At 42.8% G+C, this 72,089-nt stretch overlaps 1 protein-coding gene across 1 annotated transcript; it reads right to left on the bottom strand.

Annotated features, from left to right (window-relative positions):
• Window positions 1-38,381: 38,381 nt before the first annotated feature.
• Window positions 38,382-65,004, bottom strand: TBX19 (T-box transcription factor 19; the record flags this gene model as incomplete). The annotated part of the gene is made up of 8 exons (XM_081224985.1): window positions 38,382-38,769; window positions 41,797-41,932; window positions 44,193-44,384; window positions 52,553-52,614; window positions 53,819-53,880; window positions 57,080-57,214; window positions 58,593-58,857; window positions 64,808-65,004. The coding sequence occupies 8 exons, from the start codon at window positions 65,002-65,004 to the stop codon at window positions 38,484-38,486; spliced, it is 1,335 nt and encodes a 444-aa protein (XP_081081111.1). The 3' UTR covers window positions 38,382-38,483.
• Between the last annotated feature and the right edge of the window lie 7,085 nt (window positions 65,005-72,089).

The following is a 72,089-nucleotide window of genomic DNA, read 5'->3' as shown; positions in this document are numbered from 1 at the left end:
GAGTCCGCCTGCCGATGCAGGGGATACGGGTTCGTGCCCCGGTCTGGGAGGATCCCATATGCTGCGGAGCGGCTGGGCCCGTGAGCCATGGCCTCTGGGCCTGCGCGTCCGGAGCCTGTGCTCCGCAACGGGAGAGGCCACAACAGTGAGAGGCCCGCATACCGCAAAAAAGAAAAAAAAAAAAAAATAAAATAAAATAAAATAAAATAAAATAAATGAAACTGAGTTATTTGTAGTGAGGTGGATGGACCTAGAGTCTGTCACACAGAGTGAAATAAGTCAGAAAGAGAAAGACAAATACCGTATGCTAACGCATATATATGGAAACTGAAAAAAAAAAAGGTTCTTAAGAATCTAGGGGCAGGACAGGAATAAAGACACAGATATAGAGAATGGACTTGAGGACACGGGGAGGGGGAAGGGTAAGCTGGGACGAAGTGGCATGAGAGAGTGGCATGGACTAATATATACTACCAAATGTAAAACAGATAGCTAGTGGGAAGCAGCCTTATAGCACAGGGAGATCAGCTTGGTGCTTTGTGACCACCTAGAGGGGTGGGATAGGGAGGGTGGGAGGGAGATGCAAGAGGGAGGGGATATGAGGATATATGTATATGTATAGCTGATTCACTCTGTTATACAGCAGAAACTAACAAACATTGTAAAGCAATTATACTCCAATAAAGATGTTTAAAAAAAAAAAGAAATAGATACCCAAAAATGATTTTAAACAATGAGTAAAATTAGACTGAGAGTTCCTTGAGGGCATGAACTTCTCTTATTTAGTTAGCTTTCAGCTTTCCTGATCTTAGCACAGCCTACCACTGAACGTTTTCGCTCACTGAATTCCTGTGCTTGAGAATAAAGCAGGTGGGTAAGGAGGAACCTGAAGACTTGGGTGGATTTTCCAAACTGACTTCCAGGACTTTACATCCTAGCTTTCCCAGTTGTCTAGAACTTTTCTTTCCTTTACACAGATACATTGGTGGCAATATTCGTGCATTTATTATAATAAGATTCCTCTTGTTTTGTCCACAAATCAACTAGGCAAATTAAAAGGGAAAATGGAGGAGACAGAACAAAAAGAAGTTAGTGAATGGGGGAGATTTTCCTAAGGTATCTGGGCAAAAGAGGGGAAAGAAAAGGAATATTCTTAAGCTAGAAGAAGAAAGACAACAAAATAAAAGAAGAGAAGAAAAGGGAAGATGAGGGGGGAAGAGGGGAGGAGAGAAAATCAAGACAAGACAGGGACAGGGAGCAGGCACCACACTGCATGTTCCTCCCAGGATGGGGAAAGAAAGGTGGTGCCCAGGGAGAGATATGAGAGGCGACACACCCAGCCTCCAGCACCTTCACCAGGGCAGCTTATCCATACCTGCTGGGACTTGAGTGTGCCTTTGAGGCTGGGCCAGAGGCCAGGGTTACTTTGGTTTCACTGTTTAGGAGTTTCCTTAGTTTAGATTTTTGTTTCATAAAGTTAGAGAAGACCAAGCTCCAGGCTAAAGATCTTCTATTGGCATTTTGCAAAGGTAAAGGTGGAAGATCCATCCCTTCACCTTTGGTTTTCCACCTATATGATATAGGAGAAGAGAATACAGACTCTGGAGTCTGATAAAGGCTTACAAATCCCAGCGCCACATTTCCTCACTCGACGACCTTGGGAAAGTTACTGAAGGTTTACCAGCCTCAGTTTCCCCACTTATAAAATGGAACAACAATAACTTCCTCAAGGATGTGAGGATTAAGAGAAATATGGCATGTAGCAAGGCTCAGTGCTTGGCATCTGGTGCATTCTCAGACACAGTAGCAAACATTTTTGTTAATATTATAGGACTACTATTAGTGTTACAAGACCGTTAAGGTTACAGTGAGAACCAAGTCACCTCATGCCAGCCCTCATCTGTGGTCCATGAAGAGACACACCACACATCACGAAGCAGGATGACTGGCAGAAGAAGAAATAGCAAAAGGAGAGGCTGCTGGCTAGGGACTGAGCACAAAGTCACATCATGACCCAGGCCTGCAGGACAAGACTGTCCTCCCAGCACCAGAGCTCAGTGGGAAGATGTACATTCATCAGGTGGGGACAGGAGACATTTGCCACACTGCCCAGAAACGAACCCACTTTCTACTTGGGAGAATTTCCTCTTTTGTGAGTCTTCAGACAAGAGAATCCACCCCACTGACACTACAGGAGTCAGTGAACCATATCACCCAGGATTATGACTAAAGCACCTTGTGCTGCCTGCCTCATGACCCACCAGGGCCAACCTCATCCCTGCCTGTTTGCCAAGCCTGCTTTTCCAGCTTCCCAATGAGCGGCAAGCCCCAGAGTCTGTTTCTGTTCTTTACACACAAAGGATCCCTACCTGGCACCAAAGTCAGTGATGCCCTTTACCCCTTCATCAGATCACTTCCCCAACCCAGAAGCTACAGATCCACCGTGCTACCCTAAGCAGAGATGCTCTGGACCCCACACCCCAATCAAGGGCCACCAGCCCCTCCCTCAACATCTTGGGTGGCTGGATCCATTACCTCCCAGACAGTCTTGCTGACCTTGAAGAGCTTTGATTTGGGATAAGTTCCCACTTACAACAAAATACCATCTGGCTGCTTGAAACTTCCACCCATTAAACCTATTGGCTCATCAAATTTTTAGAGAGCACCTACTTTGTCACAGGATTGAAACAAAACAGAGTTCCTGCTTTTATGGAGGTTTGCAATCTAATGTGGTAATAACAGAAAACAAGAACAGAAAACAGTTATTGAGTATGTAGGCAGGTATGCTTGTAAGCTCTTTGCCGGAAAACGTTCCTTTAAAGCTTACAACTACCCTTTGAAGCAGGTACAATCATTATCCCCCATTTTATAGATGAGGAGATGGAGTTCAGAAAGATCAACAAACATGCCTAAAGTTAGATGCTCAGAAAGAAACAGGACTGGGATCTGAACGAGGCAGGCAGACTCTACCGCCCAGCGTCATACACCAAGGCATACTGCCTCTCAAAAACTGCCCAGAAACAAGCAAATATAGGGGTTCACTTGCTAACATGTGCTGTGAAGAAAAACACAATAGGGAGTGGAGTATGGAAAAAAAGATGACGGGCTGATGTTTTTACCATGTGCCCAGGTGAGTCTTGTTAGAATGGAGCTGCTGGGAATCGAGAGGGTGAAGAAGGGATTAGAGCAGGTTTAGAGAACTAGTTCTGGTGTGTGATGTTACCTAAAACTAGCCAATCCCACTTCTATCTAAAATCTCTTTCAATATTTAAAAGTGACTCTCATGGCCCTCTTTACACTTCTGCACTCTTTCTTAAAACACTCCTATTTTTGTGTTTTTATGCTTTGTTTCATCATGGTGTTTTGCCCTCGAGCCTCCTAACCCTCCTGGGGGCCTGCTCTGACCACACTGCTGACTCTGAGTCTCTCCCTCCGATGCCAAGTCCACAGGGGACCCCAGGCCCGGATGCACTGGACCGGCATCCACAGGCAAATGTCTTCACTCTTATCTGGAGCCTGCTTGTCTCTGAATCCCCATTGTCTCTTCAGCTGCTGCATCTCATTACTCCCAGATCTTTTCCCAGGAACAGTTCTCGTTCTATATTTGAACAACTGCTTTTTTTAAATCTTTGAAGTTTTTAACTTCATCATGTTAGTTTCAGTTTCAGCCTGAAATTCCAGGCCACTAAAATTATTTTCAAATCTCTGTCCTGCCGTCATTGTTACTAGGTTCCTCTGAGCTTTGTCACATCTGCTGGATTATAAAATGTTTCTTTCCTCAATCGAGTCATGTTCTTGAACAGAACAAAGCCAAGGTCAAGGACAGAGCCTTCTGCCTCAACCAGAGACTGTCTCACAAGCTGAAAGAAGGGACTGTTTGTTCCAGCAGGTCTGGGTACATCTGACAACAATAGCATCCAGTCAAATAGTATACACTCTTCTCCCCTAGATAGCACAGAACACACTTTCCTAAATGCCAGCAGAAATGGTAATACACTGTACCCACAGCTTTCCCTGAGCTTGCAAATTAATTGCCCTGTTTTGAAAAGTAGAATGATGTTCACTTCTTATATTTTCTTCCTGTACGAAGTGATCACTGCATTCATTTCAAGATGTAGACATACCTCACAGATACTGAAGGTTTGGCTCCAGACCACTGCAATAAAGCGAATATTGCAGTAAAGCTAGTCACACAATTTTTTTTGGTTTCCCAGTGCATATAAAAAATTTTATTGGGGCTTCTTTGGTGGTGCAGTGATTGAGAGTCCGCCTGCCAATGCAGGGGACACGGGTTCGTGCCCCAGTCTGGGAGGATCCCACATGCCGTGGAGCGGCTGGGCCCGTGAGCCATGGCTGCTGAGCCTGCGCATCCGGAGCCTGTGCTCCACAACGGGAGAAGCACAACAGTGAGAGGCCTGCGTATTGCAAAAAAAAAAAAAAAAAAAAAAAATTTATTTACACTATAATGAAGTCTATTAAGTGTGCAATAGCACTATGTCTTAAAAGAACAACGTAGATACCTTATCTACTGTATAGCACAGGGAACTATACTCAGTATCTTATAATAACCTATAATGGAAAAGAATCTGAAAAAGAATATATGAATCACTTTGCTGCACACTTGAAACTAACACAACGTTGTAAATTAACTATACTTCAATTAAAAAGTAAAATTTTTAAAAAGAACTAAAAAAATGTACATACCTTAATTTTAAAATAGCTTATTGCTAAAAAACAATGCTAACCATCATTTGGCAATGCAGAGATGGCAACCTTCAATTTGTAAAAACCACAATATTTGCAAAGCACAATAAGATCAGGCATAATAAAACGAGGTATGCCTGTGTTCAGAATCTCTTCAAGAAATGGTTTTTTTAATCTGACCTTTGTCAAGAGCTTGCTTATCTGCCTGCAGCTCTCTGTGATTTCGCATTGTTATCTGCAATAGCTCTGAGGCTCTATCTCCGTATCTCAGCAGAGCTCCCCACTGCCTTGCCTGGGTTGAGAGTAGCCTGACTCCTTTTTAATTTTCCATTCTCCCTCTGGAGAAAAGGCAGCATGCATCAGACCCTTTCTGAAACACACTGGGGAATAAATATGCATGAATAAATGCAATAAGAGAATCACAAGAGATCTTTTACTCTTGAATCAACTGCTCTACAGAGTGAGGATTTCTGGATCCAAACAAGATTTCAAAAGCCTTTTCTATTAAGCTCAGCAATGTTTAGAAGCCGGCCCTGCCTATCATGCCTTTTTCTAGGTATTGAATATAATATTCTTTCCTTTTCTGCAGCTCTTCCTGCAGGCAGCACCCTGAGTGGGAGGACCAGTGGCGGAAGCCCAAACACCAGGTGCCAGACCTGGGCTCTCCCTGAGTCGGTGCTGGTCTGTTTTGAGTCACTGGGCAAGTTCATGTCACCACACCCAAACCCACCACCCGCTCACCCCTCTGTTCATATGGTCTGTCTTCAAGGAACTTGTTGGAGGTGTTAAAGCAAAAGGATGATATGAATCTGAGTCAATGGCTGAACATTTCCCCTCAACTGAAGATACTGCAGTGAAAGAAATAAAAGCATAGTTACCTGATTAAGACCTCACTGACATCATGTAAGCATGGCCTGAAAACAGATGACTTCAGGGCAGTAAACTCTGCTTTCTCCTGACCATTTTAGAGTTTTGTGGGAAATTATGCCTTTAGAAAAACAGCAAAAAATGATAATACTTAATGCTAGTGGGCATAGGGCAAAATTAGTGTACTCAGGTACTGCCTGTCACAGATATACTTGTTCAATCATTTTGGATTGTTAATGCAAAGCATTGGTCAGAAAAAATTCACAACTTTCAGCCCAGTTATCCCACTCCAAGGAAAATACCCTTAAAAAAACAAAGAGTAGAAAAAAACACATAGGCACAAACCTGTTCATTACAATGTAAAAATGTCGGCCTTGCACAATCCCAGGTATCTATTATGCACTAAAAAATATTTGTTGAAAAGCTAAATAAGTCCAACAGTCTGATAATGACTTAATAAATTTTGATACATGAACAAGATGGAACATTACACAGAAATTAAAATTATAATAGAAAGTTATAAAAATATGGGGAAGATTGCACAGCATAAAATTAAATTAATATATACTACATTTCAAAATAATATTCAAATTGATTGCAATTCACTAGATATGTGTGTGCATGAGGATAAGATGGAAAAGTAAAAATATTTGAGCAAAGTGAGAGGATTGAAAGCAATTTTTATAATTTTACTAATTTTCTCTAATCCTGTTGTATTTTCTTTGCCACTTTAGAAGCGCTTCTTAAAGAAAGAAAACTACACCGCCTGTAAAGACAAGAGATGGCAAAGATCTTTGGGGTTAAATTTCAACAATCATTTTTAGAGTCATTTTGTATGACTCTTGGAGGGTTAACCCACCTGTGCAGGTGTGGGGCTGCCCTGGTGGGAGACATCATAAGCATCACTTAGAACTGCCCAAGTTAGTTTCCTCCTTCTGGAAACTTACAGTTACTTGACTTAATCTCTCAATAAAAATGGAGGTTGAATAACTACTTTGCCCCTGGATTCTCGTACTGTTTCTGAAAATAAATCACCCTGTTTTTTTGTTTGGTTTTAAAGTTTTTTTAATTTTTTTTATTTTTATTGGGGAATAATTGATTTACAATGTTGTGTTAGTTTCAGGTGTACAGCAAAGTGAATCAGTTATACATATACATGTATCCACTCTTTTTTAGATTCTTTTCCCATATAGGCCATTATAGAGTATTGAGTAGAGTTCCCTGTGCTATACAGTAGGTCCTTCTTTTTTTTAACATTGTCACCTTCCCTTCCTGTGCTAGTTTTGCAAGTGTTTAACAGGGCTCTTCTTCCCTTCCAGAAAGTCACAAAAAAGAGTGGCCCCTGTTTGACCCATCACCAAGACAGAGCAAGGTGCAGGGCAGGGGGCACTGAGATCAGGAATCTCTTGGGCTTAGGGAGCTGGGAGAACCTACTATGGCTCTCAGATGCCTTCTTCTCCCCCCCAAAACACATGCAAAAGCCACATTTTTAAACAGGCAATAACCAGGCTTAGCTAAACATGGAGGATGCCATGGCCAGAGGGGAAACTAGGTACAAATCTCGGAGCCCAGGAGAAGAGTATGGAAGGGAGAAGGCAACTCTTCCCAGCTCAGCCTCAGCGTTGCTGGGAGGACAGGTAATGAAGTGATTGTATATATGTGAGCCTCACGTGGAGGAGGAGACACAACTCTCCTGCCCAAGCACTGAGGAGTTCTGACTGAAGGAGAGCAGTGATTCTGCCGACGGATCTCAGGGCCAGGCAACTGTATAATATCCTAGCGCCTGCCTCGATATTAGACAGGAGATTGGGTCCATTTGCTTCTGCTTTAGAGCCACTACCTACAAAGTGCCAGGCATTTGACAAGTATCATCTCCCTTTAATCTCCCAACAGCCCTGCAAATTAAGTATTATTATCCCCTACTCTATAAATGAGGAGGCAAAGTTCAGCAAGCTTTAAAAGTTGTACCAAGGGCTTCCCTGGTGGCGCAGTGGTTGAGAGTCTGCCTGCCAATGCAGGGGACACAGGTTCGAGCCCTGGCCTGGGGGGATCCCACATGCCGCGGAGCAACTAGGCCCGGGAACCACAGCTACTGAGCCTGCACATCCGGAGCCTGTGCTCCACAACAAGAGAGGCAGCGATAGTGAGAGGCCCGCGCACCGCGATGAGGAGTGGCCCCCGCTTACCGCAACTAGAGAAAGCCCTCGCACAGAAACGAAGACCCAACACAGCCAAAAGTAAATAAATAAATAAATAAATTTAAATTCATTAAAAATAAATAAATAAATAAGAGTTGTACCAAGATGCTCACCATAGCAACAGAGTTTCAAACTAGGTCTGCCCCGTTCCCAATATGGTGGTGCCTTTTGCACTCCCCCCACACTGTTTTACAAGATCCAGCAAAGGAAGAACTGGGGGTAGATGAAGAGTTTAGTCCTTAGCAGCACCCAGCAGTTTGCCCAGAGTCTCCAAAATAAAAAACATGCTGCATTGGTTTGTGCTCAATCTCCTCTTTTTCCAGTCTTCCCAGTCACTTTCACTGCCTCTTTTGAATTTGGAGAGCATTTGTATGGCTTTTCATAAATAAGATTCTCTCTTTTTTTTTTTTTTTTTACAATAAGCATGCTAAGTTTGATATTCAGGAAAAACATTAATTAAACTATGTTTAAAAATCAGGAAACAGGGCTTACCTCGTGGCGCAGTGGTTGAGAGTCCGCCTGCCGATGCAGGGGACGCGGATTCGTGCCCCGGTCCGGGAGGATCCCACACGCCGCGGAGCGGCTGGGCCCGTGAGCCATGGCCGCTGAGCCTGCGCGTCCGGAGCCTGTGCTCTGCAACGGGAGAGGCCACAACAGTGAGAGGCCCGCGTAACGCAAAAAAAAAAAAAAAAAAAAAAAAAAAATCAGGAAACAGACGAGACAACGAGGGAAAACATTATGGCAAATTAACCAACAGACAGCTCAATTTTCAATTTGAATTTTACCTATCTTACCATAGCTCACAACATCTCCATCCATCATCGTCATGAGTGGGTATCCAGGACCTAATTACGGTAAACTTGGAACAGCTTAAGCCAAACCCGACCAAGACTTGGACTTCAGTGACCATGGAATTGTAATTTGGTAGGTGCCTTATTCATCCAAGAGTCCACCCCTAAGCCATGGCTTTTCCCGACCCTTACGCTCTTCCGGATCCCTGGCTGCAAGCACATGCGCACTATGCATCCCTTCGGAAGGCCTTGGGCAAGCCTGGTTCTTCCCGGTCAGTGCTCTAGGCACGTGACCCAAAACCTGCCTATCCTCCAGGGCAGAAGGAGCTCAGCACCAGCGAGTTGCTCTGAGGCAGTAGCTGCAAATTGGCAATAATCTGACCCCATTTGTAGTTGACGCATGATGTGACCCGAGGCTACTCAGCAATCAGGGCTCCCAGGAGTGTCTTGTGCGAGGATACCCAGGCCATCCCGCCAGGTCCCACCTGAGCAAGGCAGTCGAGTTTCTTTAGCTCTACCTTCAAGGGAAATATGCACCATCGGGTAGGTTACGGCTTGGTGTTAGGCAGATGTCTTTCCCCCAAGAATCCACACCTTTGACCTCACGTCTCCGAACCTCTGCCCTGTGCCAGATCCATGGTTACCTGAACTTTGGTAAATGTGCATGTGCACTTTGCACCCTTTCATCAAGCCTCCAGCAGCCAGGGCTCTTCAGGTCTGCCTGCGGAGCTATCGCCCGGCCCCAATTCTTCCATAGCCTCCAAGATGGAGAAAGAAAGCGCCCTGCAAATCACCCTGAGGCGGGAGCTGGACATGGACAACAGGTGATCCCCATTCAGATTTGCTGCGTGAAGGAACCCAGGTCTCACCAATAACCCAACAGGGCTCCCAGGTTTCTATTATGGAAGGATAACCTGGCTAGCTGGCCAGGCAGCCAATTTCCCTGCAGCTCTGCCTTAACAGGGAATATTCTCCAAAGAGTAAGTTAGGGCTTGGAATAAGGCAGAAACCTGGTTGTTCTAAGAACCGGATACCATGACCAAGACTCTCTGGAACCTTGCCCTGTTCCAGATCCCTGGCTCCCGTGATCCATGCTGCACGCACATGCGCAGTACAAACCCCTTCAGTGGGCTTTGGCCTACTAAGTTCCTTAGGTGTGTGGCTCTAGGGCCCAGCCCCGAGAACCTGCATAACCTACATTGTGGAGGAAACCCAACCCCCCAAAATCACATGGAAGCGATGGCTGAAAATGGGCAACAGTCAGTCCCCAGTTGGACATGCTTCCTGATGGGGATCCAAGGGTTCTCCAGCACCTAGGGCTTCCAAATGACTCTTACTGAGGGATACTCACGCCAGCCTGCCCAGACCTGCCCTGGCAAGACCGTGCAGTTTCCTGCAGCTCTGCCTTCAGGGGGAATGTGTACACGAGAGGGTTAGGGTTTGGGATTAAGCAGAGGCCTTGTACCCCCAATAGCCCCTCCTGTAACAAGTCCTCTCCAGACCCCGGCCCTGTTGCAGATCACTGGATCCCCTGAGCCGTGCTTGCTCAGGCCTGCACAGCACCGCCCCTTCATCAGGCATTGGGCAGCTGGAGCCCTCCGGGTCTTGGAGCTACAGCTGACCCCAACCTCTTGCATAGCCTCCAGGAGGAAGGGACCTACCCCCACAAGTCACTCTAAGGAGGCAGCAGCAAAAGGGTGACTGTCACTCCTGTTAAATAACAAAAACTCAACGGAGTAAACTTAAAAGATCTAAGTGGCTTTATTGAATCAGCGTCATCCCACCCAGCACGTAGGGAGGAGCTCCAAGGAGCTGTACAAAATGAAAGGCTATTATAAGTGGGAGGGGGAAGGGAAGAGGAGAGTGCAGATTACCTCATCCTCCTTTCAGGACAGAAAGGGCCTATGTGCCAGATTACCTCATTAATACTGACCAGAAAAGTCCAGACTGACAGGTTAAGACTACATTACTGGGGAAAGTTGAAATTGCCAATTAGGTTAGGTCTTAAACCTTGGTCTAGTGATATGAGCTTAGCACAAGTGACTCCATTTTGAGCCTGTTGTTTCTTCTGTAGCAGTCCCCAGTTGGACTTGTTGCCTGATGGGTCCCAGACTTCTCCAGCAACCAGGACTTCTAGGTGTCTCTTACAGAGGGATACCCTGGCCATTGCCCCTGGTCCCACCCTGGTAGGGGAATCCAGATTTCTCCTGCTCTGCCTTCAGTGGGCATACGCCCATTTGGGTAGGTTGGGCTTGGACTCAGGTGGATGCCTTGTTCCCCCAAGAGCCTACCCCTATGACCTGGCCACTCCTGTGACCCAGCCACACCCACCCGACCCTTGCTCTGTTCCAGATCTCTGGCTCCCTCAAACTGCACTGTGCACACCTGCAAAACACACACCCCTTAGGCAGGCCTTGGGCAGCTGGGGCTGTCAAGGTCTGTAGAGCTAGGGCCCATCCCAATCACTTTCATAGCATCCAGGGGAGGAGGGAGCCCGACACACATCAGTCTGAGGTGGCAGCTGCCAACGGTCGAGTGTCAGTTCCCACTAGGACGAGCTGCCAGTTGGAGCCCTGGGCTGCTGTGTCAACCAGGGGTCTCAAGTGTCTCTTACTGATGGCTATCCCCTTAGCCTGCCAGTCCCTGCCCTGGCAAGGCAGTGCAGTGTCCTACAGCTCCGCCTGCAGGAGGAATATGGGCACTTGAATAGGTTAGGGATGGAATAGAATAGATGACTTCCTGTGGCTTGGCTTTGGCAGATCCTCGTCCTGTTCCCTGCTCTGGGATCCCCTGAACTGCTGCGCTCCAGAAGCAGTATGCACCTTAAGCAGGCCTTGGGCAAGATCGGGTTTCTTACCCTCCATAAACTTACAGGTCTCAACTGCATTGAAATTCAGGGCAACTTAGATGATGGCGAAACAGAAAAAGAAAAGGTATCTGAGAGCTATCTCCCTTGCTCTGATTCTGGCTTCCTCTCTCTGGCCTTTTGGCATCTGCATGCCATCTCTAGAGCCCCATGCATAGCTTTCAAACAAGCTGAAAATGTCATCTTCAGCAAGAACATGGCCTCTGCAGGTGTAACAGCCTCAGCTGAAACAGGCTGGCTTCTTAAAGGACTTTGACGGCACTCTTTAAAAAAGTCCTGTTTGAAGTAGCAGCGTATGAGGGTGGGAGTGGGGAGCAGGGATGATGGGGTGGGTTCACTAAATTCTAAGGACCATTTGGTCTTTGGGGGACAGGACTCAGGTGTTCTGGACCCTAGCAGAGTGCTCTCGTCTTCACTGTCTCCTCTCTCCCCATTTGTCCTTTTCCTTCCTCTGGGATGCAGCTTGCAACAAGGTTGTGTCACGTGACGGGCTGAATCATCCACTCTCTGAAGGCTCTGCCTTAAAAGCAGACGGATTGTTCCTCCTGAGCTAATCCTTGTCGATTAGAAAGCCCCATCCTGACATCTGCCTGGGGTCCATCTATTACCTACAAGACACTCACTAATACTGCAGGCATGGATCAGAAGCTGGAGATCCCTAAAGCAGGCAGAATTACCTCCCGGAGAGCCAGCAACCTTTCAGGAAACCTTCACCTTTTAACTGTCAAGCGACCCAGAAAAAGGGCCTCAGAAAACCACAAGCTCTGTCTCCTTGCACACCTGCAGTATCGAATTGTCAGGCCCTAAGCATCAAGAGCAAAATTGCATCGTATTCTCAGAGGTGTTTCATACGTGATGGCTTGGTTTAGGGGTTTTCGTTTGTTTCTCTGTTTTGATTGTTTGCCTATCCTATTCAGAAGGCAGCTTTCATCCTGATGACGTTTCAGTTATCGCCATGGCTCCCTTTAAAACTGATAGTTTTGCATGGGTAGCCCTTTCTCTGAAGGGAAAATCTGCAGTATCACTTCTTTTTTTTTTAAGTTCTGCGTCAGAAGACAGCCAGGACGCAGTGAGGGGCCGTTGGTGAACCGGCGCTTTGCTGCCACCTAGTGTCGGCGTGCGAGATTGAAGCGGTAAAGAAGCAGGGACAGCTAGCTAATGGACGTGGGTGGATCTTCAGACGTTCGCAGTCAGTGGTCCACAGATGGAAGATTGGCCTGCCGGCTCTGGGCCTAATACGGCATGGCAGTGGGGGTGACATTTGTGCAGAGTGTTGGGTCACATGGTTGTTTCTGAACCGTTCAACTGCTAGGCCCTGACCACACACACCCACAGACAGAAAACGAGGCTGGCACTTGACCTCCTATCCCATCACCAGGGCAAGGTTGGTGTGACCAGCACCTTCCTCCACTAACAACAGAACTTTTCAGTTTCCCTCTGGTGAGTTCTCCCTCCCACTTGAATCCAGTAGCCTTCCCCACCCCAGTGTCCTTCCCTGGTGAATAAGTGGAAAGACAGAAGAGAAGGAGGCAGAGAAACATAAGCAGTGTGATGTTCTCTGGGTTCCTCAGTCCCCTACAGAGAGAACGCTGAGCACTAAAACCAAGGCTGTTGAGGGAGAGAAAGTGATCTTGAGTCCATGCACTGAAATCTCCAGGAGATGAAAGCTATCACAGTGATACGAGTGGCTTCTCACCAGGAAGGGCTGGAGAGGACCCTGCGAGTCAGCTAGAAACAAACACTCAGGAAAAAGAGCTTCAGGCTAATTTAATATGTCTGATGGTTGGTTGTGGTTCATCTGCAAGTTCAAAGCCCCAGTTGCAGCAACTGGTGTGTATTTATGTATGCCCCCATTTGGGAAAACTCACACAAGACTTCTTCACACCTTTAACAAAACTACTGCGAACTTCAACTAATCAGAAGGGTCAGGTACTAGAAGGTTGAATTCATTTTTCTAGTTAACTGAGAATTAATGAAGAAACTGCGTCTCTTATGCCAAGAAAATGGTTGCTGGTACATAGTTGCAACTCTCACACATCTGTGCTCTATTCAGTATTTCTGTTAACAGAAAACTTTGAGACGTGCTGATCAAATTTGATACAGCATAGAATGTGGAGGATTGATGGTGCATTATATGGCAAAATTCCATCCAAAAATACTTCAACAGGCTAGAATTCAACAGACTTCTCTTATAAGACATAAGACTAAAGTCCTGCAAGTAGGTTTTTTTTTTTAAGTTGACCACACAGATACAGGATGTACAAATTTGACTTAATAGCAGTCGATGTGGGGAAACCCAGGTGTTTTTAGTTGCCTGATACAGCTGCCCAAAATGGCAAAACAGCCTCAGGAAGCACTGATAGAGGTGTCAAAGATAAACAAAACCAGACGCTAGTTAAAGGACAGATTTTAATCAGTAATATACTATTGCAATAGGGAAAAGAGTCCAGTGTGAATTTGACTCAACTTTGACTTGCACAGAGGTGACCAGGTGTTTTAAAGGGAGAATGAGGGAACAGGGAGGGAGGGGATGCGCAGGGACTCAGTAGAGTCAGGAAAGTGAAAAAAAAACAGGAAGAGTTGATCCATGTGAAACCCATCTGGGTTTGCTAACTGGCGCTTACCGAAGTTAAACTCCAACATCCCACAGAGGCTGGGAAACAGAGACTCTATCTTCAGGTGTTGGCTGGAACAAACAGTCGATCCTTTGGCAGCCTTGTTTTCTTTGGCAGGTACTTTAGTGGAGCTAAAGTCATCCTAGGGATATGCCCCTGAGCTGTTAGAAATCATATTAGTGTTTCGTTTAAATCTTTATAGGCCAAAGTTAAGGCCTCGTTGAGAAAGGGCTCAGAGGAGTCCAGCTACAGTTTGGTCAAGGAGAGAATTTTTGTCAGAGGTAGTGTTTGGAGCAGAGAAGATAGGAGTTCTACTGATTACTGCAATGCTAGGATCATGCCTGCAGTGCTGCATTCCATTCTTCCCACCACAACACAAAACGGAAAGGGGACCAGGATCAAGAAAGTTGCGGAATCATGTCACATGGGGAAAATCTCAAGCTGCTGAGGATGTTTAGAATGGAAGACCCAGGAGAAAACTAAAGAGCTGTGGGAAAGGGGGAACAGAATTAAAAGCTTTCTAACAGAATTGTTTAAAACAATCAAGTAAACTGAATTGTGAGAAAATGGGGGTCCCACTGAAACCACGGGTCATCATCAGTTAAATCCATTACACCTGTAACCTGCCTTCACTGACCAAGGTCGTTTTAATTGTTGCTACAAAAAACTTGCATGTCCTCCAAACAACACTTAGCCTAAACAATAAGATGTTTGCCCCAGTTGTTTTCCAGAAGCTTGGAGTCACCTGTGTCTAGTTCGAGCTGAGCCAGGTAAAACTGGATAGGACCACTGACCCTAAAACTGGACCTGCACAAGCGTCTAATGAATGACCTCGACGTCAGAGGGCCAAAAACTCTAGTACTAAATGCCACCATTTTTTAATGTGCATCCTATGAAGAAGCATACAACTCAGATATGCCTGCACGGAACACCACCTACCTCACCTTTTCCCTACCTCCAATCACCTTTTTCCAGGCCTAAGGCCACCCTGCTTCTTTATTCCATAAATGTCCCAAGCCCCTCACCTTCGGGGAGGCAGATCTGAGACTTTTCTCCTATCACCTCACTTGGCTGCCTTGTAAATGAACTCTTTCTCGGCTGCAAACCTCGCTGTCTCAGTATTTGGTTTGCTGTGCATTGGGCAAATGGACCTGGCTCAGCAAAACCACCATATATTGGGCTGGCCAAAAAGTTCACTAGGGTTTTTCATAACATCGTATAGAAAAACCCAAACGAACTTTTTGGCCAACACAATAATTCACAGTCTCACCACTGTGAGAGATGTCATAGAAATAATTCCTGTCCTGGACAGGACTGGTCACACACACACACACACACACACACTAAAGTCTTTTCCTGGCTCAACTACTTAACCAGCTGTGTGAACTTAAGAAAACTTCTTAACCTCTCTGAGCTTGTTTCCTTTCCTATGAGAAAATAATGGTGCCCATGTCATAGAATGATTGTAAGAACGAAAGGATATAAAGCAGAAACAAATAAAAAAATAATAATAAAATAAAATAAAATAAAAAAGAACTAAAAGAGATAACAAATGTACAGCATCTAATTCTTGGTACATTAGCAAGTGTTCAACAGATGTTACCTCTTACATCAACTCTGAGAGTTAATGATCTGAATTTCCCCATGAGCAATGGAGAGGAAAATATAACACAATGGGGCAGATCATAGACTCATGAGCCAGATTCCCTGGATATCATGCCCAATTCCACCACTTAAATAATTTAACTTCTGTTTCTCCATTTCCTCATCTGTAAAATAGGTATCATAACAGTCCTTACGTCATGGGTTTGTTGTGAGAATAAATGAGTTAATATATGTAAAGTGCTTAGAAGAATACCTAGTATGTGTAAGTACTCTATAAAGTGGTTTGACCCACTGGATTAGTTAGGAATCTTTGGTGACAAGTACAGTCATTCCTCAGTATCCTGGGGGATTTGTTCCAGGACCACCCCCTGCCCCTTGCAGATACCAAAATCCATGGATCCTCAAGTCGCTTATATAAAAGGGTATCGTATTTGCATATAACCTATGCACATTCTCCTGTATACTTTTAAATCATCTCTAGATTACTTGCAATACCTAATACAATGTAAATGCTGTGGAAATAGTTGCCAGAACATGGCAAATTCAAGTTTTGTTTTTTGGAAACTTCTGGAATTTTTCTCCCAGATATTTTCAATCCACAGTTGGTTGAATCTGAGGATGCGGACCCCACAGATACAGACAGCTGACTGCAAAAGAAACCAAAGCAAGCTGTATTGAGCTAAAAGAGGATTTACGGGCTTCCCTGGTGGCACAGTGGTTGAGAATCTGCCTGCCAATGCAGGGGTCAACGGTTCGAGCCCTGGTCTGGGAAGATCCCACATGCCGCGGAGCAACCAGGCCCGTGAGCCACAACTACTGAGCCTGCGCGTCTGGAGCCTGTGCTCCGCAACAAGAGGCCGCGATAGTGAGAGGCCCGCGCACCGCGATGAAGAGTGGCCCCCGCTTGCCGCAACTAGAGAAAGCCCTCGCACAGAATTGAAGACCCAACACAGTCAAAAATAAAAATAAATAAAAATACTAAAAGAGGATTTACGGCAAGGATTCAGGGAACTCTCCTGATGGTGGCTGATCTTCAGCAAGAGACTGGAACCAGAGCCTGAAAAGTCCATCCACCCTCATAGAGCTTAAATCTAGAGGGGAGACAGATATTAATCTTATACTCACACATGTTTACTGTAAATTCTGGTAAGTGGGTGTGAGATAATATAACAGGGGACTGACCTCTTCAGGAGGACTGGGAAGGATTTCATGAGAAACTCAGTAAGGTGAAATGGTTCTCAACCAGCACAATACCATGCACCCGTGACCACTGTAAAATCTGAGGGTGCTTTTGGTTGCCGCAGTGCCTGGGACCACTACTGAGCAGGGACGCTGTACGCCCTGCAAGGAGTAAACAGTCCCACGCAAAGAAGCACTGTGCTACCCAAAATGCCAGTGTTGCCCCGATGAGAAACAACGTGTCATATCAAACTAGAGCAAGGCTGGCTTCCTTACTTCCATCATGGGCTTCCTCCTTCAGACCCAGCAACACGTGTGTTTCTGCCTCTCTGCTTTGTTTATTCTTCCCCATCTGGTTTATTTACTGAGTGTCCACTAACACTTTATTCTTTCCCAAAATGAACTTACAAAGTGTTAGAATTTGGGGGTGCCCGTCCCTCACCACCCATGCCTCTGGGTAATAATCCAGAGGAGTATAAATACGAAGAACAGGTAAGCAGATAAAGGTTGAAGAATTAGTAAAGTTGGGTGTAGCAAGCAGGTTTCAAGATAGAAGGAGGTACACTATGACAAAGATAGGTAGATAAGAGTGAAAGAGAGAGAGAGAGATTTGTCATAAAAATTTGACTTTGGGTAGTGTATATATGTCCATGCCTCTCTCTCGCTTTGTCACAGCTTACCCGTCCCCCTCCCCATATCCTCAAGTCCATTGTCTAGTAGGTCTGTGTCTTTATTCCTGTCTTACCCCTAGGTTCTTCATGACAATTTTTTTTCTTAAATTCCATATATATGTGTTAGCATACGGTATTTGTCTTTCTCTTTCTGACTTACTTCACTCTGCATGACAGACTCTAGGTCCATCCACCTCGGGAGGGTGGGAGGGAGCGAGACGCAAGAGGGAAGAGATGTGGGAACATATGTATATGTATAACTGATTCACTTTGTTATAAAGCAGAAATTAACACACCATTGTAAAGCAATTATACTCCAATAAAGATGTAAAAAAAAAAAATCCAGAAACAATTGTCAGGTAGAGAAGGGAGAAATGAATTGGAAGCAAAAGTCCAAAGTTAGAAACATAACTAGGTCTTCAGGAAAACAGTGTCCATCTTTTGAAAATACTAAGTAAAAAGGAAGCAGGACAGTGAAGTTCTCAACAGCTGTGGATCTACCGCGTGGTCCTGGTATCGACTCCCCACTCCCTGTGCTGAGACATTAGAACACGCCCTGGACTTTTAGAACCTTCCCCTGGTCTGTAATGTGGACGTAAAAATAGGACCTGGGGTTAGAGGCAAGAGAGCAGGTGGTCAAGGGCCAAGCCCCTGGATCAGAAAGCTCTTCTTTGAGTCAAGATCACCCGCTTAATTATTTCAGTGCAACCGAAGGAATTTAGTCACCAATCTGAGCCACTTTTCTCATGTAAAGAGTAAAGTAAAACTAAGGAAGAACATGCATCATAAGGTGGGTGTGAACACCAGATGTGGATTTCATCGTGTATCAGGATTCTGGGACATAGTTGTCATTTACTATTAGTAGAAACCATTCTTATTGTAAATATTGTGTATGTTTTGTTTTCATGACCACTGGAAAGAAGGCGAGAGAGATAATAAAATGCAGAGTCAAGCACCTAAAAAAAAAAAATTTTGACTGGATGAAATTGTGAGAACAGGTTAAGCAGTCTCTACAAGTCTGTCATCTTCACATCTCATACTGGAGCTCAAAGTCCTCAGGGCAGGCAGGTCGGAAGGGAAGTGGAGAGCAGAGACAAGCTGGAAATCACAATTACGAGCCAGAGACCATGAAGATGGACTGAAACCAGTGTCAGTTTCAGTTCTTATTGCCTTGACACTGATGGCATGAGTGTCCTGCTGAAGCTGGGGCCCTTCATCATGGAACTAAGCCAAGCACCCAGCCCAGGACCCAGAGAAGTTGAAGGAGGGTCAGGCAGGATAGAGCAGATGCAGGTCCTTCCACTGCCTCACTCACCCAGGTCACCCAGTGGATAAGCAAAAACATCTGTGAGTTGCAAAGTGGCTGCTCTTTACCTCTGCCCATAAGAATCTCTCTCATGGCCTATCCTTACTAGAGATACATAGGAAAAGAAATTCTGGGAAATATGGTACAGTCTACCTAAATTCACATGCTACAAAGCCACCACATTGGGCTGGAGAATGTGTCTTAGACCTGAAGCCAAAACAAGGCCCTTGTCTCAACGCAGACCTTGGGGCAGGTCTGGGCAGCCCTGGTCTAGAGAATGACAGTGAGGGGAGTGGCCTACCTCACATCCTGGTGGATGGCAGAATGGAGAGCTCTGGACGGGGGATTCAGGCTGCTTTGCCAACACAGTGGCCTGCCCTGGGGTTTTTTCAGGAAGCTAGTGAAGTTTAAGTTTTAGAGCCCTCACTTGCAAAAGCCCTTCCAAAGCCCTGGGGGCACTATCAATTTTGTACTCACACTTTTGTATTCCCCAAATTGTTCCGATACAGGTACTACACAACTTTAGTCTGTCCTGCAACCTGTACTCTAGTTAACCTGGCCCAGGGGTGTCTGATGGTCACTGATCTCCCTAATAAGATGAGCTATTTCTCCCCTCGTGGGGAAAAGCAAGTGAAGAGTGGAGAGGTGGCAGAATCTTTTTCCCCCAGAGCTCTTAGGGGAAAGAAATATTGCCTGAGTTTCATTCTTTAAGACAGATGATGGAACACTAAGGAAGGAGGGAAATAGTAGCATTGTGTGAAGAAACCAGCCACCCGATGAGTTTGCTCGCAAACTCATTTCCTTTTCTTCAGTCACAGATCTAGACATTTCCCATCCTCTCCTGTGGCCTGTGACAGATTTCTAATGGAATATGAGAGGAAGTGGTATGCACTATTTCCAGCTTTCACTGATAAGAACCATCTGTACACATCTGTCCATGTTCTTTCCCCTTCTGGCTGATGGGAAAGAAAGAAGACACCCACCCCCACTACTACCAAGTGAAACTCACTCGACAGTCTGTGTTAAAAATGGTGGAGCCGGGCTTCCCTGGTGGCACAGTGGTTGAGAGTCCGCCTGCCGATGCAGGGGACATGGGTTCGTGTCCCAGTCCGGGAAGATCCCACATGCCGCGGAGCGGCTGGGCCCGTGGGCCATGGCCGCTGAGCCTGCGCGTCCGGAGCCTGTGCTCCGCAACGGGAGAGGCCACAACAGTGAGAGGCCCGCGTACTGCAAAAAAAAAAAAAAAAAAAAATTGGTGGAGCCACAACATGGCGTCTTCCTACCAGGAAGCCACCTTAGAATGTCACAGGAGTGAAAACCAAAGTCTTATTGAATAAAATACTAAGATTCAGGGTTTTACTTGTTGCAGTATCTAAGATCCTTAACAAAGACACATACCTATATAATGTAATAAAGAAAATTAGATACATTTAAAATTAACCAGTTTTTTAAAATCAGAAATAGAGGTCATACAAACAGTGTAGTATAGGAGGCTAAAGAGAGAAAGAACTGTTTGGTCATCAGAGGAAGCTCAATGGAAAAGATGGATTGTACGTTGGACATTATAAATTAGAGTTTTAAAAGGAAAAGGTGAAAGGAGATAGATCCACATGAAAAGAACAGTAAGCTGAAACTAAGATGTGAAAAGAATAATAGGGGACTGGTTGGAACATACATTTTATGTAAGAGAATAGTGAGAGATTAGACTGAAATAGTATGTTGATTCAATTCTGGAATGTTTTAAATGACAGGCTAAGGAATTTGAACATTACATTGCCAACAGTGAGTCATTGAAGGCTTTTTTTTTTTTTACATCTTTATTGGAGTATAATTGCTTTACAATGGTGTGTTATTTTCTGCTTTATAAGCAGAGGGTTGACATATCCAGATAGAACTTTAGGAAGATGGTGCTGCCAGCAATGGCAGGATGGCCTGGAAGGCAGAGAGGAGAACCCAGAGCCACAATCCAAGGACACGGTAACCAGTGTCTGACTGAGATCAGTGTTCAGGACAATTCACCGTGAGTCTCCCTCATCTTAGTTTCTGAGATACTGTGAAAATGTGCTGTAAACTCCCAAGCACAATACAAATACCATGTATTAGTCTTATTATTACTAACATTATCAAATGAAAAAGATGGGATGAAATTGCAATAAGCCAATGTTTGCTGCTTAAGAAAGCAACCCACACAGAGAGCTGGATGGGTGGAGAGAGGGCAAAAGGTTAAACTAATGGCTAAAGTGAGGTTTGGGAATTAATTTTTAAAACTGTCCCATTCTCCCCATTAGCATGAAACATTCAGTCCTCCACATCAGAACCAGTGGGAAGCATCTCATCAGGAGCTGAAGAGCTACGCAGAAAGAAATATACTGGGAAGTATTGGAAAGAAGACTCTACCATAAATAATGGTGAATATATCTTTGGTGACCCTAAAATTTTACTTTAAGTACACCTTCAATGTTGCCTTCTCCTCCTAACTTCATTTATCCTCCACTCTTCACTTTTTAGATCCACAAGTTGCATCATAAAAGATACTGTGACCGGCAGCTTCGCTAAAATTACAACTGATAGCACTTAGCCAGGATTGGAGGGAACAGCTCTAGACCTCTAAACCTAGCATATTACTGGAGGCCAAATGCTTTTTAAAGGACTTTCAATGTCCATACAGGATAAATTGGAGGGAGGGAGGATCAAATTTGTGTTTTCTTTTGTATTTGGATAAAAGCAAGAGGGAAGAATCACCCCAAGGGGCCATAGAACCAGGGAAATGCTTTTCTACTCTGCTACCTTTTAAGTGCATTGCACTGAAATATTTATGCTTGCTGCATTTCAAATATACAAAATCATATAAATGCTAAACTCATGACATTATTAATTTATCAGATATCTACGGGCCTATGTCTCCAATAATCAAAGAGAGTCTTTAAACAATAAATAACTTTTTAAAATATACCAAGGTAAAATAGTGAAGTCAGCAGGAATGAATGGATACTTAATGAAGCACAGAAACATGAGGTCAAATAGAGGAAAGAGAGTTCAGTTCAGAAACACTCACTGAGCCTCTAGTGTATAACAGGTATTTGTGTTGGTTTCTAGAAATACAAAAATGAAGGAGACTCAACTGCTGTTCTTGGGAAGCTTCATCCAATGAGGTAGAAAGATGCCTAAAAAACTAAAACTGGGACTATGATAGAAACTATGACCTTCAAAAGGCTACATTGTCAACAAAAGAGTGACATTGGGAATGTTCACCAACTGGCATAGGAAAAATTACATGGAAGATCATCCATCCTTTAAAAAAAAAAAAAAAAATCATCCAACCTTGTCTGGGCTCTGTGTGAGAGAAAAAGTCTATCTTGATAGTTTAAACATTTGAACTGAGACACTGGATTTAGCACTGGTTCAAACATTGGAAACAAGAAAACCCCAAGTTTAAAAATTAACATTAAAATTGGGCCTGGACTGGCATGGCAGAGGGGTTTTCTCCAAGATGGTTGCAAGAACATTTCCCAGGCCACAGGTTCTTCTTCCAGTTTGACTTTGGCATACCTACTATCAAAATGTAGAGTCCACCTTCCCTCGCCCTTGAATCTGGGTGGGTTAAGACTATGACAGAAGAGATATTATATGACTTCCAAGGCTACGTCATAAAAGGCAAGACAGCTTTTTTTAATAGACTTTATTTATTAGACAAGTTTTAGGTTCACAGCATAATTGAGAGGACGGTACAGAGATTTCCCCTATACCTCCTGCTTTTATACATGCAAGCCTCCCCCCTTATCAACATCCCCCATCAGAATGGTACGTTTGTTACAACTGTTGAACCTACATACACATCATTATCACCCAGAGTCCATAGTTTACATTAGAGCTCACACTTCATGTTGTATCTTCTATGGGTTTGAACAAACGTATGACATGTATCCTACATTACAGTATCATACAGAGGATTTTCACTGACCTAAAAATCCTCTGTTCTCCTCCTATGCATCTCCCTCCCCACTGAGTCCCTGGCAACCACTACTCTTTTTACTGAGAGATGGCTTTTTTCTGGTTCTCTTCGGGATGTTGGCTCTTAGAACTCGGCCGCCATGCCAAGAGCTCAAGCAGTCACTTGAAGGGGCCACACGTAGGCATTCCAGCCAACAGTTCTGGCTGAGGTCCCAGCCAACAGCCAGCATCAACCACCAGACATGAACTTAAGAAGCCTTCAGATGAGAAGCCTTATGAAGCCTTCAGATAAGAAGGCTTCAACCCTTGGTTCCTCTCAGCTGAGGTTCCAGGTACCATGGAGCAGAGACCAGCCATCCCTACTCTGCCCTTTTTGAATTTCTGTCCGACAGAAGCCATAAGCATTACAGATCATTGTTGTTTGTACCACTATGGAATATATGCCTGACAGGAGACAATTTCCATTTCGACTAGGTGTCAATGATCACTGAGTTCTCCACTTAGAGGTTTATACCTCTGATGACGGGATAAAATTTCCACACAGCAGCTTCCTGGTCTGTACATTTCAATCGTGTTTCTCTTCCACTACCCAAACTCCTCTAGTGCCAGGTGCCATAGGGCATGTTTGTGTCACAGTGCAATCTCTGGCACTGCATTTTCATGTCATGACCAGTAGGAGTCTCCCTGGATGCCATTTTTGGCAGGATTGATGGGAGGCCAACAATAGCATGGAAATGACTGAGACCCCATATATATATTTCACTAAATCCAAACTATTAAACGTATTTCCAAATCCAATTTCCTTTTAGTCAGATTCCAAAAATGCCCAACACCACCCAATACAAAGAGAAGTGTTACAGAAGGAGATGGGAAGAAAAATTGGACTTAACCAGATGGTATAAAAATATCTTAGATTTGCAAATTTTACAAAAATATGTGATCATATGAACATATTGCTGTGTCCCTTCCCACAGCATTCACTGGAAGAGGCTTATACAAGCATGGGGCCGTAAAGCTAAGTTTCATTAGCTTTCACTAGATCCACCTCTGCTAGCAAACAAATATCATTCAAAACCTGTACAGAGAAACAAACTACTCATAAGAATGATGGGCACAAGAAATAAAGAGGCTTTTCATTGAAAAGAAGCTCAAATGGCCATAATACTATGATAAGATATTCAACCTCAGCAAAGATGGAATTTAAAACAACCAGATAAAATTTTGGACCATTCAAATCGAAAAATATTAATAGCTCAGTAAAACAGGGTGTTAGCAAAGTTGGAAACATATATTACTACTAAGATCGAAAACTGATACAACCAGTTTAGAGAACAATTTAACATCACTGTTGATAACAGAAAACAAGTGAAAATTAACTGTCCTAAGTAGGGGCATGACAAACTAAGATTTGTTCATAAAATGGAAAACTAATAAATGATGACAGAACAATTAAAATGAATTAACTGTAACTAGGTTTATAAATGTGGATATATTTTTAAATCATTTGTTGAATTGCTTAAAAATGTGTCAAAATGACTTGTAGAGGTTGACATCATTTACCTATAATTTAAGATATATAAAATAATTATGTGTATTAGTTATGGATTCATATACGTTAGGAGATTTACAAGAGCATACGTGGGAGTGATATATGTCAACTTCAAGATTGTCAAGTACTGTGAAGGATCTAAGAATTTGCCCTCCTTCTAAACTAACAAGGTAGCTTGCCAGTTTTATGGATGCTGGCAAAAGACACGAGATTCCTGGGTCAGAGACAAAGAACGTCATCACTCACGGCAGAGCAGGCAGCACGCACTTGATGTTTGCATCAGTTCCCCTTGCCTCGCAAGTCTCACAAGGGTGTTGCTGAGTGGCCCAGGTGGAGATTGTACACACAATGGGTTTCTCTCATAGCTGAGGAACCCCCAAGCTTTTATGATGAACTGTAAGAAAACTTGAACCCTGGAGGGAGACACTCTCTTTATTGTACCAGATAGTAAACAAAGCTGCCCTCTACTCATAGGGAGAAAGCATCTCCATCTTCTAAGATTGTTCACTCTACAAACAACCTTGAAAAGATAGTCTGGAACAAAATCTGTCAGTGCTTCTGCTCACAAGATGTGCAGAAACATGAGCAATGTCTCTGAAAAGTTATTTCAGGGAAAGAAAGGTGGGGAAATATATTGGAGTGTGAAGCTTTAGTATCTGTAATATTGTTTTTTTAATAAAAGGGAAAAACTTTTCTAATTTAACATAAGAAAAAATTTTAAAGAATGATTTGAAGTAGATATGGCAAATGTGAACATCTATTTTTTTAAAGGAATGGGAAGCAGTATTTCTCACTACTTTATTTTTTATATTATATATATATTTTTGGCAGTACGCGGGCTTCTCACTGCTGTGGCCTCTCCAGTTGCGGAGCACAGGCTCCGGACACGCAGGCCCAGCGGGCATGGCTCACGGGCCCAGCCGCTCTGCGGCACGTGGGATCCTCCCAGACCGGGGCACGAACCCACATCCCCTGCATCGGCAGGTGGACTCCCAACCACTGCACCACCAGGGAAGCCCTAAACATCTATTTAATATTGTTGGTGGGGATGTATATTTCTGCTATCTTATTATCTGTAATTTTCTGAATGTTTAACATATTTAAAATATTCCTTTTTAAACATGAAATTAATTGGAGCCAGGTGCTTCTAGCTGCTCCCATCTATATTCACACAGGCCATTTTATGGGGCTGTTCTCAGAATCTTCTCTCCTTTGGCCAAGGGAGGCTCCATTCCTGGCTTCCTGTCTTTGACACCAAAACTCAGAGAGGAGACTACAGTTGGTCTTTGGATACACAGAAGATTTACCTATATTTCAAAAGAAGTTCTGACTCAGTCTTCCTTGGAAAAGCAAACAGCTAACTGAGGTATTTTCCTCAGTGAGGGTAAAGGGCAGAGGGTCTATTACTGTGGTTTCCATTTCTGGCTAAATGAGGGTAATGGCAGTGGGATCGAGAAAAGGAGGTGGTACAGTTGAACCAAAAAGTATTCCTGAGGTGGCATAGACCAAGTTTATTGGCTAATCAGACGTGGCAGACGAAAGAGAGCAATTCTCTGATAACTCACAGGGCTCTTGTACCTGAGTCAATAGTGATGTCATTCATCTAAACAGGGAATATATTGAAAGAGAAGTTATTAACTTCAGGCTTACATGTGTTGACATTGAGGCACTCATAGGACACAGAAGTGGAGATGTCCTGTAGGCCATAGCACATATAGGTCTGGAACCAAAAGAAGAGGCCTAGTCTCAAGAATTTATGAGTCATTGGCACATGCATTGAAAGCTGAAGCCATGGGCTGAGCATATCACTCAACAAGCAGTAGGTCTTAACTTTGGAGAGTGATGGATCCTATTGGAAATCTAATGAAAGCTATGGATCCCTTACTTTTACACCATCCCCATCAAACTTACCCTATGAGCATATACATACATTTCTGCCTACACCAAAGCCCTTGCTTATGGAGTTGCTGGTACCCCAGGTTTCTGTATATTTGTTAAATGAATTAAGGGCATTCAAGAAAGTGCCCTTATCTTACCTATGGTGTAACTCTTCAGGACTCATAGGGCACTAGCCCTACACAGCATGAGACCAGGGCATTGGAAGAAGGTTGTGCTTTCTCTACTTCCATTTCCCTCCCTATGTAAACCCACTAATGGGGTTCCCGCCTCTTAAACAACAGTCTAATGATTGATCCTGGGCAGTTTCATTATCACAAGCCCAGGGCCTCTGTTGGACTGCCTGGGGTCTGAACTGGTAAATAAATCCTATGCCTGTGGTTGTGCGTGCTGTGACCCTGCAGGACTCACCAGCTGCTTCCTGATTGGTTACGTGAAATCTCACCAACTCTGGGCCATGCTACAAGTCTGGAGTTTTGCAACAACTTGGAGAGAAGAAAATCTAAAGATGGCACGCAGCGTTTCTAGGTCTCAGACCATATCAAGCACTTGGCAGGGAGACACTCGCTCGATCTAGGACAGGTGAACAGAGTTGTCTGTAACGAAACAAGCAGCCGCTTTTACTGTCTCCAGTACTTCCAGCTGCTCTAAGCAGCAGCCTTACTCCCTTCTGTAAATAGTGTGCTAAGTAATAGACCCACCTACAGGATGCTGAGAAAAGTGCAGCAGTAGGAATTTAAGGTCACAAAGGAGGGCTCATCTGTTAGCTTCTCTACTTCTCTGCTCATCTCTGCCCTATTCCTTTTGAGAAAAATATTCACTCCTTATATGCTCAAAATGGCAGGATTCTTTACTCCCACTGTCAAGCCCACGATTACATGTTCCACGTTGCAGGTTGACCAACTCATCCTGAGCAAACCCATGCTGTCTGGTTTCAAAATGAAGATCCCACATTCCAGAGAGGTCCTCAGTCCCAAGCAAACCAGGGTGGTCACCTTCCATGTTTGCCACTTCTATTTCCCAAGGACTCACTGACTTCCCTCTGGGACAAGAAGTTATCATTGGTGCCCTGTATCTCATCCTCCCTGCTGGGAGAGAAATTTATGGCCTCATCCTGCTCATGGACTTCCTGGCAGCAGACTTATCAAACAGTGGCATAACTGTGCCCCCAATTTGAAGTCTAGTCATTATAAAGGATTATAAAATCTTCTTCATCCATTTCATCACATTTGTGAATTTTAAAAATGCAAACTTAGTCCATCACTTCTGAATTCCTTTTTCAGTGCTTTGACTACAGCACATTTTTTTTCGATGTCAATACGTCTACTTTATAAAATCTATCCAAAATCAATGCCCTCTTTTTAATGACAATCAATATTTTTGAGACTTCATTAGACTTTGATGTCACATTTCCATTAATAATCCAAACTATAATAGATTCACACCTATATTCTACTTACTCCAGGAGATTCAGTCTTTTGCCAGACTCTGTCCCAAAAAGCTTTTGACAATCCCCTAGAGATGCTTCCCTGTCACCCAGTCCTTCCTGGAGGACAGCAATCGGCCAGCAGCACCCCTGGTCCTCGCTTGCCCCTGAGGCCCTGCTCATATCACAGTGTCCTTACCTCCTGCTTCTCTATTCCCTACCGCCAGCCTCCCCACAAGCGTGAGCACAGATCCCTTCCTTAATTGCCACAGTAGTCCTAGAGACCTGGTATACATTTGATAAGAAACCAAGAGGAAGCACAAGCAGAGCAAATAACTGCTCCTACTAGGTCCACTCTCAGTACAGTGGGGATATCGCATTGTGGATGGGAGCATGGTAGGGAGACCTACCATCATATGGTCTGAATTCCACCCTTTAGTAGTTGTGTGATATTGGGAAACCCATCTAAGCTCTCCAAGCCTGTTTCCTCATCTATAAAGAGGGGATAATGATAACATCTATCCAACATGAAAACTGGTACACAAATGTTCATAGCATCATTATTCATAATAGCCAAAAAGTAGAAACAACCCAAACGTCCATCAACAACTGAAAGGGTAGACAAATGGGGGTATATAGTGGAATATTACTTGGAACAAAAAGGTATGAAGTACTGATTCATGCTACAACATTGATGGACCTCAAGAACAATAGGCTAAGTGAAAGAAGCCAGTCACCAGGGGCCATATCTTACCTGATTCCATTTAAATTAAATGTCTAGAAATCTATACAGAAAGAAAGTAGATTAGTGGTTGCCTAGGGCTAGGGATGGAAGGGAGCAGGAAGAAAATGGAAAGTGACTACTAATGGGCACAAGGTTTCTTTTTATTTTATTGGAGTATAGTTGCTTGACAATATTGTGTTAGTTTATACTATACAGCAAAATGAATCAGCTATACGTATACACATATCCCCTCTTTTTTGGCTTTCCTTCTCATTTAGGTCACTACAGAGCACTGAGTAGAGTTCCCTGTACCATACAGTAGGTTCTCATTGGTTATCTATCTTACACATAGTATCAATAGTGTGTATATGTCAATCCCAATCTCCCAATTCATCCCCTCCCCCCTTGGTATCCATAGTTTGTTCCCTATGTCTGTGTCTCTATTTCTGCTTTGTAAATAAGATCGTCTATATTTTTTCAGATTCCACACATATGTGTTAGTATACGATATTTGTTTTTCTCTTTCTGACTTACTTTACTCTGTATGACAGGCTCTAGGTCCATCCACATCTCTACAAATGACCCAATTTCGTTCCTTTTATGGCTGAGTAATATTCCACTGTATATATGTATCACATCTTCTTTATCCATTCCTCTGTTGATGGGCATTTAAGTTGTTTCCATGTCCTGGTTATTGTAAACAGGGGCACAAGGTTTCTTTGTGGAATAATTAAAATATTCTAAAATTAGATTATGATGATGGTTACACAACTCTATAAATAGAAAACCAATGAATTGTATGCTTTAAATAGGTAAATTTTATGATATGTAATTGGTTCATCATAAAGCTACTTAAAAATTAATAGAACCTACCTTGTAAGCTTATTGTAAGAGTTAAATTAGATAATGCATGTAAAGTGCTTAGCACAGTGCCTGACTTGCTCAGTAAATGTTAGCAGTTATGGGCTTCCCTGGTGGTGCAGTGGTTGAGAGTCCGCCTACCGATGAAAGGGACGCGGGTTCGTGCACCAGTCTGGGAGGATCCCACATGCCGCGGAGTGGCTGGGCCCGTGAGCCACGGCCGCTGAGCCTGCGCGTCCGGAGCCTGTGCTCCGCAGCGGGAGAGGCCACAGCGGTGAGAGGCCCGCGTACCGCAAAAAAAAAAAAAAAAAAAAAAATGTTAGCAGTTATGATTAGCACACAGCAGTCCAACTCAAGACATTTCAGAGAGTCATTCTTAAATGGGATGGAGTGTAAACTAACATCGACAGCTGTGGGTAGGTTGTGCTGCAACAAGCCTGCCCAGTTTCTCTTTGGTTTGTTTGTTTGTGTTTACCATCCACCTCTTCCCCCAGGTAAAATGAAGGTCACGGCTTTATGAGCCGCTCCCCTCATCCATCATGGGGTGCTTTCATCAGCATCTGTAAGCAACACTTTAATAAAAGAGAGAAAGGAAAGAATGAAAGAGAGGGAAGAAGGAAGGAGGGAAAGTGAAAGAATCAAAGGAAAGAAGCAAGGTAGGAGGGAAAGCAGGATGGACAGAGGAACCTCCAAGGAAGCATGATAAGACTCCAGGTGAGTGGAGGTTAACAATATACAGACCAAAAACAAACCAAAAAAGTTCTGCCAAAGAGATATGATCTTACAGAGACCAAAACTTAACAAAAATATACACAAACAAACATGTTGCTTCCCCATCTAAATAATGCTAAGGATTATTTCTATAAATTCTGTGTTAATGTCTATGGAGCCCAACCATGTGCCAGGTACACGTGCAGGGTATTCGAGATATATCAGTGGAAAACAGTTTTTGTCCTCAAGTATAACCGAGACAATCACCCACCCTGGGACAGCAAAATAAATCATTTCTTTAATTTAAATCTCTAACTAGAGTGACTGTCAACATCTGCCAGCTCAAGTTAATAGAATTCGTAGGGGTGTCCTCACTTGTCTCATGACTGTCTGTGGTATGGCCCTGGACGCTCCTTCCCCAAGTATCCCACTCAGCAGTTTCAGCCCAGGCCCCAAACGTGGAAGCGCTTGAGGATCAACTCTTTCAACTCACACACCAGCCATTTTTCTCAGTACATACGAGTGTCCAGGTGGCTGCAGGAGTCCACATGGGGTCCAGAAGCATCTTTTACCTTTGATGGCTCTTGTGTAGAAACCAATCGTCCATTCAAGCCATCCCTCCCATTTGGTGCATTTTGTCTTAGAGGTCACACTATACTTTTCCTGCTGCTCAACCTTGGTCTGGGCTATCCCAGGCTACCCAATATATTTCACTAAATGTGAACCACAAAGAGAGAGTTAAGATCTGAATCCCTTTCCTTCTAAGACATCGATACATTCCTAACTACCTTTTTTTTTTTTTTTTTTTTTTTTGCAGTACGCGGGCCTCTCACTTTTGTGGCCTCTCCCATCGTGGAGCACAGGCTCCGGACGCGCAAGCTCAGTGGCCATGGCTTACAGGCCCAGCCGCTCCACGGCATGTGGGATCTTCCCGGACCGGGGCACGGACCCGTGTCCCCTGCATCGGCAGGCGGACTCTCAACCACTGCACCACCAGGGAAGCCCCCTAACTACCTTTGTCCAATCTCTGCTCAACAACCTCCAAGCTCCACATCATCCAATGGGTATGTGGGAGGGAAACCGCAGCTCCTCCTCTGGAACCAGCCGTGGTTCACCTGAAACTCCCTGTTATGCCCCTTCCCACAACCCTGCTCCCCAAAAGTGCTCTTCTAGGACAGAGTGAGTCTGCGCCACAGGTTATTAACTTCTCCAGTAGGAACAGGAAACTAACTCCCCGCTAAATAGATACCCAGGTACATACACGTGCATGTAAACACACACCCAGTTACTCCCACGAGGCACTGCAAGTCAGAGTGGTCACGAGCAGAAAAAGTGAATTTCAGATTTTTCCATGTTAAGAACAAGAACGTGACCAACGTCTCACTCCAGTCCCAGGCTGATTCTATCCAAGTCCTAACATGGGCCTGACAAGTTGTGCTGACCTCCAGGTCTCCCAGATTCCAGTTTTCTCTCGGTTGCCTGGGGTCCCCACCGCTACTCTTCCTACACCCTCGTGCCTGTGAGAACAGCGGAAGAGGGAGGGGCTTCTGTGCCTTCTCTTTTGGGATCACAGGCAGTTCCCTCATTAACGATTCCTAGATTGACTCTCCGAGGACCAGAGGGCAGGTTTTTTCCACAGAGGGCTGGCGTCTCTACAATATTTTATTTGTTCCACATAAATAGTGCCCCAGGGATGTTCCCCCGGCTCTCAGAGGCTACAGCAAGGACAAGGAAAAACAAGCTCGGGTGCTGCGTTGGTTAGTTTAACGTGTAACTTGGCTAGGTTGAAGGTATTCTGTAGATGTGGCTAACATCACTTACAATCAATCGACTTTAAATAAAAGTGATTGTCCTCAGTGATGTGGATGAACCTCATCCAATCAGTTGAAAGTTCCTAAGAACAAAAGTGAAGTTTCCTTGAGGAAGGAGAAATTCCACCTGTGGACCGTGGTGTCCACACCTGCTTGAGCTTGCCTACAGAGTTCAAGTTTGCCTAACCTCCCCACAAGTGCATACGCCAATTCCTTGCAGCCAGTCCGTCCACACATACACATATACATATACGATTTACTGGTTTTGTTTCTCCAGTAGAACCCAGAGCGTTGCAGATGCCTCATACTCTTTGTAAAATCTGCTACTACAGAATACTGTTTTATAGATGTGGAAACTGAAGTCCAGTAAGGTGTAGTAACTTGCTCAATGCCAAGGTGAGCTAACTTGCTCAATGCCAGTGGCAGAACTGACATGTAAATTTCTGGTTTCTTCCTCTGTGCCCATTGCTCTCAATGCTCTTTCCTCTGTAGTTTTTAGACTGTCATCCATGAGGAGTGACACTGTATTGGTCTGCAAGATCTTCACTACAGAGAATCCCTAATTTTTATAGCATTAAACGTCAAAATCTTCTGCACAGGCCCAAACACCTACCTGTCAATGCCAAAAGCCCTACTGAGCTGCACTGTCAAAGGCAGCCTATTGCTCCCAATCCAATTCCAGGTATTTGGTGGGTCTTGACACAGTAATTTAGAAATTAGGAGTTGGCTACCTGCTCACTTACCATGTCTGTCCCTGCTCCTCTCTGCCATCACCACCACTGCAGAGGAGTGAGAAGCAGTGGGTCTTTGAAAAAAAAATGGTTGCTATAAAATGCCTTCCATATCTGCTGATTTTCTCCTCCCTCTGCCCTGCCACATATACTCTATGCTCTCTTATTGTCTCTTGGCTGACAAACATCAGTGAATTTTTATACAGTCATCAATAGTCTCTTCACCTCAGTAAGTCAGAAAGAGACAGACAAATACCATACGACATCACTTATATGTAGAATCTAAAATATAACACAAATGAACTTCTCTACAAAAGAGAAACAGACTCACAGACATAGAGAACAGACCTGTGTTTGCCAAGGGGGAGGGGGAGGTGGGAGGAAAAGATTGGGAGTTTGGGGTTAGCAGATGCAAACTATTATATATAGAATGGATAAACAACAAGGTCTGATTATATGAGCATAGGGAACTGTATCCAGTATCCTGTGATAAACCAAAATGGAAAAGAAGATGAAAAATTATGTATGTATATGTATAACTGAATCACTTTGCTGTACAGCAGAAATTAACACACACTGTAAATCAACTATACTTCAATGAGAGAAATTTTTTTAAATAGTAATAATCTCTTCACCTCAGTAAAACTTACCTCTGATGTCCTTCTCTCAGGAACTCAATTACTAGCTCAATAATTTGATAATTTATATTGCCTGTGGTAATGCAGGCAACAAATAAGTCAAACAGCTATTCTTCACAGATAATATTTACACAGTACAATGATTTTTCTTGTCTCAACCCAAAAGAAACACAAACTGGAAAAATAAGTTGGGGTAGGTCAGGCATCAGGAGATAAAACGTCTTAGGGGATCCTAAGTCAGTGCCTTTCAAATCCTGTCGCGTACACTGTGACCTATTCCATTCATGGGTAATGTTAAACCAGTGTTTTCTCACCCCTAAACTGAACGGACAGCAATGAACGCTTTCTAAAGTCCTTGTAACAAAACAGTCCTTTAACTGCTAGAAGTGTTCAGAGGCTGAATTTACTATGCTGCATTCTGGTGTAATTGTCTTGTGGAGGTGGGGAAAAAGTGAGAATCTACTACAAGAAGGTACACGTTGCCTCTGCCAGTCATCCAGAGAGAAGGTGGGAAACCTCAGAAAAGAAACTCCTACGTTTTTCCGGGCATCAGTCTCTTGGTTTGAACATCAAAGAATCGAATTAATATACTGAGGGTATTTCTACTAAAAGCTGAAAAGATGATCTGAATGGAGGGCTAGATGGGAGGTAGACAGAGTGCCAGAGATAGAGTTCCTACTATTTGATTCCATTTATATGAAGGTCAAGGACAGGTTAAACTAACATGCGGTGATAGTGGTCAGAGTAGTATTTATCTTGGGGGCGAGTATTACCTGGGAAGGGGCACACGGAGCCCTCTAGGGTGCTGGAAATATTCTATATTTTGATCTTATTAGGAGTTTTACAAGTATGTACATATGTAAACATTCATCAAGCTTTAAGCTTTAAACATTAAGATTTGTGGGCTTCCTATCATATATGTCCATCTCAATACAAATAAAAATGTTAAAATCGATGCTAGTAAATTGAAGATGATTAACTTGAAAACCAAGTTATGTAGATGTATATAATATAATCCTTTCTGTTATTGAGTTTCCCTCTATAAGCCTCTAGAAAAAAGACAGTACAACTTGGCTGGTGCATCCAAGTGGGGTGATCATGGGTCCACAGCTGAGGCAGTGATAGAGCCCATTGCAGTGGAGACTGTAGTGATTTTGAGAGATTCCCCAGGAATCTAGAAGCTGCAAAATCTAACTGCCCCTCTCACAGAATATTCTCCCTCCATTGCCAACTGAGGAGGATCTGGGTTCACTTTGGTAACAGTGGTTTTCCTTGCAGCCCCTTCTGTATTTTTGTAATCATGATCCAAGATCCTAACCACAGCCTGAGAACCAAGATGTCGGTGGTGTTGCCAGGCAGACACGCTGACCTGCAGATGGAGGTGATTAGAACACACACACTAGGACCCAGCCACATTACGGAGGTGACCTCCACTAGTCAACAAGAAAGAGCTGCATTTGCCCGAGTAGCTGTGTAACTAGTGCTTAGCACAGAATCCAGCCAGTACAGATCTGCAGAAACCATGTGTTGGATGCCCCAATGGGAGAAACTTCACTTAAAAGGAGCGTCTCAGTCCCTTTTCTAGGCGAGACTAGTCACATGTACTAACGAAGCTTGCTACTTGCCACAACTTTTAACCACTGGCCTTAACAGGTATTTCCAATTCCATTTTGTTTACGATAAATGCAAGCTCCACTTTTTCCATTTTTAAAGCATCTTCACCGGCCTAACATAGCCTGTAACATAGTGAAGCTTGGAATTCATGAGCCTGTGTGTGTTTGCCCATGTTGGGTGGCTTGTTCATCCCATAGCAGATGGGACTCTGGCAGCGAGTCCATCCAAACCAACCAGCTCGGCAGGATGGAGTATGAGCCTGGCAGCCCCCACTGCAGATGTAGCGAGCAGGTGGAGGGGAGGTAGTTCCCCCAAGTGTGGGAGGTGGGGTGGGAATTTGTACCCAGAAGGTTGGGGTACGTGGCAGACATCATGGCTGTCTCTACAGCGACGGTAATGGGAAGGGTTTGGAATCTTCAGACCCCAGAGGCTCTTCCCTTATGCCTTTTCCAGCACTGCATACACCTTCCCTGACCTCTGCTCCCGGAAGCCCATATTCTGTTTACCATCCTGGCCAGGAGCCAATGAGTGGCTCAATGAGTGGAGAAAATAAAAGGGAGGGAGTTGAAACAAGTGCCACTGGGATGTCCCAGTTGCCCTTCCCCAACTTTGAATAACCTACAGTTCCATAAAACAGGACTAATAGTCTTCACAAATGTGACATGCTATTATTCACCCAAAGTTATTCCGGTCTTGGGGAAACGTGGCAAACACCTACCAGACTTCAGATATCTTTTATTGAGTTTTTTTTCTTAATAACCCAGTGTTCTCACACTCCTCATATCACACCTCCCCACCCCTTCATCCCAGGTCTAGGAGGTGCCAAAGGGAATGAGCAGTGGCTGCAAACTCCTGGCCTAAATCCGGTGGGCAGAGGTGTTGGGTGATAAGTGGACAGGACACGGGAGAGCCACGGAGATGCCGTGAGGTCCCACAAGGGGAGACACTTTCAAATAGACCAGGCCTTCAGGAGAGTTCAAATCTCTACCACCTGGCTAAAGGAATTGTATTAAGTCTTTCTATCCAAGTGGGATTTAAATTTCTTTTAAATGTCATGTGATAGAAGAGGTGTAGAAGCCTAAATCTCTGAAGTGGCACCATTTTTGAGTCAGATAAAGAAGATGCTTGAGCAAGGAAAGGATGTAAAAGTCTTCAAAGTCTGTCTAATATGTCAGAGACTCTATCATTTATTAAACTGACTTAAGCAATTCATCACAAATTAGCCCTGGACCATCTGGAGAAAACACCAGAAAGTATATGACTCTAGCTGCATGGCTAACACCAAATAGAGATCCTCCATGTGGAACCAGCTATCATGTTGTGTTTAAAAATTATCACAGGTTCCAAGCTGAGCATCCAGTAAGACTGATAAGGTATAATCGCCCCAAACTCAGCTAACACTTACATTATTGCTTCACAGAGGCCCCAATTCACCTGAGCAATATAAATGAAGAAAGGAAGGAGGTTATTGGCTTCTTTCTGCTCTGTGCCTCTGGGCCACATCTTCTAGCTCCTCCAGGCTGGGGGGAGGCGCAGGAAGGTGAGACTAAACGTAGGTTTTCATAGACCTAATTGTACTTGCTAAGCACTTAGGTGTGTGACCAATCACTGCAGTGACTGGTGAAGAGGCCTAAACTTCTAACTTACCAAAATACCATCCTGCAGAAATGCTAGTATATTCATACCTTAATGGCCTCTAATGATATCGCAGAGGGACCAGGGAACCAAAAACAGTCCTGCCTCAGGGAGCTTTTCAAAGAGCAGTCATGTAGGTACATTGTGCCTTGGTCACTCGCACACCAGTTAGGGACCCAGAGCTCTGGCCAGGCAACCCTAAGTGTGGTCAAGTGACTTCCCAGGATATCATGTGTTGGGACTGGCATCATTTCTAGAGATCCAGGTCCAAAAATGGAATGGCACCAAAAGATCAGGGTAACCACAACATGTTAAAAGACCCTTCTCTGCAGAAAGAGCCATAGACTCAACAGGACGTCCCAGGCTAAGGCTTGGCCTGCGTGGGTTTGCATGGGCTCCACTGATGGAATAGTGGTGGGAGCAGCTGAGCCATTGCTAAGCTCCGAGTGGACCCTCAGACTCCCTCAGGGATGACCCAAGAAGGCCACCCGTTAGTGCAGTGTGATGTTGATGATGGGAGAACCTCCCGTCATCACCCAGGTCTGGAAACCTCACTCCTGTGGCGATCAGCATGTTCAGTGGTGGATAGAAAAGGAAAAGGAAAACCAGTGAAACCATGATTCTGCTCATTGGCTACAGCAATGGCCTAGGCTGGGGCAGAGGTTGAAACTCTTATCTGATGAGGTTCCTGGAGTATTTATCATTCTCTTTCCCTATTCCAGGCAATCTGTTTCCAAATTTGGCTCTGAGGTCATTGTCTGGAGCACTTGTACGAAATGCAGATTCCTGGACTCCAGCCCCAAAGATTCTGACCCCAGAGGTATGCAGCATGCCCAGGAATCTGTTTCTAACAGGTGTTCCAGGTGATCCCGGCACAGGGGATCCAAGGCCCAGTGTTTGGGAATAACCGCTCTAGTCCACACCGACTCCTTATATCATCAATCACTGACAACAGGCTGCATCTCATATGTAACACCAAGCACGTCCCTGGGATCCCACTCCGACCTGCTGCCCTGTCTCGGGACATGTGTCTGAGCTCTGCCCCCTAGTGAGCTCCATAACTGTCCATTTAGCACATGCACTTCACACCCACTCAACTCAACCAGTGTTTATTGGGCACCTACTATAGGCAAGGCACAGAACCAGATGCTGCTATGGGGAACAGAGACAAGAAGGCTGGGCCTCACCCTCGAGGGGCTCACAGTCTAGTGGGAGAGAGACACACACACAGGTACTAAAAATACAAGGCAGAATGAGGTGAGTTCTAGAACAGAGGCAAAACCAGTGGGAGGTCAGGGAGCCCAGCAGATCGGATGCTTGATGCAGTGGGTGGTGCTCTGGCCAGTCCCTGGGAGATGGGCAGGATTCGTACAGGTAGGACTGAACAGAGAAGGATATTTCAGGTACAAGAGTAGGTATAGAGCTGGGAGAGTACACTGAATGTTCAAAAGACAGGGGAAGAATGTATGCCTTGACTGAAATATATGATGCTAAAGGGAAAACGGGTAGCTAAAGCTGGAAAAGTGGTTTGAGGGCAGATGGCAGAGGAGATCGACTTCAATCAGTAGACAATGGTGAGCCACCGAAGGTTTCTAAGCCAGGGAGTGACATGATCTCAGTTCCTCAATTCTCAGTGCTGTAATATGTGATTAGCTCTATTTTTGTTAACTTCACTCCATGGACTTACACCCTTTCTTGGTCTCAAAGCAGAAGCTCTGTGGCCACACATACTTTCAGGGCTGCACAAAGCTCCAAAGCAGTGGCCTTAGGCTAAGTAAATTTTGAGCTCACTTAACAGCCTTGCACCACCTCCACAGAACAAGAAGGACAGCCTTCTAGAATCACTTGACAGTAAGGGGCAGGGCACAAGGAAAATACTCAACGAACTTTTGTTGCCTAAGCATAGCACGGATAAGTTGCAGAGAAAATGGGAGCACAAAAAGAAAATGGTGGAGAGATGCAGGTGACAAAATTAGCATCATCCAAACTAAACCACCTCCCTGTAGGTTTCTGGTATAACCCCGTTCACTGGGTGGGGAGACTCTGCAGTCTGACTCACTGGGATTAGTAGGTGAGACTTCTAAGAGCTCTACACCTAGCAGGTTCTCTGCTGACAACTTTCCTAGGATCCTGCTTAACTATCCAGTGAGGAGGGAGACTGGCGCCCACCCCCACCCGGGCTACCACAGCCTGGGAAGGGATGCGAGGTCACTGTTGTCCAGGTAGACACAGCGATGCTGGTCAGCGAGGGCTCCCCCAGAACCTCCACACCAGCCGAAGCAGGTGCCTGGGTGGAGAGGGGCGAAGTCACAGCTGGATTACCCAGGAGAAACGCTCCCGGGGAGCCGGCATGCACCTCTGAGCCCGACCCGGAAGGGGCCCCGCCACCGTTGCTGATGGTCCACAGACACGGGTAGGGGCTGCAGAGAAACAGAGAGAGAGAGAGAGACAGACAGAAAATGCTTGTCGACACGCCCAGGAAGGATTGGCACCTGACAAGCACGCACGCAGTGCTGAGAGGGGCACAGGTCTAGGAAGAGGGCATCTGACCATGGCGTTATTTCTAGCTCTGACACACACTGGCCCAGTTTCTGCAGAGAAGCAGCAAGATGTAGTAGAATAAGCATATCATTAGGTGTCCTGAGACATGCATTTTGATGCTGGTCCTACCTCTAGCAAGTTGTTCAGTTTTGAACATGGCATTTTATTTCTCTAGGCCTCACTTGCCACCTGTGTAAATGGACAGGGGAGTGAAAGGATGATATTTGGGCAATATGATCTATGAGTAAGATCCCTCACTGACCAAGAGAGGTGATGTGGCCTAATAGCCAGGACACATTGTTGTCAGAAAACCTAGGTTTGAATCCTTGCACTACCACTTATTAGCTCTGTGACTTTGATCAAATTATTTAACGTATGAGCCTCAGTTTCCTCATCCTCAAGATTTGGAGTGATAATTAGACATACCTTACAGATGTGGTTTTGAGGATTAAATAAGAAAATGAGTATGTGATGTCTAACACATAGGACTCAGTAAATGATGGTTCTTATAATTAATTCTTCCATTCCAGGTTTCTACCTGTCAGCTCTGGTCCCTGGTAGAAAGGCTGGGGAGCTGTACCACTATCTTGGCCTTCTCTTATCCTGTGTCACTGGTTCACAAACTTGACTGCACACTGGAATCACTTAGCGAATTAAAAAAAAAATACTGATGCCTGGGTTCTATCCCCCGAGATTCTGATCTAATTAGTCTGGCATGTGGTGTCAGAAGTTTTTAAAGCTTTTCTGTTGACTGTAATGTGCAGCCTATTTTGTACCTTAACACAGAACCTAGATGAAAATGACTACAGGTGACTACAGGCAGAATAACCTCCGGTGCTTTAGTCCTCACCATGTTCTGACTTTTCAGAGTCCCCATTTTGCCTGGTACTGTATTGCTTGATCATAGGCTCATTACCTAATGTCAGTACTGAACACATTTGTTTTTCTCTAGCAAAACCTTTATAGCATCAGCAATGGGTTAAACATGCCACTGATGAAGCCAGAAGTAGCAATGCCACTCTGCACTCTCTGCCGTATTTCAGATACCACAGACCTCACTGGACCATATGAAACCTGCAGAAACCCAGGCTTTGGGGTTTTGGTGTTTTTGTTTTTGTTTTTAGCCAGCTCAGCTTGCTGGGTTTCTGACCCCAATTCCCCAGTTTCCAGAAGAGACTCTTCTACAATATCTGTCAGAACCCCTTTCTGATGCCTCCTGGGCCGGTGGGAAAACCATGGGCTCTGAGTTACATTACTTACTGTATGCCCTTCAGGCAGCTTTTAATGCCTCTGAGCTTTAGTTTCTCCATCAGGAAAATAGGAATTTTAATAGCAGTTTTATGGATGTCTTTGAATGCTATAAATGACTTACATAAAAGATCTAGTACAAAACTTGGCACATGGTTGTTTAATATCTTCAAAGACACTCTCTCCCTCTCTTTCTACACAGTCCCAGTCAGTGCATTTCCCTGAGGTCCTCCAGTCAAGCACTGTCCAATAGGCTAAATTTTTGAGTAGCCACATTTTACAAAAAAGAATGAAAAGAAAACAATGAACTTACTGCTAATAATATTTTATGTAACTGAGAATATTCAAAATATGATTCTTTCCAAAGCATTTGATATTAAAAAATTGTTGTGATTTTTATTCTTTGTTTTGTACTAAGTCTTCAAAATTCTGTATGTTACACTTACAGCACATCTCAGTTCAGAACCACTGCATTTCAAGGGTCCAGAGCCAGAGGGGGCTGGGGGCTGCTGTACTGAACAGTACAACACTAGACCCTCAGGGGCCCCAGCAACATTAACATCAAAATCAAGATCACAGTTTACAGCAACATCAGCAACACCTGGAAGCTGGTTAAAAATGCAGAATCTCAGGCCTCAACCCAAACCTATTTTAATCAGACTATACAGTTGAACAACATCCCAGGTGATTCTAATGCACATTAAAGTGTGAGAAGCACTGCTTTGGATCAAAGTTCTACCTTCCCCAAACTTTTTCTAGACCTGCAAGTCGTAAGTCATCTACCATCTTCCCCCTCCACCGCCAAAAAAAGGATGGGACGTCTTTTAATTTTGAATCCCTTTTTGGACCTTCTCAAAATTCCGCATACTTATATTGAACATAACAGCTGACATGTATATATTGATAGAATGTTACTCCTTACAACGCATTGTAATGCTTTTTCTAATTTTGGTGCTCACCATACTCTACAGGGTAGCTCACGTTATTGCCATGTTACAGATAAGAAAGCTGAAGCTCAGTGAGGCTAAGAAAGTTGCCCAAAGTCACAAAGTCAATAAGAAGTAAAACTGGGGCTCAAGCCCACATTTGTCAGACTCCAGGTCCCTTCCCTTTCCCCTCCACCATGAGGATTTCCAGTCAGAACTGAATGCAGTCTCTGGTGTGAGATTTATGCCATGGGTCCTACAAGCTACACTCAGCCCTATTGCCTGGGTTGAGGCCCGGACACCCAAAATCTGTCCCCCTGTTAGAATGAACAGCTTGTAAGCATATGGACAATCAAGGGTCTTGAATTCTCATTGTGTATTTACACTTTTCCCCTTCAGTTCCCCTATATTCAGTATCTATCTGCTACCACCGCAGTTCACAGTATTTCTTCCTGGTTCGAGATAAATGATTCCAGGCCATAATATCTTTTCCCTTCTAAAAATAAAATACAAAAGCTACAAAGAAAAGAGTACATGACTGAGCATGTGCTTTCCCACCACCCTTTCTCCAGGGATGAAAGGTTGACCCTGTCATTACTTTCACTTCCTAGTGGCTTAGAAGTCAGGACAATAGCTTAGACCAAGCCACCCCAGGAAGAAGAATGAACTCGAGTCCCCAGTGCTAAAGGAAACCCTCAAGACCAATGAGCAAGTTGCTGGTGTTGGTCTTACCTAGGCCCTGGATTGATTGGTCCACTGGTGTGAGGTACAGACAGGATGCTGGCGTGGGGTGTGGAGGATAAGGAAGTCCAGCTGTCAGCTCCAGAGAAAACTTGCAGATTATTGCTGGAGCTTTCTATCAAATTCACTTTGGGGAAATAACAACAGTTCAATTGATGGAGCATAGAAAACATAAAGATGGTGACCAATGACATTATCCTAGGTCAAAATATAACCATGGCCTGTGCCACATGTGCCAACAGTTGTTAGTCCTTTCTGAAGGCCACAGAAAGGAGTGAGGAGCTTAGGTTAATTCAGTGTCAGCCATATGTCATGTACCGTTCATCTTTTCATCTTCACAACAATTACTTCTCATCTCCATTTTATAGATGAGGCTCAGATAGGTGGGAGGATTTGTCCTTTATGACACAGATCTAACTCATGTCACCACACTCACTTCCCCTTTAAAATGGGCCATGTCATCATCTCAAGACAAGCCTAAGGACCACCAGTGTCCCAGATGAGATTTCTGAGGACCAGGACCTATTTTCTCAGCAACCCCAAGGAGATTTAAACATCTCAAGAATAGTGCCTTCTGTCTTTGAATCGCCATTTGCATAAATAGTACCTATACAATAGAGAGGAAGAAGGAAAAGGAGGGGAGGAAGGAGGGGAAAAAGGAAACAGAGGAAGAGGATTCCATGTATATCCCTGGCCACGTCACTCCTTTTCATGATGTGGCCCTTGCAACTTCCTCAGCCTCAGCTCCTTCATCCATCACCTCACCCCCCTCCCTCTACACTCTTTTCCCAAACTCTTCCCCAGACAACCTAGGTTCTCTCCTCCTTCTGTGTCTTTGCTCATGCCGCTCTCTCACCTGGAATGCCCTTCACCTCTGCCTGTGTCCCATGTCATCCCTCTTTCACCCCTGCCCACTCCCACCCCTGTCCTTTTCTATTTATTCTTCAAATCTCAACTTAAACGTTAAGCGCTCTGGGTAGATCTAGCGGCTCCTTTTCCTTCATTCCCATAGCACCTTGACTTGTGTGTTCTATAGAATGTTTCTCAAACTTTAATGTGCATAGGAATCACCTGGGGATCTTGTTAAACTGAAGACTCTTTCAGAAGGAGAACCTGAGAGCCTACATTTCTAACAAGTTCCCAGGAGATGCTGCAGGTCCAAGGACCATATTAGAGCTCTCACTACATTGTATTAGGATTAATTATTTATATAGTCGTGTAGCACTGAGCTCCTTCAGGGAAGAAACTAGACCTTAATCACCTTCCTAGCCTCACTGCCTAGAAGAGTGCCTGGTGCATAGCATTTGCTCAGAAGATGTGTTTTTTGTGCTGACCATGGGAAAGAACCAGAAAGTAGATGAGAACCCTGCTCAGTTTCTGATACATTAAGCTACATTTTCTCCCTTCCCGGCAGCAGCTGTCAAGGCTGCTGGGAGTAGCAGGCGATGGGGCACAGGGACAGATAGCTGGTGACCAGCAAAGTCCTCTGCAGGTACAGAGCTCAGGGTGTCTCTGAGGCTGGAACCTTAACACTCTCCTCCATCTCCCATGCCATGAACTTCACGTATTTGTTTCATTTAGTGTCGGTCTCCCCATATGAGAATAGAATCTCTATGAGAGGTAGGTATTAATCTATTTTGTTCATGGACAAAACCTGGCTCATAGTCAACCCTCAATAAATATTTGCTGCATGAATAACTGAATGAGAAATCAACCCTTGGTTTCATGTCTCCCTTCCTTCATACAAATCAAATAACCAGGCATGATCTGGGCTTACACAAGGCCAAGGCAGACAAGGCAGCAGTCAATGAGGAAGAAACTACACAAACAACAGCATCAGCTTAAAAAATAATCAGACTGCAAAAATTATCAAGGTTGAATTTGCATGCCTCCAACTGAATCAGACCAAAGCAAGGATGTTGAGTCATCCACCTGCCCAGAGACCTTCCTAATAGCTCTCCAATATTGGGCCCAGTATTCCCTGGACTGAGCCATACACTACAAATGTAGAAAAGAGCCATGTGAGGGCAATGAGCTGAAGGTCTCAGAGTCCCACGACTTAACTTGGCTTTTAGAGATGCAGCCTGAAACTGCTCAGTACACCAGCGCCCTGGGAGGAGGACTTTCACAACCATTAGAAACTGGGTGTCTCCCAGTTTTTTTAATTATTTGAAATAATAATTAATACACTAATAATGTTGTAACTATATAATCAACTATTATTATATAAAATAAAAAATTAAAATATTAATACACAATAATATTACATATATTAGATGAAAGGGATTCTATCTTCAGATATTTCCCCATTTCTAGCTGTTTATCCATTTCTCACCACCACCACCCACACCCACACCCGCAAGGGTTTAATTAGCAGAGTCACACACCTGAGGGAGAATGGTTTCTGTGCATGTACGCAGAAGGGTATGGAGTCTGCCGGTGGTGTCCTCGGAGGCCAGGATAGTGCTCACAGCCATGGTGGGTGTGGGGAGCAGACAGAGGCAAAGGAGTAGCATACTGGTAATTGGTGTTTCCTGCTGTGCATACTCCATCCGGATTGGAAAAGATCCAGCCTCCCACTAGAAGAGACAAGAGGAAGACACAGAGAATGACTCTGTGAACTTCCACACCAAAATCAGGTTACCAGCCACTTTACATAGTTTTGTTTCTGTGTGAATGACACAATGTCTGTCCATGTGGAGTTATATACCACCACCCCCACTGCCACTCCCCTTCTATGTTAGCAGCAAAGTTGGCTTCTTTGGAAGTGGATGACAGGTCCTATCACAGTTTGCAAAACCTCTTAAGAAATACTGTGGAATCACAGCTATATAAAATATTATTTGAATGTATAAGTTAATAGAAGTGCAAAAGTTAAGTTGCTTCTGACTTAATTGGATTAAATTAAAAGTCAATCTAAGAAGGAGGTGTTAGATGTATAACCTACTCACTGATCTACAGCTACCGAATGTTTAATTTGGTTACCCAGAAAGAGTGAAGGCCTCCCTGTTTCTGCCCAGTGGGAAGGTATCTTTAGTTCTCACTCCAAGCATGAGGAGACATGATCCCTCCCATCACGACCCCACAAAGAGGATTCTGAAAGCAAAAAGAGAGGGAGCTGGCTAGACAACTTGACAAGAATCTTGTGACACATTTTGGAAAACTGCAAATATTTCACAGAAATGTGTTTGTGAATGACCATCTCAATTGATGCAGAAAAATCATATGACAAATGTTAACACTCTATCGTAATAAAAACACTCAACAAACAAAGAATATAAGGAAATTGCCTCAACATAATAAAGGCCATATAGGACAAGCCCACAGCTAACATCATACTCAATGGTAAAAAAACTGAAAGCTTTTTCTCTAAGATCATGAACAGGACAAGAATATCCACTCTCACCACTTCCATTCAACATAGTACTGGAGCAAATTGGAAAAAAAGGAAAAGAAAGAAAGAAAAGGCATCTGAATTGGAAAGGAAGAATAAAATTATCTCTGTTCACAGATGACACAATCTTATATGTAGAAAACCCTAAATATTTCACACAAAAAAACTTTTAGAACTAATAAACAAATTCAGCAAAGTTGCAGGATACAAAATCAACACACAAAAATCAGTTGCATTTCTACACCCTAACCATGAACAATCTGAAAAGTAAACTAAGAAAACAATTCCATTTAGAATAGCATCGAAAAGAGGAAAGTACTTTGGAATAAACTCTACCAAGGAGGCAAAAGACTTGTACACTGAAAACTACTAAACATTGATGAAAGAAATTAAAGAAGATACAAATAAGTGGAAAGACATCCTATGTTCACGGATTGGAAGACTTAATATTATTAAAATGTTCATACTACCCAAAGCAATCTCTATCAAAATCCCAATTGCATTTTTTCAGAAATGTAAAGCAATACTAAAATTCATATAGACTCTCAAAGAACCCCAAATAGCCAAAACAATCCTGAGAAATAAGAACAAAGCTGGAGGCCTCACACTTCCTGATTTCAAAACACATTACAACGTTACAATACTCTAAATAGTGTGGCACTGGCATAAAGACATATAGACCAATGGAAGAATAGAGAGCCTAGAAATAAACCCTGCTTATATGGTCAAATAATTTTCAACAAGGGTGGCAAGATTACATGATGGGGAAAGGATAGTCTCTTCAGCAAATGGTGTTGGGAAAACCGGATGTCCACATGCAAAAGAAAGAAGTTTAACTCTTATATTACACCATATAAAAAATTTAACTTAGGGCTTCCCTGGTGGCACAGTGGTTGAGAGTCCACCTGCCGATGCAGGGGACATGGGTTCGTGCCCCGGTCCAGGAAGATCCCACATGCCGCGGAGCAGCTGGGCCTGTGAGCCATGGCCGCTGAGTCTGTGCATCCAGAGCCTGTGCTCTGCAACGGGAGGGGCCACACAGTGAGAGGCCCGCATAACACACACAAAAAATTTAGCTTAACTTAAAACAAATAAATAAAAAAATGTAAGACCTATAAAACTTCTAGAAGAAAACACAGGAGAAAACTTCGTGAAATTGGATTTGGCAATGATATCTTGGGTATGACAACAAAACACAGACAACACAAGCAAAAATAGACAAACTATGTCAAACTTTAAAACTTCTGCACAGCAAAAGAAGCAATCAACAGAGTGAAAAGGAAATCTGCAGAATGGAAGAAAATATTGGCAAACTATGTATCTGATAAGGGATTAATGTCTAGAATATATAAAGAACTCCTACAACTCAAGAATAAAAACAACAACAAAACCCTAATTAAAAATGAGAAAAGGGGCTTCCCTGGTGGCACAGTGGTTGAGAGTCCGCCTGCCGATGCAGGGGACACAGGTTCGTGCCTCGGTCCGGGAAGATCCCACATGCCATGGGGCGGCTGGGCCCGTGAACCATGGCCGCTGAGCCTGCGTGTCCAAAACCTGTGCTCCGCAATGGGAGAGGTCACAACAGTGAGAGGCCCGCGTACCGCAAAAAAAAAAAAAAAAAAAAAGAGAAAAGGACTTGAATAGACATTTCTCCAAAGATATACAAATGACCAATAAGTATATGAAAAGATGTTCAACATCACTATTCATCAGCGAAATGCAAATCAAAACTAGATATCACATCATACTGTTAAGATGGCCATTATCCAAAAACCAAAAAAAACAAAATAGGAAACAACAAGTGTTGGTGAGAATGTAGAGAAATTAGAACCCTTATGAACTGCTGGTGGGAATGCAGAATGGTGCAGCTGTCATGGAAAACACTATGGAGTTTCCTTAAAAAATTAAAAACAGAAGTACTGCATGATCCACCAATCTCTTGGTATATATCCAAGAGAATTAAAGACATTTGCAAACCTTTTTTCACTGCAGCATTATTCACAGTAGCCAAGAGGTAGAAGTAATCTAAATGACCAACAACAGGTTATTAGATAAGCAAATTTGGTATATGCATGCAAGTAAATATTACTTCAGCCTTAAAAAAGAAGGAAATCCTGTCATATGACACAAGATGGATGAGCCTTGAGGGACATTAGGCTAAGCAAAAGAAGCCAGTCACAAAAAAAACAAATATTGCATGATTCCTCTTACACTAGGTATCTAAAGGATATGCAAATAGAGATAGAAAGTAGAACAGTGGTAGCCAGGGGCTTTTGGAGAGGGAGATGTGAAGAGAGCTAGTTTGGTGAATATATGTAGTTTCAGTCATGCAGGAATGGGGGCGGGGGGTGGGCAGGTGGTTCTGGGAATCTGTTGCACTAAAATGTGCCTGTGGTTAACAATATTATACTGTACATGTGGAAATTGTTGTGAGGGTGCATTTTTTTTTTTTTTTTTTTTTTTTTTTCTCTTTTTTTTTTTTTTTTTTTAATTTTATTTATTTATTTATTTATTTATGGCTGTGTTGGGTCGTCATTTCTATGCGAGGGCTTTCTCTAGTTGTGGCAAGTGGGGGCCACTCTTCATTGCAGTGCGCGGGGCCTCTCACTATCACGGCCTCTCTTGCTGCAGAGCACAGGCTCCAGACGCGCAGGCTCAGTAATTGTGGCTCACGGGCCTAGTTGCTCCGCGGCATGTGGGATCTTCCCAGACCAGGGCTCGAACCCGTGTCCCCTGCATCGGCAGGCAGACTCTCAACCGCTGCGCCACCAGGGAAGCCCGTGAGGGTGCATTTTATGTCATGTTTTTTTGCCACAATAAAAAAAAATTTAGTGAACATTCTGAATAGAAGGCTCTGCTTCAAGTGAATTCATGGGAAAAGATTGAGACTTAGTAATACAGGCCCTGGAAAAAGAAGCACATCCTTCCACCGACTAGCTCTCAACTGAGGGGCCCACAGTTAAGGATTCAGACACACCAGAGATGTTCCTTAAGAATGTTGACTAGGGATTGTCACCAGGGCTTCAGTAATATGGAAATGGAACTTTTATTAAAAACCATTTGCTTAATACTTTTTAAGTATAAGTAAGCAAATTGTACAGAATTCATATTATAAAATGTATATCAGTCATTCTCAACAAATCCTTTTGTTGTCTTCATTTTCTCATTTTTGTATAGACACATGGCCCAAGGGAGCCCTACCTGAATAACAGAATCAAGATTCAGGTGTCCAGTGAGCAAAGCTAGGCAAGTGGTCCCACAGAACCGGACTTTTGTCCATGTAGTTTGCCACATATAAGGTATATACCTTAAGAAGCTTACTGAGAAGACTGCAACATATGAACTTTGAAAAGGTATGGTTCCACATGTGATCCTATCCTATACAAAAATGCTTTTTATTCCAGGTCACTTAAAAAGTGCTTTTTCTATGGATAAATTCCTAGAAATGTACAATCTCCCAAGACTGAATCAGGAAGAAATAGAAAATATGAACAAATTGATTACCAGTAATGAAATTGAATCAGTAATCAAAAAACTCCCAAGAAACAAAAGTCCAGGACCAGACCACTTTACAGTTTAATTCTACCAAATATTTTTAAAAGTTAACACCTATCCTTCTCAACTATCCCAAAAGCTGAAGAGGAAGGAATGCTTCTGAACTCATTCTATGAGTCCAGCATCACCCTGATACCAAAACCAGACAAAAGCACCACAAACAAGAAAATTACAAAACAAAAAGGAAAAAACAACAAAAAAGAAAATTACAGGCCAATATCTCTGATGAACATAGATGTAAAAATGTTCCAAAAAATTAGCAAACTAAATCCAACAATATATAAAAATGATTATATACCATGATCAAGTAGGATTTATCCCAGAGATGCAAGGATGGTTTGATATCTGTAAATCAATCAATGTGATACACATTAATAAACTGAAAAAATAAAAATCATATGATCATCTGCATAGAGGCAAAAAAAAAGCTTTTGACAAAATATAACATCCATTTATGATAAAAACTTTTAACAAAGTGGGCATAGTGGGAACATACCTCAACATATTAAGACCATATATTGACAAGCCCACAGCTAACATCATACTCAATGATGAAAAGCTGAAAGCATTTTCTCTAAGATCAGGAACAAGACAAGTATGCTCACCCTTGCCACTTTTATTCACCATATTATTGGAAGTTCATAGCCACAGCCATCAGACCAGAAGAAATAAAAGGAATCCAAATTTGAAAAGAAGAAGTAAAACTGTCACTGTTTGCAGATGATACTATATAATGAAAATCCTAAAGACACCACCAAAAAATTACTAGAACTAATAAATTAATTCAGTACAGTTGCCAGATACAAAAATAATATACTGAAATCTGTTATTTCTATACACTAACAATGAACTATCAGAAAGAGAAATAAAGAAAACAATCCCATTTATAATTGTAGAAAAAAGAATAAAATATCTAGGAATAAATCTAACCGAGGAGGTTAAAGATCTGTACTTGGAAAACTGTAAGACATTGATGAAAGATAGTGAAGATAACACAAACAAATGGAAAGACACACCATGTTCATGGATTGAAGTAATTAATATTGTTAAAATGACCATGCAACCCAAGGCAATCTACAGATTCAGTTCAATCCCTGTCAAAATACCAAAGATAATTTTCACAGAACTAAAACAAATAATTCTAAAATTTGTATGGAAACACAAAAGACCTTGAATAGCCAAAGCAATCTTAAGAAAGAAGAAAAAAGCTGTAGGTATCATGCGCCCTGATTTCAAACTAAACTGCAAACCTACAATAATCAAAACAGTATGGTACTGGCACAAAAACAGACACATACATCAATGAAACAGAATAGAGAGCCCAGAAATAAACCTACACTTACATGATCAATTAATCTATGACAAAGGAGGCAAGAATATACAATGGGGAAAAGATAGCCTTTTCAAAAAGTGGTGTTGGGAAAACTAGACAGCTACATGAAAAAGAATCAAACTGGACTACTTTCTCCTATCATATACAAAAATAAACTCAAAATGGATTAAAGACTTAAATGGAGGGCCTGAAAGCATAAAACTCCTAGGAAAAAACATAGGCAGTACACTCTTTTGACATCAGTCTTAGCAATATTTTTTTTTTTGGATCTGTCTTCTCAGGAAAGGGAAACAAAAGCAAAAATAAACAAATGAGACTACATCAAACTAAAAAGATTTTGCACAGAGAAGAAACAAAAAGGCCACCTACTGAATGAGAGAAGATATTTGCAAAGGATATATCTGGTTAATATCCAAAATATACAAAGAACTCATACAACTTATCATCAAAAAAGCAAACAAGCCAACTGAAAAATGGGAAGAGGAACTGAAGAAACATTTTTCCAAAGGAGACCTACAGATGGGCAACAGACACATGAAAAGATGCTCAACATCATTAACTATCAGATTAATGCAAATAAAAAACACAATGATATATTACCTCACACCTGTCAGAATGGCTATTATCAAAAAAATAATAAGCGTTTGTGAGGATGTGGAGAAAATGGAACCCTTGTGAGCAGTTGGCAGGAATGTAAACTGGTATAGCCACTATGGAAAACAGTATGGAATTTCCTCAAAAAATTAAAAATAGGGACTTCCCTGGTGGTCCAGTGGTTAAGAAGCCACCTTCCAATGCAGGGGACGTGGGTTCAATCCCTGGTTGGGGAACTAAGATCTCACATGTCGCAGGGCAACTAAGCCCATGCACCATAACTACTGAGCCCACACACCCTAGAGCCCTCACATTACAGCTAGAGAGAAGCCTTGTGCCACAATGAAAGATCCTGCATGCTGCAGCAAAGATCCTGAGTGCCACAACTAAGACCTGACACAGCCAAATAAATAAATTTTTAAAAAAATTAAATTAAAAAAATTAGAAATAGAACTACTGTACAATCCAGCAATTCCACTTCTCAGTATTTTTCCAAGGAAAACAAAAACACAAATTGGAAAAGATATATGCACCCTTATGTTCATTGCAGCATTATTTACAATAGCTAAGATATGGAAGCAACTTAAGTGACCATCAAGAGATGAATGGATAAAGAAGAGATACAGATATAGATCTATCTATATCTATCTATATCTATATATAGATAGATAGATAGATAGAGATATAATGGAATATTACTCAGCCATAAAAAAGAATGAAATCTTGCAACAACATGAAAGGACCTAGAGGGTATTATGCTAAGTGAAATAAGTCAGATTAAAAAAGTTAAATACCATATGATTTCACTTATACGTGGAATCTAAAAAACAAAATAAATGAGCAAACACAACAAAGCAGAACAGACTCATAGATACAGAGAACAAACAGGTGGTTCCCAGAGAAGAGGAGGGTGGGGAGGAAATAAATAGGTGAGGGAGATTAAGAGGTACAAACTTCCAGTCACAAATGAGTCATGAGGATGAAATGTACAGCATAGGGAATATAGTTAATAATATTGTAATAATTTTCTATGGTGACAGATGGTAACTAGACAAAAAAAAAAAAGACTCCTGAGAAAAGTTTTTTTAAATGCTTTTCTGAGAGCTGCTTCTCTTCACGTGTCTATACTGCCACTTCTGCAATGAAAAATGAACTGAGGTTTAGGGGAAGGAGAGAGTAAGGAATACCATAGCTGGAAAACTGCAGAAGGAATCCTAGCAAGCCACTATCATCTAAATTAAAGAGTATCTCAGACACTGATGCCACTGACTTTGTGTTACTGTTGCAGGTTTAGAGGACCAGCTCCACCATGGGACCTTCTCTCTGATCTGAGACATGGAGAGAGTGGCACCCTGTCAGGAACATCCAACCTACCTGCAGAATCCCAGGTACATTACTCCACTAATACTGCAGCTTTCCAGTCAACAAATGCAGAAGCTTCCTCATATGCAAAGCGATGGCCTTCCGGAGGCATTGCAACAGTGACCAACTCAAAAACTAGCAAGTACTAAGAAGAAGGGAAATCCAAAACAGAGAGGCGAGAGCGGAGTGTGAGGGCAGGAGGTACACCCAGAATGCAATTTTATGAGCTCTTTAGCCTCACTGACACAAAAATGAGAGTCTAAGAAATTTACTATTTCCATTCTTCTCTCCTGCCTAGGATTTGAGTAAGCCGCCCAGGAGCACTGGTTCTCTCTGGGAATTCTTGCAAGGGAATATACTTGTCTTGAGTGGAAGAAATAACCTGTTGGGTCTTGATAGAAGATTTGGGACAAGCCTGAAGCAGTCATGACAGGTAAAAAGTCTGAGTGCGGTGGAGATGCTCCTTGTGTAGCCCCAGGCCCCTCCCAGCCAGTGTTCACCCAACTCACAGTGAGAATAGGCCACATGCTGGCTCTCAGACATAGCTTCTGGAACATCTTTGAGGTGGTTCCTGAAAGAGTAATGAGAGTGCACCATGGCTGTCCAGCTTATTATACAAGTCTAGTATCAAGTACACCCAAGATTCTCTTTGGAAAGCAATACATTTCTTGGAATAAGAAAATCAAACACCTTTTTTTCCCTCAAAGCTATTATCTTTCACACAATATCCTTCTCCTACTTTATCTACTTGTGCAATTGCTATTTGAATTGCAATTTTATAGTCACTCCAGTTTACCTTATTTACACCTATCCCTATTTAGCTTGATCTTACTGATTTGTGGTCAGTGCTCCTGCTGACAAAATTCAAGCAACAATAACAATAGCTAAGATTTGCATAGGACTTCAGGGCACAATCACATCTGTGACATGCTAGATCCACCAATGATCCTGTGAGAGAGTATTACTACGCCCATTTCGCAGATTTAAAAACTGAGTCCCAGAAAAGTAAACTGACTTATGCAAGCCAGGAAATGGCAAAGCCAGGACTCAAAGCTAGGATCTCTCACTCAAAGTCCTAAATTTTTTTTTATTATACTACTTTTCTTATCTGAAAAAGTTATTTCTTCTACATCATCAAAATTAAATCAAGTATTGACAGGACAGACCCCTGTGACACATCACTGTAAATATCTGTCTATTAATCTAGAGACTTTAAGATGAAAAGGAAAAATTAGACAGTTATAGGAGTTAGTGTAAAGATTTGAAAACAGACAATAAAATCTGAACACTGCAAAGGAAATCATTCACACTCCCAAAAGTCTCTGACTTCTCTTCTCTCAGACCTGAAAGACATGAGCCTCTCACCTTTATGCATAACTCATATGAATTACTCACCTTTCCTAGGTGAAATCTAGTTTTTTTTAAAAAAACTATTGAAATCATATTATTCAGATAATTGTAGGAAAGACAGAGTGAATTATTAAAAATTTAAATCACTTATTTTTTTTTAATGGGATTGTACTACTTTTAAGAATCTGTAGTAAAACAGGGCTAATGAAACATGGCCAGTTCCGGGATCTCCTGGACCCATACTATAAGGGACAGGTAATTATGAGTTTGTTCTATTTTGCTGATTTTGTTGGACATTGAATTGAATATTAAAAACATGCTTCTATCAAAGGTAATGCAAGTGCTACTAGTTAGTTCCTTTCAAGATGATTATAAATTTCACATTTGCAGAAATCATAAGATTTCACTGAAATTTCTCTACTCACCTTTCCTTAGCATCCAAGAAGGCTTTGGCAAAAGGGTTGTACTTGATTTTGAGAGCTGTTATCTTGTGTTTACAAAGACAAGAAGTGTTAGTGAAAGTAGAACATTCATGGGCAGACAGAACCCTTTATCTTCACCTGTGAATTTCTGTAAAATCAGAATAATTCTCCTTTCTCTTTTTTTCTCCCTCTCCATGTTTCTTTGCTTACTTCTGCACAAAATCACTATTGCACTGTCCAACAAGAAACGTTTTATTGTCACATGTGGTAAAAATGCCAAATATAGTATAAAGTGAGCAAAGAAAGGACAAAGCATTAGAAATGCACAAGCCTTATGTGCCAAACCCAGCATTCATTCCATTACTCATTCATTCTTTTCAACAACAATTGAACACCTACCATCTGTCTGTTAGTTTTCCAGTCACTGAGACACAGAGGAGAATTATACAGGTGAGAACCTGCCTCTAGAGTCTTGAGTACAGACTAGTATCAACTCCCTAACTCAAATAATCACTTACCCTTTGGGCCATGTTAACACAAAAAACAATCATTTCCAACCACTGTCACTCTTTATCCCCCCTAGCCTTAGCCTACTTCATTTTTCTTCAGAGCCATCTGACCAAATATATATATATATATTTGGTTTTCATCTCTCCCCACTGGGATTTAAGTGCCTTAAGGACAGTGCAGTATTACCAGCATGTACTAATACTCAGCAAATATTTGCTGAATAAAGGAAGATTTTGGCTCCCTTATCCACCCCTGTGGTCATTCTCCTCTCAGGGTGCATCTACATCGAATTGGCAGGGATACGTCATTAGGAGACGGAGGCTCCGAGGTTAGATTTTCCTAAGCTTGATTCCCCTGAGGCATGTTCAAGACCAGAATTACAGCATCAGGCCGGTAGCTTGCTGGAGGTGTGGCCTTAGCCCTGCTTGTAGTTCAGAGGGAACTGTCCAGCCCATGTCCAGGAAAAGCTTCTGAGCACTTACCCAGAGGGCAACAAGACAACAGGTTCCACCAGCCACACACTAAGAGAGCAGGCAGCATGTAAGTGGATAAGGGGCATTGCCCGGAGACCAGAGGAGGCCAGGATGTGGTCCCCAACTCCTCCCTACTTTTGAAAATCGCAAAAGCCCACCCTCCCCTCATAGACCCAGACTCCATCCTACAGAGAGTAGCAGAGGGGGGAGGGCAATCTGATGAACAAAGTGGTTCAGCCTATAAAAACTGAACAGTACTTGAGGGCCTATTTAAATTATCAGATATTTAGTTAATTTCTCTTCCCACTGACCTGCTAGAGGGGCTCAGCCAAGAAGCCAGATTACCTATAGAAGAGAAATTACATTTCCCTGCACATCTGTAATGTGAGTTAAATCTGCAACTAATTTCACCTGTAGGCACTAAGGCAGCAGTTTCCAAACCTGGATGATCATCAGAATCCTTTAAGGAGACTCTTAAAACTACAGATTCTGGGCACCGTCACTGGAGATTCTGACTCAGCTGGCTGGGTGGGACGCCAAAAATCTTTTAAAGCTTCCAAATAAAGAAATGCAAATTAAAGCAACAATAAGATACCATTTTTTTCTGCCCTATCGAATTATCAAAGCTGAAAAAGTAGGTAATCACAAATGTTGAGAATGGTGTGGGGATTGTAAATGGATATGCCCTTTGGAGGGAGGTGATGGGGCTTTGTCTATCACAGTTCTAAATACACACTCTCCTCAACAGGACAATTCCATTTCTGGGTGCTTAATATTCTCTGCAGTATTATTCATCATAGAAAATAAAACAACTGGAAAGACCTAAATGTCCGTTGGTGGGGAACTGATTGCCTGAAATATGGTATATCCGTTGCAGGCATTTCAGAAAAGGAGATAAGCCTAAATCTAATTACACAGAAAGTATTCATAATACACTGTTAAATACAGGGAGAAAAGTAATTGCAGAGTAATATGAACATGAACCAATTTGTGTGAGGAAATCTATACACTCACATATATTTATAAATGCACAGAATATGTGTGGGGGAAAAAAAACCACACTGTAAGCTATTATTTGTAGTGCCCTGGGGGAGTAGGACTGATAAAGCAGGAAGGAAAGAGTACATTTTTACCTTTTATTTTTTTATTTCATTGTACATACTTCTGTACTATTTGTTTATCATGTGGGTTTTTTTTAATAAACATGTATTACCATTAAAAAAATTTTTAGGGGTGGGGGAGGGATGGACTGGGAGTTTGGGGTTAGATGCAAACTATTACATATAGAATGGATAAACAACAAGGTCCTACTGTATAGCGCAGGGAACTATATTCAATATGCTGAGATAAACCATAATGGAAAAGAATATAAAAAAGAATGTATAACTGAATCACTTTGCTGTAGAGCAGAAATTAACAACATTGTAAATCAACTATACTCCAGTGAAAAAAAAATTTAAGTTTAATCAAAAAAAATCCGACCCATCAGGTGTCCTGGTGAGCAGCAGGCCTGGAAACTCCTGAAGTATGTGGAGGGACCAAGAAATCCTGCTCCCACAGAGTTCACGGAGACCAGAGTCTGGCTGCTCTGCTCTAAGCACCAGAGTGGCTCAAGTTAAGCAGGAAAAGACCTACATGTGCCCCAAAAAAGCTAACAAGTGGGACAGATAGCATAACACAAACCCAAAGAAGGTGTGCAATTGGATCAATTCCCACAGACTTGCTTTAAAATAGGAGAGATGGGCTTCCCTGGTGGCACAGTGGTTGAGAGTCTGCCTGCTGATGCAGGGGACACGGGTTCGTGCCCCGGTCCGGGAAGATCCCACATGCCGTGGAGCGGCTGGGCCCGTGAACCATGGCCGCTGAGCCTGCGCGTCCGGAGCCTGTGCTCTGCAATGGGAGAGGCCACAACAGTGAGAGGCCGCGTACCGCAAATAATAACAATAATAGGAGAGACACGCAGCTATTTGTAGGCCAAGGGCCTGGAAACAAAGACTTCTGCATTTCTGCTAATTGTATTACAATGCACAGCTGTGCCTTATTGGCACCAGGAGAAGAAGCACTGGTGGGCCTTTGGCAAACAAGGAGGAGGGTATGGAAAGTGACCACCGCACTGTTTAACTTCATCTCTGCTGAGTGTATCTGAGTCCTGGAAAACCTACCTTTCATCCAAGCTTGGTCATGGCAATAAAAGCACCACCACCCAGTCCTACCACATTCTCCCAGGTGACATCTACACACACACACACACACACACACACACACACACACACACACTCACCTCCTCGTTCTGATAGGCAGTCACAGCTATGAACTGGGTTTCAGGGAAGGAGCAGTTCATCACCATTCGATGTGCACCTCCAACACGCACTATGTGAACCTGGGGTTCATATTTATGCAGAGAATTCAACATTATCTGTTGAGGTGGAAGGAGAGAGAGGACATGCAAAGCCTGGGGCAGCACAAGTGACAGATGACCCAGCGCCTTTTGTTAGTCCCAAGCTCAGCACCCACCTCAGTTAAGGCTACACACACCGAGTCCCCGGTCGCCTGAGCTGCCTCCACCTCTCTGAGAAATTACTGAGGGGATATTTTTTAGAAGCTCTCAGGGAGCATAACTTTGGAGCTGCTTATAGGAGGGTGAGGGGTGGGCTGCCAGGGAAGAGCTGGTCTAAAGAGTGTTCAGTTTTCTACCAAAATCCTGGTTTCCTTTTTTTTCTCTCCCATTTTCAGCGCAATGATGTGGATTTTGCTCTGTTAAAACATACTGTTTTTCTTCCTATAAAGAATCCTAATATCTCAAAATCCTGACAAGGGCTGCATTACCTAAAGTGTAATGACAGCTGACATCTGCTGGCTACATAAAATCCACCCTTTGTGATTCAAACCAGAGGTTTATTGAAAATCTCATGTTGTGAAATCTGGGAGGGAATAATAGTTTACTCTTCAATTTCCTGTTTTAATAAATAACTGGAACCTTCTGAATATTGCAGAGACTTAGGTGGATGACTTCTGCTCTTAAAACAAGAACCCCTATGTCCCAGCTAGGTAAGCACAGAGATCAGAGAAGGGGTGAAAACTCTGAGGGCTAAGAGGCTGACCAAAGGGAAATCTGGGGGAACAAGACCTCTTCCTCCCAGCTGTGTCTCTAATCCCCAAAACAGTCAACATTTTATAAACCAAATAACAACCATGCACAGTACACTAGTGTTCACCATCCTACCAGAGAAAACAAAAGAATAAAAAGCCTCAAAATCTTGTTTACTCTAAATTGGAGACCTTAAATAAAACCTTCCTTATTTAAGGTTTGTTTGGCTATTTTTTTCTGAAAACCCAAAGCTGATTCAATATTCTATTGATAATTATCACAAGGCCCAAGTGGAGAGAGCCATTATTTCATTTGGGAGCAGCTTTTTATTAAGGTCGTTGCCTATTGCCAACATGCCACTTACACCAAAAAGAGGGGAGAGGGAATAACAAAACCCTGGTACCCACAAACATCTCCCTCCTCCCCAGCTGGGTAAAAAGCACCAGACACACAAGACAAAACTCTGAAAGGCCCCCGATGATTAAGTAAACTACTGCGCTCCCTCACCCTCTCTTAATATCAGGAAGTCCATTAAAAACTGAAAGCACCAATTAAGAGCTGTTTATTCCTGTTCACATTTGGACTCCGGGGAATAATTGGCTTCCGTGAGAGAAGAGGTCGGTGAGGACCCCCTAATTGCCTAAATGCACCCTTGATATTTCTTGATTGGTGTGGTGGGGTTAGGGTGGCCGGGCAACAGTCGTACCTGCCCGCCTCCACTGAGCTTGTTGGTCAGCTTCACTTTGCTGAAGGAGATGGGTGCCTTCATCCAGTGGGCCCCGAAGTTGGGGGAGTCCGGGTGGATGTAGACACAGCTGTGGCTGGAGACCTCTGGCTTGCCCGCGGGCACCCATTCCCCATTGACGTACTTCCAGCGGTGACTGTCCGTCGGGACAAAGTCCAGCAAGATCGAGTACATGGCATTGGGGTCCAGCCCCGTGACGCTAATCTTTAGGACCGGGAACATCCGTCTAAAAGAAAAGGCAGAAACTGAGCCACAGGAAGGATGTTAGAGTGTTAGGGACGTCTCCCTGCTTGTCCAGCCCTCTCTCCACTCAGAGGAGACCTTCCATTTTCTGCCCCAGGGGTGCAGAAAATGCCCCGGGGGAGGCCAAACAAAGAGGAGCCAGGCCAGCGGCCCCAAGCCCAGCTGAGCCTCTTTTTACCAATGTATTTTATATTGGGGTTTTACTTTTAAATGTTGTGCTCCATTTTAAAGTCTGAAAACCACTGATCTAGTCATTTGACTAGAATGAAGTACCTCCTGAAGCTTAAGGTATATAGTCAGATGCCAGGTTCTCACAGAGCGTTCTCCAGAGGTTTCCTCCCAGCCTATGTCAGATTCTCATGCTAACGACACAAAGCAGCCCTTTTCCGTCTCACAAAGAACACCAGCTGTGAATAATAGTAATAGCGTTATAGGGAAAACATGGGGGTTTTTTTTGTTTGTTTTTTGGGTTTGTTTTTTTTTTAACATCTTTATTGGAGTATAATTGCTTTACAATGGTGTGTTAGTTTCTGCTTTATAACAAAGTGAATCAGTTATACATATACATATGTTCCCATATCTCATCCCTTTTGCATCTCCCTCCCTCCCACCCTCCCTATCCCACCCCTCTAGGTGGTCACAAAGCACTGAGCTGATCTCCCTGTGCTATGTGGCTGCTTCCCACTAGCTATCTATTTTACGTTTGGTAGTGTATATATGTCCATGTCACTCTCTCACTTTGTCACAGCTTACCCTTCCCCCTCCCCATATCCTCAAGTCCATTCTCTAGTAGGTCTGTGTCTTTATTCCTGTCCAGCCACTATGGAGAACAGTATGGAGGTTCCTTAAATAACTACAAATAGAATTACCATATGACCCAGCAATCCCACTACTGGGCACGTACCCTGAGAAAACCATAATTCAAAAGGAGTCATGTACCAAAATGTTCATTGCAGCTCTATTTACAATAGCCAGGAGATGGAAACAACCTAAGTGTCCATCATCGGATGAATGGATAAAGAAGATGTGGCACATATATACAATGGAATATTACTCAGCCATAAAAAGAAACAAAATTGAGTTATTTGTAGTGAGGTGGATGGACCTAGAGTCTGTCATACAGAGTGAAGTAAGTCAGAAAGAGAAAGACAAATACCGTATGCTTACATATATATATGGAATTTAAGAAAAAAAAACGTCATGAAAACATGGTTTTGTGGTAAAGTGAGTGAAGGGAGCACTTGACTATACATCAATTTAGACCACTTCCTTCCCTGCAGGACTTGTCAGAGGCTTTAATGTACCAGTGTGCACCGTGAACCTTTGGAAAGGAGGTGAGGGGTTGTGCACACTCTGCACTTATGTACCAGTGCTACCTTCTTCTCACCGATCATCTTGTGGGAATTTGCATTCAAGAAATACACTTTGAGACAGGCTGATCTGGATTTGCTGGTCCTTCTCCCACCCTCTAGGGCGACACCAGCAAGCTTACTCTCACAAATATTTGGAGAAGCTATCTCACCTGGCTTCTGATTCTCTTTAGTTTCCTTTCCCTTCACCAAACTTTCTAAGTTGCTCCAATCTCCTCAAAAGACCTAGTTTCCAGATAGACCCTCACCACCACACAATTGCCCCGGAGGCTGTCTTATGTGTCAATACATCTTTTAAAATCTGAATCCCCAAGTTGAGAAGCTAACAATCTAGGGTCTAGACATGTGCTACTCAGAGTGGTCCATGAATCAGCAGCATCAGTATCAGCTGGAAATTTATCAGAAATGCAGAACCTCAGGTAGCACTCCAGACCTACTCAGTCAGAATCTGTGCTTTTACAAAATCCCTAGGTGAGTCATTGGAACATTAGAGCTTAAAATGTACTGGGCTAGGGAATCTTTAGCTTTTAAGACAATAACTAAGGAGATATCCAAGAGAATAAGGGGGAGTCACTCTGAGGATTTGTGCTTCTGGTGAGGCTGGGAGGAGAATGAAAAGGGGGAAACTGGAATGTGTCCACTGCTAAGAGAAGGGGTTGCCAGGAACGGAAGTGTTAGAAGCAGAATGGGCACAAATGAGGAACTGGAGGGTCACAAAGAGCACCTCCTGTGTCCAGAGGTTCCTGGTTTTGAGCTGAGGTACAATGGGAATTGGTACATATGTTAAGTGAAGAAATTGACCAACAGATGACAAAGGATGGATCTAGAGATGGACTCGACCCATCCAGGCTTCTCAGTCTCCTGAGTTCAAATTACATGGGCTCCCTGAGCTCTCTGGACAGAAAGGATTTTTTTCCCTTTGGTTCGCCCACCTCATCAACACTTCCTTTCCAACTCCTTTGCTGGAACCTCTTCCAACTTAGTCCTCCAGTTGTGGATGCGTAATGGGGATCTGTTTTCAGCACCCCCTCTTTTCTAAATGTCCTACCTTAGAGACCACTTCTAATCTCATGGCAGAATACCAACAGCCTGGAGGATTTTATACCAACCAATTTTATACCCCTGGTATGGCACTTAGCAATCATTTAATAGATAGTACCTTTGAGTACTAGAGGGTGGGTGACTGAGATAATGAAATTGAAGCTTGGTGAGTTTAAGTAAACTAGCTTAAGTCCATATATTCAGGAAGGGTGGGAGTTGAAACCAAACAAACTGAACCAGAATCTACCCTTGAAACCATTCTTCACACTCACTAAGATGGCTATAATAAAAAAGGTGGGGCTTCCCTGGTGGCACAGTGGTTGAGAGTCCGCCTGCCGATGCAGGGGACACGGGTTCGTGCCCCGGTCTGGGAAGATCCCACATGCCGCGGAGCGGCTGGGCCCGTGAGCCATGGCAGCTGAGCCTGCGCGTTCGGAGCCTGTGCTGCGCAATGGGAGAGGCCACAGCAGTGAGAGGCCCACATAACGCAAAAAAAAAACCAAAAAAAAACCAGAGTTGCCATATGACCCAGCAATTCCATTCCTAGGTGTATATGCAAGAGAAATGAAAACATACACCCATAAAAACTTGTATACAGGGCTTCCCTGGTGGCACAGTGGTTGGGAGTCCGCTTGCCGATGCAGGGGACATGGATTCGTGCCCCGGTCCGGGAAGATCCCACATGCCGCAGAGCGGCTGGGCCCGTGAGCCATGGCCGCTGAGCCTGTGCGTCTGGAGCCTGTGCTCTGCAACAAAAGAGGCCACAACAGTGAGAGGCCCGCGTACCGCAAAAAAAAAAAAAAAAAAAAAAAAAAAAAGAAGGGAAGAAAAAAGAAAGAGGAAAGGGAAAATAAATAGTAAAACGGGGGGCTGTGGAGGGACAGGAGGGGGAGGAATGAAGAACCATCATAATCCCAGTTTCTGGGGATAATTCAATGATTTTCAGGGAAAATCTCTGTTTACTACTTCTGATCAATGTCAGAAGCAAGCCTCCTATTTATACACATAAGTCTCCATTTGAAAATGACTCTTTTAATTCATCAGCCCATCCTATGCCGTTTGAAAACTTGCTATCACACAGAACAATTACACTCAAGTGTGCAAGAGCTCTCTGATTACCTTCACTGAAGCTTTAGAAAAGTCAGAAAGTCAACTGCCTGCAGGGGCAGGCGAGTAACACGAATGAAAAGGGAGAGGACTGGGTGTTAACAACCAGGAATGTTTTTCTCCCCAGAGAAGGGCCACAAATCCATCTACCTCAGGCTCAGGAGTTTGTGTGAAAGGCAGGGATGCTGCATCTAGAGTAGACATCATTCTACAGCCAGAGGAAAATGGGTAAAATGGAGAGATACAGGAATAGTTGGTGAGGAGAAAAAAAGTGGGGGGAAAGAGATGAAGATGAGAGTAAAGAAGACAACAAAGCAAGAAAGATGTGTCTCTATCCAGAGCAGGAACGTGTTGTTAACAATTTATTCTGAGAAACTAAGAGATTGAGAGTAATTCCAGACCACGCTCATTCATTATCAATCACATCAATTTCTTAGAGATTGTCCTCCCTTCTTTATCTGAAGTACAAAGGGAACTTTCTATCTTCTGGCAAAATCTTGAGGCTAAGGGGTTCAGGAACCCTAAGAAAAGATTCAGTTCACTAAGGAGGTGAAATGTCACCAGGACTTCCACAGAAAATAAGAATAACCATGTTGACCATAATTAGACTCTTTCTACAAAGAATAATTTTCACATAGTTAATGACTTTAAACATGCGAAGACTTTTCAGTTTTAAATATGAAGAAAAAATTTATGGGTGCAAAAAGGCAAGAGAAAGCTCTTCTGAAATTATAAAAGTACATACTAATATGACATATTATTAAATTGAATTTTATAATGGTTTTAGAAACTTTTATTTATTCCTCATTGAAATAGATTAACTATATTTTTTCTTGATGGTTGTACTTATTTTACTTCCATATATGACTGCTTTGACAGCCAAACAGATAGTATGAGGCTAAGTATTAGTGTAACTACAAAGAATAATGAACAGAGAGCTCTACCTGTCATCAGACATCATAACATTTTTACCATTGTGTCATCGCTCATCTTTGAAAGGGAAGAAAGTAAATCCAGTTAGGAATTGGGGATGATTCTTTGAAATTAGAAGCATGTTTTCTATTTCTTTCTACCAAAAATAATGTGTCAATACAGATCAAGAGTAGGAACAGGTGTAATTATAATTACAAATATTAAAAATAATAAATTCTATATATGAAATAAATATGGGACCCACTTAGAGAGAGAAAATAGAAGCATCAAGCAAGGTTGATATTCCTGCTACTATTAATAATCACAATTTATTGAAACACCCTTATTTCTGGAACACGTTTTACTTACCAAGCACTTTAATGTCACACAACAACACTCAAGTTCATAATTTTCCCGGATAGATGGGAATGGTTCATTCTCTATACCGTGCATTTTATGCAGAAATGGAAAAGTGAGACATCAGGAATGGAAGCATTTTTCACAAGGACAAAAGCCTGCCAGAAGTTCAGCTAGCTTGGACTTTTCTGTCATTGGAGAATAGAATTTCTCTCAAGGGTCACAATCAAAGTTCTGCTGAAACTAACCATATTGAAAATGCGTTTCCACGTTTTGTACTTTTGTGACCACGTGAACAGAAAGATCAGTGTCAACTGAATGTTGGGACCTGTTTGGTCAAGCTGGGAGCACTGAGCTTTTCTTTCTAAATATTTTTATCTCCTCTACTAAATAGAAGCTCCTAATATTACCTAGACATCACTTGGCAGGGCTAGATTTAATAGAACCCAAGAAATGCCAACAGAGATCCATTTCAGTTCATCCCTAATTTGTTGCAATGAAAAAAAAAGGAAGGCATCTTCTCTTTTCTCAGGTCAGTATATTATGGTTTCATTAACTGTTACTGCAACAGTTCTCACATCGTCATAAACACACACAATCTCAAATGAACACTCACCTCAAACACACAGGAAGAAGCAGATGCAGGGATAGGCAGTGAGATTAAATTTGCCTTTTTGCCTCTGAATCTTCAACTAGTCAGAAATGTCTGGCAAGTGCGCTATACTTCAGAGGAAACCATCCAGCTTCCAAATAAAGTTGCCTTTTACCTGATCTGAACAGAGTTGGGGCTCAAAGAATAATAATCTGCTCCAGGATATACAGTCAGTCAAAAATTAACATTATTTTCTGACATTTGAGTGCATTTCCCAAACCCATGGGACATGGCCCCCTTTATAATAATTTCCCAGAATTTCTTCATTTAAAATGCACGCAGGACAGGTGGCTTCACCCTCCACTTCTCTGATGATCTCAGAGAAATTAATTAAGTTGGCTGGGGGAAAGCCGTGGGAGACTGTCCTTCTCAGGAGCATGTTTAATCAGACCCCGCTGCCTCTGAGTTAAGAGCGGCAGCCTCTGCAATATTCAAGGGGCTTCGCTTCCCTTGCCAAGCCCCGCCAGCCCAAGCAGGGCCATAGATAAACTCACCTGCCGTTCTTGGTCACGATCATTTCATTAGTGACTTCCTTGAACCTCTGCCAGAGAGGGGCATCCTCCAGAATGATCTGAAGTTGCTTCTCCGTAGGGTCGCCTTTTTCCCTCCCTGCCTGAAGCTCACTTTCCACCACATTGAGCAGGCGCGAGACGGTGCCATCGCTGGCCTTCTGTGTGCCCAGCTCACTCATGGCCACAGGCCCCTCTCAAACTTTGCTGAGAAACGTTACCTACTTTGCCTGCTTCCACCTCTTTCCTCCTGTCACTTGCCTGCTTTTCAAATCCAGCTGGACACGCCTGGGGAGCTGGGGAAGAGACGCCCTGTCTCTTGCCTAAGCTCCTAGCATGACACCCCTGAAAGTCTCCAAATTATACCACCAACCTGTTAAGCTTTAGTTGGGGTGGGGGGTGGAGGGAGGGGAGAGATGGGGAAGAAAAAGCCCTCTCTTAATTACTCATTGGATCAGGTGGGAGACAGCCTGGCTTTCCCATTGGCTGCTGTGTATAGAGTAGACATTTAAGAAGAGTACTCCATCCAAATTATCAGGCTTTTATCTTGCTGTACCTGAAGAGGTCTAATCGGTGTATTGCGGACCATTTTCCTGTTAATTAAAATTGTTCTGGGCCCAGACTGCAACAATCAGGCAAATCATGTTTGTGTATAAATCATGGCATGTGGCACCTATAGGGAAAGAGGTCTTGGGGAGGATTGACAAACTTGATGCCAATACAGGCTTTCCTGACCCAGTCGAGAACCTAAATCCATAAGCTATTCGCTAGCTCTGAATAGAACAGCATATATGGAAGGCCAAGGGCACTGTGCCAAGGAATATGACAACTGTGTCACAGAATGAAGGAAGGTGCTCTGTGTGCCACCTGCTCAAGGGTCAGAGATCAGGAGAAAAGCGCTAAGGACCTCTTTCTCCCAGGGTATCCCCTACTGGTCATCGCTCTCCTGAGGAATCCTACACACTCACACCCTGCTCATCTCAAGTGTCCTCATGGCCTCTACAAGCAGACGAGCTCTGAACCTTGTTCCTCCTCCCTAGGATCCACAGCCTAAGTGTTTCTTATCGCCAAACCTAGCCAGTGGGAGAAAAAAAAAATCATTTAGCATCATATGAATCTAAGGAAGCACTCTGCCCCCAGTGAGTGAAAATAAGCTTTTTACATTATTATGCAGAGCAATTTGAATCCCAAGTCCAGAAAGGCATTCTGGCTTTCCCCTTAGATGGTCCATGGCCTATCTGGCATTCTGGGGTGAATCCCCACTTTCCCTTGGGAGATAATACTAGTAGAAAACATTTCTTTTACCCATGACACATAGTACAACTGGGGAGGGGCGAAGGGCACAGATAGCTCTACCTCCTCAACTCTGAGTAGATCCTGGGACTTGGGAGTTTTTCTCCTGCTACAGCAGAAAGCTGTAGAAGATCCAAACAAAAGGAAAATAGTCTAACTGACTCACTTTGCTGTACAGCAGAAACTAACACAACATTGTAAATCAACTATACTCCAACAAAGGACATTTTTTTAAAATTTATTTTCCTTTAAAAAAGGAAAATAAAAGCAAAAAAGGTAAGATAAAGTCAGGGTAAGGATAATATACAAAATGCATTCATTGCCTCCTAAGTGCCAAATACCAATGAAGTATCCAATGATGAATGAAACAGAAATGGCCCTGCCTTCATGAAATTAACAACCTGAGGGAGAAGATGAATGACATAAAGTAAACAACAACTGAGTAATTACCAATAGCAGTAAGTCTATGAAGACTATGTAAAGGGGTGAGGTGGTGGAGAAAAATGGGTGCAAAGCCATGTGGGGTTGTATGGACAGTCATCTCTGAGGAGGCGACATTTCAGCTGAGACCAAAAAGATGACAAGGATTCAGGAAAGAGTTGGGGGAAGAGTTCAGGCAGAGGAACCACATGCAAGAAGCATGGCTTGGGCCATTTAGAGAACAATGAGGGGGCTGGCGTGGCAAGAATATGGTGGTGAAGAGAGCAGAGTGAGATGTGCTTTAAGAGGGGCCTTATGAGCTATAGGAAGGAGTTTGGATTTTATTCCATGTGAGAAAGGAAACTACTGTATTAGTGTGTATTAAAATAGGAAGATGGCATGTTTTGCTTTGTGTTTTTTTTTTTTTAATCTGGATGATTTCTAGAGAATATAGTAAAAGGCAAGGGTTGAAGAGAAAAATTAGAGGGCTGTTATGGTGGATCAGGCGAGAGATGGTGGTGGCTTAGCCTAGGGTGGTGGCCGTGGCCACAAAGACACGTGATTGGACTCTAGATACATCTTAGAAGTGGATATGGCAGAACCACACGAGGGACTGGATGTAGGGGGAGGGAGGGAGTGTCTGCGGTGAATGATTAGTAGATGGGAGGGCCATTTACTGAGATGGGGAAGGATGCAGGGAGAGGGGTTTACAGAGGTACTGCTTTAGTTAGGAAAAGAAAAATTTTCATTTTCACAGAATTAATATTGAGAAGATTGTGACAGTCTGAATAAGATGACCATGCCCTAATCCCCAGAACCCGTGAATATGTTACCTCATGTGATAAAAAGGAACTCTGCTGCTCGACATCATATGTCGTCAGGAAAATGCAGGTTAAACCAATAATGAGTTAACACTACGTGACTATTAGAATGACCAAAACCCCAAACACTGACAACACCAAATGCTGATGAGGATGCAGCACAATAGGAATTCTCATTCACCACTGGTGGGAATGCGAAATGGTACACCCACTTTGAAAAACAGTTTGGTGGTTTCTTACGAAACTAAACATACTCTTACCACACGATCCAACAATCACACTCCATGGTATTTACTCAAATAAGTTGAAAACTTATGTCCACACAAAAACCTGCACACATGTTAACAGCAGCTTTATTTATAACTGCCAAAACTTGGAAGTAACCAAGAAGTTCTTCAGTAGGTGAATGAATTAATAAACTGTGGCACATCCCAACAATGGAATATTATTCAGTGCTAAAAAGAAATGAGCTATCAAGCCGTGAAAATACTTGGAGGAAATTTAAATGTATATTGCTAAGTGAAAAAAGCCAATCCAAAAAGGCTACATACTGTATAATTCCAACTATATGACCCTCTGGAAAAGGCAAAACTATGGAGACAATGAAAAGAACAGTGGTTGCCAGGGGTTGGGAGAAAGAGATGAACAGGCAGAGCACAGAGGAGTTTTAGGGCAGTGAAAATACTCTGTATGATGTCATAATAATGAATACGTCATTATACATTTGTCCAAACCCATAGAATGTACAACACCAAAAGGGTACAACACCAAGAACGTAAACAATGGACTTTGGTTGATGATGACATGTCAGTGTAGGTTCATCAGTGTGACAAATGTACCACTCTGGTGCAGGATATTGATAGTGGAGGAGGCTATGCATGTATGGGGGTAGAAAGTATACGGGAAATCTCTGTGCTTTCTGCTCAATTTTCCTGTGGACCTAAAACTGTTCTAAAAACTAAAATCTATTAAAGAGGCGGGGAGAGGAGGCTTTGCAGGTATGACTAAGTTAAAAATTTAAGATGGGGAGATTTTATCCTGGATTATCAGGGTAGCCTCAAGGTAATCACAAGGGTCTTTATAAGAAGGAGGAAAAAGGATCAGAGTCAGAAAAGATGTAGGCACAGAAGCAGAAGTCAGAGAGAAGATAATGTGCTGCTGGCTTTGAAAATGGAGGAAGGGCTAACAAGCCCAGGAAGTTGTAAAAGTTAAGGAAATGGATTCTCCCCTACAGTCTCCAGAAGAAACACCTGCCAACACCTGGATTTTAGTCCAGTGAAACTGATTTTTTTTTTTTTTTTTTTTTTTTTTTTTTTTTTGCGGTAGGCGGGCCTCTCACTGTTGTGGCCTCTCCCCTTGCAGAGCACAGGCTCCGGACGCGCAGGCTCAGCAGCCATGGCTCACGGGCCTAGCCGCTCTGCGGTATGTGGGATCTTCCCAGACCGGGGCACGAACCCGTGTCCCCTGCATCGGCAGGCGGACTCTCAACCACTGCGCCACCAGGGAAGCCCCAGTGAAACTGATTTTAAGATTCCTGAGCTCCAGAACTGTAAGATGATAACTTTGTGTTGCTTTAAGCCACTAAGTTTATGGTAATTGTTACAGCAGCAATAAGAAACTAATAGAAAAACCACAAGACATCTAAGCAGAGATTTCAAGAAGGAACTGCTTAGAACTATGGCACAATTGTGGCTCTGAGCTTCCTAGCAGCCCGTGCAAAGTGGGGGAAATACAATCTGGCATACATTACATTGTGCTCCTAAACTAAAAACAAGCTATTTGCCCAAGAGAAATTTCTCCTATGAATCTTTAGAGGAAAACACTGTGTGATACACTGAACAGTGTTTCCTCAAACAATCCATAAATACCAGTAAGATGAGGATCCCTACCTTCAAAGACTGTCACAATCTGGAAGAGAGAAAAAGGCATATGCCCAGGGAATTCCAATACAGATATGTGTGAAGCATACAAATAAGGGAGAAAAGAAGGAAATAATACTATTTTTCTTATCAGTTATATCCAAATCAGTGTGCTGCTGAAAACTAGGTTAGCACATGAATATCTTCAACCAGAGGGCCCAGTAAAGAATGGCCCTTGGAGAATAGCACAGGCAATGGCTCTGGGGTGAACCCCAAGAGTCACCTAGCAATAAAAAATGGTTTACATTCTCTTGACTTTTAATCTGCCCTGCGTAGACAATGGCTTCACTTTCCAGGCTATGTCACCTCTAAGGTCTGTACTATATTAGATAGTTTAGATTGAACCATATGAAATTACTGTTATTCAACCTTTGTTTTATTCGAAAAAATAGCAATTTCATATGGTTCAACTAACCATTAGATTTGAAACTAATATAAAATGCTTTGACTGAGACAGCTATATAATAATATCATTTTACTTAGATCATTGTTTTCTAGTTACTAAGTATCTTGCTATAGATAATTTTGAAAAATATAAGCAAGTAAAGAAAAACTACCCATAATCGCAACACCCAGAGATGATCTCTGCTAACAAGTTTGGTGTAGATATTTTTTATTTATAATATATGCATACTTTTTCCTTTAAAAATGGAATTTTTAAATGCTTCTGAGTAGACATGGCAGATTGAACACATTCTTTTATATCTGCTCTCCAAACAGCTCTAAAATGGTACTAAGGTAAAATGAAATGTAAACCCACAAAGTTGAGGAGTACAAGAGAGGAAACAACAGCAGATAAGATATGCCAACAAAATTTTGGAAACTGACAAAACAAATGGTTGAGTGGTAACTGATGAGGCAGATCAGAGAAAGTTGAAATCTAAGTTTCAAGGTGAAGAAGCCAATAAGAAGCAAGCCAATTGTGCCACAAAACTCTGAAATATCTCAGGGATTTGATGCATCATATACCTCTGAAAGGAAGAGTGGGCAGGTAGTTCTGGCTAGGACCAAATAGGAAAATTTCTTGAAATTTTATTTAAGAAACAGTTAACTTTTGAGATCTTTACCCCTCAGCCAGGCAATTGTGCCTACCCATTGCAGCAGAAAACAAGAGAATGACTTTCAGAAGAGAGGGGATTTGAGAGGATTTGTACTCAAAGACAGCAGTCGCTGGTGGGGGTAGTGGTGAGGAACATACTGAAAACAAAGTATTATGACACACTCCTTAGGTAATAGACTTGGTGATTCCTCAATGCAATGACCCATCCCCAATTATCACCAACCCCAATCAAATGGGTAAAGCCAACCTTTGTAAAACTCTGCCCATGCACATAGGTATTCCATTGACATTTACAGGCACACCTCAGAGATATTGTGGGTTCAGTTCTAAACCACCACAACGAAGTGAATATTGCAATAAAGAGAGTCACATAAATTGTTTTGGTTTCCCAGTGCATATAAAAGTTATGTTTACACTACACTGCAGTCTATTAAGTGTGAAATAGCATTATGTCTAAAAAACAATGTACATAACTTAATTAAAAAATTCTTTATTGCTAAAAATGCTTTATTGCTAGAACAAATACTTTATTACTAAAAAATGCTAACCATCAGAAAATGCTAGTCTTCACGGACTTGCCTGGTGGTCCAGTGGCTAAGACTCCATGCTCCCAATGCAGGGGGCCCACGTTTGATCCCTCGTCAGGGAACTAGATCCCACATGCCGCAACTAAGAGTTCACATGCCGCAACTAAAAGATCCCGCATGCCGCAACTAAGACCTGGAGCAGCCAAATAAATATATATATATATATTTTTAGAAAGAGTGAATTTAGAAAATGCTAGCCTTCAGAAAGTTATAATCTTTTTGCAATAGTTACATCACACAGATCACAACAAATATAATAATAATGAAAAAGCTTGAAATATTGTGAGAATTACCAAAATGTAACACAGAAACATGAAGTGAGCAAACGCTTTTGGAAAAATGGCACTGATAGACTTGCTCGACACAGGGTTGCCACAAACCTTCGATTTGTAAAAAAAAAAAAAAACCCAGTATCTGTGAAGTGCAATAAAGCAGGTATGCCTGCATGTGCCTCATCCTTAAATATGACAGTAAGAGACCATCAGACATCAGATGTGGAAGTCAGAGACCAAAGCAAAAAATAAATAAATTTAAAAAGGAATTCTGAGTAAACAGAGACCATGCAGGGAGCAAAATATAATAAAAAAAACTATAACTATTTTCCAGTTAAACATAAAAGAAAATCTTGCATTCATGAAATAAGACAAAGAGGAAGGAAGGAAGGAAGGAAGGAAGAAGGAAGGAAGGGAGGGAGGGAGGAATTGTGGAGGAGAGGAGAGAAGGAAGGAAGGAAGAGAAAAGGGGGGCAGAAAGGAAGGGAAGGAAGAACTGGAGGACAAAATAGAGCTCTTGAAAATTAAAGACATCAAAACATGAATTTAAAATTCAATAAGAGCTTGGAGAATAGAGTTGATGAAATCTCTAAGAAAGTAAAACAAAGTGACAATGAGTTCCAAAAAGAAAGAACAGAGAAGACAAAGGGGCAGAAATTCTCCAATAAATAATACAGGAAAAGTTCCCAGAATTGAAGACCATAGGTTTCCAGAATGAAAAGTCCATGGAGGGCCCAGCACAATGAATAAAAAATACATCTGCTCCAAAACACATGCATCATTATGAAACTTTAAACACTGGTGATAAAGAGGAAAAAAACCATAAAAACCTTTTAGAGAAAAAAAAAAAACAGGTCATATACAATAAATCATCAATTATAATGCCATCAGCCTT

This window comes from Mesoplodon bidens, assembly GCF_964165515.1.
Source record: "Mesoplodon bidens genome assembly, chromosome: 2".
NCBI classification, from domain to species: Eukaryota; Metazoa; Chordata; class Mammalia; order Artiodactyla; family Ziphiidae; genus Mesoplodon; species Mesoplodon bidens.
Note: the sequence above shows the minus strand (reverse complement) of the source record. Positions and strands in the feature narration are given on the sequence as shown.